The sequence below is a fragment of the Silurus aristotelis genome (assembly GCF_946808225.1).
Source record: "Silurus aristotelis genome assembly, chromosome: 21".
Classification (NCBI taxonomy): domain Eukaryota; kingdom Metazoa; phylum Chordata; class Actinopteri; order Siluriformes; family Siluridae; genus Silurus; species Silurus aristotelis.
This window is the reverse complement of record NC_139594.1, coordinates 14,791,729-14,863,817: the sequence shown is the minus strand read 5'-3', so window position 1 is coordinate 14,863,817 and position 72,089 is coordinate 14,791,729. Positions and strand designations below refer to the sequence as shown.

Genomic DNA, 72,089 nt, shown 5'->3' with positions numbered 1-72,089 from the left:
GTTTGTTACCGAGTCTCCCACACATCCGATTTAGCTCTCGGATAGATGCTAATTAGCTGATGAGTTCATCAGCACATCATGTGTGTGTTAGAGCAGGGAAAACCACTCCACCACACTGTGGTGTGCGACGTGCACGAATAACAGGAGAGCTGAGAACCATTCCTTTACACCAGCAAATACTTTCCTTGTGACTTCAGTGAAAGATAATGATAACACTAAAAAAGGAATGAGAAGGAGTAAAGGCGAGAAGAAGACAGATTTGGAAAGAAGGAAAGCACCTTCTGTTAAAACCAAAAGTGAGGGTTTTTTTGTTTTTTTGCAAGCAGTTATATTTTAAGCTTATAACAGGTTTTTTTAAAAACATTTTTTAATGCTAGATTTTTCATGAACACCATTGGTGGAATAAGTTATTGCAGAAGTATGTAAGTTTTTTAAAAATACAGATCAGTAGAATTGACACAGAGCTATGCCATATCCTTCATTCTCCAATTACTGATCATGTTAGCACGTACACTAGATGGATGAACGTTTGTAGACACCTGACCTGTATCTGTTTTTTGAACATGTCATACTACATTTAGTTCCTATTTGCTGCTAACCTCCACTTTACTGGAAGGATGTTCCACTAGATTTTTAAGTGTTTTTGTAGAGATTTGTGATCATTCAGCCATAAGGGTGTTAGTAAAGTCAGGTATTTATTTAGATGTGGAGGCCTGGGGTGCAGTCAGCATTCCAATTAATCCCAAAGGTTTTTAATAGGGTTGAGGTCTATATCAGGATCCCATGGGATGGTACTGTAAGATTTACAGATTTGCATCGGTGCGTCAGCATGTGATGCATCGATTTAAAAAAATTGTGCATCGGATACAATAACTTTATATCGCAAAGCATCTTTTTTTTTTTTTTTTTTTTTCACAGATTTGCATCGGTAGAAACCTGATATATTGTTATATAATTATTAGTAGATGTGCTATACTTTTATTATTTAGAAAGTAAGTAAGTATATTTTATATGTGGATTGATTTCTCCTCACTAAACCGTTTCTCGAGCGCGTTCTCTCAGCACCACTGCTGCTACCTGAATATGACGTATCACAACACTACTAAAAGATGTTAGAATACAGATTAACATGGCAGAGGTAGAGCTGCATCTTCCTGGAGACAGAACAGGAAAAACCAAACGCTTGTTTGAGAAAAGGCCATGTGTTATGGATTCAGAAAGCACTTAATTAAATTGATAATTTGCTCTCTTTCTAAACCAAAGAAATAAAAGTAAACTCTCTGTACCATATTGATTTGCATAGCATAAAATTTTTCCATTTCATTGTATTGCATTAAATCGCATTGTGTTGAATCAAAAATGAAGATCGCAATGCATCGTAATTGGGGTGAATCGCATCGGTAGCTGCTTCATAAGAATCTTTATTGTATTGTATGCATCGAGATGCCAGTCACATCAGCCTCAGTTATGGAGATGCATATCCCTAATGTAAAGCATATCTTCATGTGGCTGGCTGTGTGCACAGGAGCATTGTCATACTGGAGCAAGTTTGGATGTTCTAGTTGGTTTGAAGGGAAAATATCCAGAGGCTTTCTATACAATCGTGTGCCTCCAACTTTGTAGCCAGAGTTTGGACAAGAATTGCAAATGGTAGGAAAAATCTGGTGTCACAATACTTTTGTCCATATAATGTAAATATTACTGAAGTAAGCAGCCTGGAAAAAATTATCTGGACAGAACACAAAAAAAAAAAACTAAGAAGGAAAAATCGAATAGTATAGCTGTGGATTGTCCCCAAATGTGATTTGGTTCCTGGTCACATGAATTTACCTGCATGATATGCATCAAGTATTTTTTTCTTCTTTTCTAATTTCTGCTATTAATTCATGGAGAGAGGATATTGTCACCTATTAAGAGAAGTTATTGTCACCTTATTTTTTTGTTGTTTTTGTACTTGCTGTCATTGGCAATTATTTTTGAAGATTTGGAGACGTCTATGATAAGAAATAGTTTGTTTTCACAGCATTATGCTTCCACTCCCTTTGGCAAATTATCTTCACTTCCAGAAAGTTACAAGCATCTCTATGATACACTCACAATTTCCAAATCCTCCCACTGGAATTTAAGTCAGAAGATCTCCAAACAGGAAGAGCTAAATCTTTTTTGTTTCTTTTTACTAGATTATATTTTTCCGAAAGAGTTTGGATTTGTCTTAATGCTTTTAAACAGTGACTCTGTGTTTTTTATTTAGTCAAGGTGTTTTACATGGGGCTTACAAACGGTGATGAACAAGTTGCAGTTTGTTGACCTGCAACTTTTTTCAGTGTAACTGCTATCGTTGTTTTTTATGACTACACAATACAAAGCCATTCCAGGCAATTGTGTGTTTCCACCGTTGTAGCAATGGTTTGGGGAAGATCCTCATATGGGTGTTAATGTCCCAGGGTCTCATTGATGAGTTTTTTTGTATGCAGTGTATACAAAACAATTTTTGTTTTGTTGTTTGCTAATTGTTTTGCAATGACTCCTGTTTTTTTTTTCCCATACTTACAGTATATTGGGTTGATTAGTAGTGGTTCTATAAGACGTATTATTATGGCGTATTTATGACTCATATTATCACACCTATTTGTCTAACAGGTCTTCAACAGGTTCAATTCCTTTGGTATAACTCTGAACTTTTCACAATGATCCCAAAGAATTGAGTACTCCTTAAGTTTCACCATGATTTGGCTTGTGTGAAATCTTCCCCACCAATGGCAATGTTTTTATATCTAGAATTTGTTTTTTGTATAACCCTTGGCATTTCAGTTTATCCCGACTGTGTCCAGCTCGTTTAAGCTAAACACTCTTTTCATGCCACTCAAGTTCTCACACATGTGCCATGGAAAACCATGTCTTAATGAACACCATTCATACGAGTCAAACCAGGACTTTAAATTTTACATCTATAAAAATGGATGCTAGCTTGGCGGAACTACAAGCAGTAGTAAGTATCTAGTGAGTCCTAATCCTGACAGGCGACGCGCATGCATGGAGCGGTTCGGTGCAGGGATGAAGTTTCTTGTGAACGAAGGCATAAAACCCGCATATATAGGGGATGTGACCTCAATAACCCTGCAGTAAGTGGGCTGTGTGCATGTGATTGATGAGGTGCAGGGTAGAAATTCAACAGAAATTGCATAAAATCTGGTTGTTTTAACCAAGATTATTTAGCAAGATTTTTTTTTAACTAAATTTAATCTTCCTGTTATTGGCTAACCTGCAATTTTGTCAATTCACAGTTTATACCCATTAATTTCTTTAGAAAGTGTCCAGTCTTAAATATTCCCGAAATTTTGCAACCCTTATCACTATTAATTATAACTTTTGTAATTAATTATAAATTTTGACACTGACATTTTGAAGCCACTGACAAATTCATGAACACTTTTTAGTGTTACAGTAAACCCTTTGGGGTGCAGAATGCCACAACATCGTTTTCCCAGTTGTTTCTGCTAGAAAAAGGTGCGTATAGGATGGGTCTGAGATTGCTTACATGATATGATGCCTCAGACAGTGTTCACGGTCTTTTGTTGCACTGTGACACGTCTTAAATCATCAACTCCCTATTTGAAATGCAGATCAGCTCTCCAGGCGTTGCTGGACAAAGCGAATAGAGCGGAGTAGGAGCAATCAGTGGAGCACAGGGGAGAATTCTAAACAAGCTGTATGTCTAGAAAAAGATCAAAGGCTCATTATGTCGTTGATCTGCATGTTCTCTAGCTCATTGGATGGGAACAAACACATGCAGGCTGTTCTGCCATCAAATTAGCGACAGCATACGGTGTTCACCTTGTGAAGGTTGTTCCAAATTAGTTTGTTTTTTATTAGCATGTATGAATTATGAATTGGATAGAATTCAGTATTGTATGTTGGTTCTGCATATGTGTATGATGGTGTATGGTTGTTGAGAGATAGACAGAGGGAGGAGGAGGTATGATATTGCCATTTGAGTGCTCCATTTATTCCTGCAGGGGGTGCCCTCTGACATGTAGAGTGTGTGCATATGGTAGAGATATTATTCCCTTTTTTTCCAACTAAATCAAAGCACAATGACTGTTTAAATAAATTGATACACATAAGCCATAAAGTTGTAATTTTCCAGAAAAAAGTTGACATTTACATTGATGGCATTTAGCAATTATGGAGACCCCATTAAGTTCCCATGAGTACCTAAAGTGTAAATGTATATCTTTTCTTGTGTTTCAGGTTTCTGCTGCAGTCTGGAGGCTTGCTGTCAGAGAGAAATGATTCCGCATGAATCGTCGCAAGCGCTCTCTCTCAGCAGGCATGTGTTCTGTTGCTTTCGATTGAGATCAGTGTCCATCCAGCCTTAAGCACAGGAAAAAAGCTCCCATCACCTCAGTCTTCTCTCTACACCATAACACCAGCCTTTCAGCAGGTGGCATAAGCAGAATATAAGAGAGAAGTGCAGAGGAAAAGAGTGTTAAAGACAGATAAAGCAAAAAGAAACCAACTTGAAGAGATACAGCAGGATACATTCATCATGAAGTCGAACCATGAACGAAGCAATGAGTGTTTGCCCCCAAAGAAACGGGAAATTCCAGCATGTACCCTTCCCTCTGAGGATAGGCCTATGGTAATGGCGCCTGCCAGCGAGAGCCAGCGAGGAGGGAACCTTGCTTGGCTTGCCAGCATGGCCAGCAGCCATGAGAGCAACAAGCAGCGCACCAGCAGCTCAGCCGAAGCCGGCGGTCCTCAATCTAAACCAACAGTGTCCACTGTCGAGTCCACTCGTGCACTACTAACTGCAGCATCTACAATACCCACGGTGTGTACTTCACCACTTTCTCAACAGGCGGGCACCATCCAGTACTCTCCCATGCCACCCAACTTGCACTTTATCAGCCCCCCATATGCATCTCCCTATGCTAGCTATATTTCTCCCCTTGTGCCCCCTGCAGCCACCACCACCACGTCCTCCCATCGACACACTGAAGCCTACTCTGGCACTATAAATTCTCTAGCATCCAAACCAGATCCAGTCATTTCCACTTCAGACTGCATACCTCAACCCCATTCCACCCAATTTGTTCAAATTTCCAGTTCCCAACTCAGTGTAGTGCCTTGTACTGCATCCTCACCCCAAAGCCATCTTCCTCTTCACCTACAACAGTCACTAGCTCTAAGTGGGTCCTCTCAGCTCCTACTTCACTACTCCGAAACACCCATGCTTAAAAAGGAAGATGGCAGACCTAGGGAGATGCTAAACGGTGAGCAGGAAAGGGGCCGTCGCTTTACCCAGCCTTCAGAATCCAAGGTCAGCAGCTTAGCAAAAGGGTCTTTATCCACCCAGCACCACCACATCCACCAGCGAGACCACTATGACACCCGGCACATGACGTTTCCACCAGAGTATGCACAGGAAAACACCAATTTGAGGAACTCTTTAGTTTTAGTTCCCAACAGTCACAACCACAGCAGTGCTGATCCAGGGGGAAATCTAGACAAACTGCCTCCCCCTCTGGCCCCAGTTGAAAAAGGAGGTATCTGCGCAGGCAAACCAGTTTCCCGCACTCCTTCCAGTACGTCACTTCCATTTCCACCTCCCTCTTTACCTGTGGATGGTCTAAAGGCAGCAGTTACTACACTATCACCCCATGCAGTTATCCACACCACACATAGTGCAACTGAGCCACTGTCCCTTGGCCTCACGTCCACCAACTTCTACCATGCCCATCAGCCAATTATTGGGTACATTGCAGGTGCAGGGCAGCCACAGTCTTTCAGTTACCACACCAGCCTGCCTCCACACTTGCTTATCCCAGGAACCCAGCCTGTTATTATCCCGGTAAGTGGAGCAGAAGCTCCCGCCACGTCTACAGCACCAATTTTCGCTGCAGCACTGCCCCATTCATTTGTGACCTCAGCAGCACCCAAAGGCGAGTCCTTTGAGACACCAGCCTCCTACCCCCACCAGACAGGTGCTGTGGTTCAGGCCCAACTGCACTTGCCTATCCTGCCAACTTGTGCTAGCCTGCCAGCTACTCCGCCTATTCCTTCCACTCCTTCTCTACCACCCTATTTTACCAAGGGTTCCATCATTCAACTAGCTGATGGGGAGCTGAAACGCGTAGAGGACCTAAAAACAGAGGACTTCCTTCAGAGTGCAGAAATCAGCAGTGAATTGAAGATTGACTCTAGTACTGTGGAGCGCATCGACAGCAGCCATACACCTAACTCTGCTATTATCCAATTTGCAGTGGGAGAGCATCGTTCACAGGTGGGTTTGCTCTTTGTTTAAACCTGGTAGACTGTTGTATCTTGCATTATAGACAGCTTGCATAGATGGCTCTAATGGCTTCAGTCTAATCTTTTACAAAATGTGCTTGTTAACATCTTTTGCAATAATTTCGAGGGGTGACCTCGAATCGATGCTTCGATAGGAGGAGTCTGATTCGACTTCCAATCTCACATTCAAATTTTCCCAAAAGTGTAATGAAATGAGGATCAGGCTATTTTGCTTATATAAAGGAGTGCTCAATGTCTGATTTTACATAGAACCACTGGTTTTCTCCCAATAAGTTAATATACAGCGTATTATGATAATGCTTTAAATAAAAATGTGAAAACTAAGCTTTTGACAAATATTTTACATGTGCAAAAAAATCCAATGTTTTTTTAGTTTTATAGATCCAATATGTTTTTATACACTTTTCTCGATATCTTTAAATGATGTTCTGTAAATTATGGCTTCGAAATGTTACAAGGAAGACTATCAGTCGACTATTGCCAAGACAAGGCCATTCTGATTGGACTTTGTAAATTGTTATTTGCGGACACCCCCTAATTTCTATAATGACCAAAATTTTTTTAGTCAACCCGATTCTAAATTATAAATTTCATGCACTGAATAGTTGAGTATTTTCCACTATTAATTTTTGTATTGTCAGGGATGAATTGTTCAACATGTTTGCTACGTTCGTAATTTTGCCAGTTTCCGTGCAGTCTCTTGTTTTGTACTATTTGTGTGGGATCCTAAGGCAGAATTGAGTCATCCCTCAGTTCATCTCCCTTCTGTTCTGCAGTGAGGGGGCTGTGAGAAAAATCTGTTTCATTTGTCTGTGAATTATGATTCTGGTCTCCCACTCAAACAGAAAGTCTGCCAACTCAACAATGAGGCTGAATACAATACACCAAATCAATTAATTCATGACATCTTGCACTGTGTAAACGACATCTGTCATTATTGACTTCTGTTTCCTTCCTCTCAGGTGAACGTAGAGGTGCTGGTGGAGTACCCATTCTTTGTGTTCGGTCAGGGCTGGTCATCTTGCTGTCCGGACCGGACCACTCAGCTGTTGGAACTGCCTTGCGCTCGGCTAGCGGTGGGCGATGTTTGCATTTCCCTCACTCTCAAGAACTTGAAAAATGGCTCTTTAAAAAAGAACCAGGGGCAGATTTCAGATGCTACCAGTCTCGGGCCACCTCTTAAACCACCTTTTAAAGCACCCTCAGGAGTGACACGCAGGGCAGCACGGCACACAGAGCAGGAGAATGGACTGGCCCAGTGTGGCAGACAGGGAGGTGTGAGCTCCCAGACAAGCAAAGAAAATGGAGAACTAGGTGTCTGTGAGAAAGGAGCCTGGAAAATCCCACTATCCTCAGAATCTATCAGTAAACCTGCAGGCCGAAAGCGGAGATGGTCAGCCCCAGAAGGTCGTAAAGTCGAGAAGCCTGAAGAGGAACCACCCTCAACTCTTCCCAGGTCTTCATTTATCTCTCAGGAGGTCAAAATCAGCATTGAAGGCAGATCGAATATTGGCAAATGAAAGCCGATTTGGACTCGTTTGTTGTTTTATTTGAATTGAATGAAAAAATAACCCTCAATGTTCTTTCTTTCTTTTTTTTTTCAGAATATTGCTTTTTTTATAATTTCAAAATTGAATTCTCTAAATGTTTTTATCCAGATTATTGTACTGTAGGCTAAATCAATTCAGCGTATACGCATCAGCGTATGAGTAGTGATATAACTGAATAGGTGCATTGAATATATACAACCAATTAGCGCAAAGGATTTTTGTTCGGGACGACAAAGTTGTTCATGTGGGATTTCTGAGACCTCTGGGTTACAAAATGTGTGATCTCAGCTTTAGCTCCTTACATCCTATTATGACATATAAGAGGATTTCACGTCACCCTAAACTTAACAAAAATATATTTTAAATTAATGAATAGTGGTTTTGTTGGCTTTAAAATAAAAAAGGGGGTAAATCTGAGATGACAGGCTTTGATTGAAACATGAAATATAATAGCTAATATAAGTTCATATGCAAATGAAGCCCATGAAGCACTTGTTTAACAGGGGAAGTGAATGGGTCTGGGTATGCTTGCAGTGTCTCAAATTTGGATATTCACAAATCTGAATATTTTGATATTTAAAAAAGATTGGAGGGGGGGGGGATTAAATGACACCTGCTAAAGCAGCAATTGATGCTTATGGTGAAGTAGTCCCAGTCCCAGCTCCATGCATGTGTGAGCTTAAAAAAGAAGGTTCAGCATGGGGTGACATTGCTCAGGGAGGCAGGACGGAAACCGCTCCTCCACTGGCTGCAAGAGTTTACATAATGTCATCCATCCTGCTCAAGCAGTGTTATCTGACATTTAGACATAGACAACAGACAATCTGAAGTCCATCACAAATAAAATGGATGGTTTAGGTTCTTGGTGGTTTTATCACCTTTTGTATTCTACTTTTAGCAGAAAGATCAACCAAATGCTAAACTATATAAGATGAATGAGAGAGATCAAGCAATGTCATAAAGTGGTGCCAGTTGTTGCTCTTTAGTAAAGAAACTAAAATAATTGAAATGGATAGCGGAGTTTGCTTTTATATTTTCACCTTCGAAACTTTTTTTTTTGCTTTTATTTCCTTTTTTTTTTCGATGAATGAATTGCAATCAGAGGTCACGTTCAGTCATGTAGGATGGATTTTTGTCTATGTATACATTTGGATCGTTGAAATATTTTTAGCATAAACAGAGACATTTGCTTTCTATTTTTTAGTTAAGAGTTTAGGATTGAAGAGGAAGACATGAAAAGTGAAAGAAAGTCACCTGAGGAAGAAGAGATGGAGGGACAGGTTATCAAAGCATTTAACACACCTGTCACACTCACCAGCTGATAGATAGTCTAATCAATTTATTTAGTGTATTATTATTATTATTATTATTATTATTATTATTATAATACGTCTTGAAATGAACACAGTACTGTACAGCATGTTGTATGTGAGTGATGGTGGAATGTAGAATGTAGCGTTCGGTGGAAGAGTCAGTTCACCCTAATCCGGGGGGGGGGGGTCTTGATCTGTGAAAGAATGAATGTAAAAGGATAACGTGAGGTGGAACAGTAAGCAGAGAATACAGGAGAATAGCATTTGTTCCGAGGAAGCACTTTGTTTTTTGTTTTTTTTTCGCTCAGAGCTCAGCCTCCTCAGTAAAGGCCTAGACAGCAACAGCAGCTTTTTTAATTGTAGCGTAGGCAGTGCTGTTGAAACAACTGCCATTTTCCTGAATAAAGAGAAGTGGGGCTCGATGCGAAAGGTCATGAGACTGTCCGAGTGAATGGCGTGTGAAGCTTGAAAAAAGCACGTGAGTGACTCTGGATGCAGAAATCTTCGTCGGGGTGGGGGGGGGGTTGTCAGTTAAGGGGTTTCAAGGATGTCTTATACATATGTTTGTGGAGCGTGCATGCATGTATGTATTTGGTATGCACAAGTGTGCACACAAACACACATCCACTTTTCACTTATATTAATGTGTTATATGTATTTTCTTGTACATGCACATGTATAGAAATGCATAGTCTGTATCTTGCCTCAGTGCAAGCAGATAGGGTGTGTGGGAATGTGTGCATACTGAGTATGTGTGTGCGTGTCTGTCAGATATTTGTATGAATGTATAATGTGTGTGTGTGTGTTAAATATCACATATATTATATATTTAGGTATTCATCCAGTGTTTTCTGTTTAAAGTTCAACTTAAAGAGAATCTTGCAGTTTGCACATCTGGAGAGGTAGTAACACGACCTTTACGATTTAGCTTTCGGCCAGTGCTCACCTGGCGCAGGCCGGAAGCTCGATTTTACTGAAATGTAGCAGTTACTCGACAAGTTTGTTCGGCTTACTGACCAGCTGTGGCTTCCCCTTCTTTCGTTCACTTCTTCAGACCCTTAACCAATGGTTGCACATACATGCACATACACCACTCTGTAACATTGCATAAAGCAAAGGAAGGACAAAGCCACAGCCTGGAGCCTGCACACTTGTTAAACTCTGATTGTTGGCTTTGTTCAGGTGTATTTGAGTGTGATTGATGGATGGATGGAGGATGGATGGATGGATGACAGAAAGAAAGGTGACGGGATGGATGTATAATCAGATGGCCTGTTGGATGGTGGTGGGTGGGTGAACACACCCTATATTGAAAAAAATGCTTTATTTTTTTATAATAAAACAGGGTTTTCTCAGATCAATATCACAACCGTGCATTTTTTTTTCCTTTTTTCTTTGTACATTTGAACACCCCCTTTTTAAAGAGTGCGTACGTGTGACAACTGTCTGTCCACGCTAGGGATTTTTTTGTTGTGTTTTTTGACGTTATGTTTGGGCCAAAATGCAGAGCTGCTTTTTTTTTTGTATGTATGTTTGTTTTCGTTTCCTTTCGGTGTGTATTGGCATTGCCTGCGTCTAACCTCGAATCTTTCTGCACTTTTTCTTCTTTATTTACTGCTCCATTTGACATCACCTCTATTTCTGGTTGCGTAGTTTTGCCACAGGTATACGTCAGAAGCATTCCAAATAACGACATATAGCAATAATGTGAGTCTGCAGTATTCAAAACCAAATAGAAAACAAACATTTACCACAGGAACTCAAGTCGTCAGTCAGGTCTTTAGCCTGCTAGTTCGGCTTTGAGTTGTCATAAATTGCACAGCCTGCCCGCAGTATCTTCTTCAGGGAGAAATGGAAACATATATGCAGTGATCTATCTGTCTGTCAAACCCAACTCAAGCATTTTTGTGCTAGTGACCTCTAGAGCGTGTTTTCAGGTACCCATGCAAAGCCAGTACACTTTCCTCGCACCGTTTTACCGCCAGCTACCTTCTTACATCTTGGCCTTTATGTGAAACTGCCTGATCTCACTCTCTCTTTCTCTCTTTCTCTCACATTCTTTCAGAGCCATAGAACCCCATCAGTATTTGTTTCTCTTTTCTTTTAAGTGCATGCAATAACGAAATCCATCTGTGCTTTTAAGAGCGAATTCAGGAAACATATTTGGTTCAAAAGAAGTTAGAATTTTTTATTTTTAATGCTCTTTAAATGATCCATCTTGTCAATCACTACTTTTCTATTGCCTAAGAAAGTTGCTGAAACCAGTAGAGCAGAAACGATCTCAGCAAAATGTATGCACCTGTACTCCGTGTGAGGGCTGCATTTTGGCGTTATACATGCCTCACAAAACCACGGGCCACATTTATTGTATTCTTATAGGACAGCTGGAGTAATGCGTAAATAAGGCACACAAATAATAATAAAAAAAAAAACAGATCTGGGAGGCAGATAATGTGTGTGTGTGAAGTTTGGTTCTAAATGCAATTCATCTGGTCGTGTTGGAGGATGTTTGAGATTGAGATTTGTGGTTAAAGAATACCTATTCGATTTCATGTCCAGACTGCTTGTTTGTGATTGGACGAGTCTCCTATTAGTGATATGAACAGCTTCCCATCTTATATAAACACTCTTCATGAAGCGTGGTGAATGCTAACAGGAATAGGGTGGGATTGGGGGGTTTCATGTACTTTAAAAAAAGTCATATAAATGTCTAAATCCACCTATTTATCTATTATAGAAAAAGAAATCATACCTAACACACCTTTAAGCTTTATCACATGAATAACACGAATCCCACAGGGCTCCCATATATGCCAAATAATGGCATTGAAGACAGACATACGCAAATATATTAAACAGCACAGCTCGATACCTCCCCATTTTACAGACACAAAGCATCTTTTGTGACACCATTATTTTTCCACCATCACTTCTGTCCTTTTGTTCAGATTTCCTGTGATGTGATTCTTAAATACCATATATAGTGTCTGAATGACAGTAGCATACAGTCTTCTATTTTAAGCTTCATTTCTTGTAGCTATGACATATATAATGGACATATTAAATGAATCCCAATTCTAGTGTGTGAACAAGACCTAGAATTAATGTATTTAAAAAGAGAGTTGATACATGTTTCCCTAGGAATGTACTTTTTCTAGCTAAAATGCCAGAAAAATCCATCTGCTCTCATTTTTAAAACTTTTCTATTTTTATTTTATTTGTATTTTTTTTGGATAAATGTGCAATATGTAGCATTTTTTTCTGCAATCTCATCTCTTTTTATGTTAAAGTTACCTTGTACTGCCTGATAAGCACTCTGATCCCTGATTATCATGACACAATTTCCTGATAAAAGGAGCTTTTGGTAGTCGCCTTGGCAGTGACAGATCGCTGCGAGATCGTGATGCACGAGCTGCGAAAAGCGTTCTGTAAATTGACACTGTGGCTCATATCCAATACGTACAAAGAACTCCTTTCAGAATAGTGCAAAATCCAATGTGAACGTTTTCCGAGTACAGCATTCGCCTTCCGGGCAGATGAATTGGGTGCATGTCATTGTCTTTTAACATCGTGCAGTGAAACGTGAACGCAGAGTAGATGTAGCATTCTCATTATAATCGTTACCGTGTGTACTGTCGCAAATAGTTTACACGTTAGCATCAGTCATTATCCCGTCGCTTTGCGAATGACAGTTACAGTGCAAATCCTTTTACTTATTTCTCAGTCTGTCTTCTATGGCCTAGGAGTGGCTTTGCAGTTTGGCTTGATTTGTGCAACGTGTGTTTGTTTGACATCACAAAGTTTTCCTCAGGCTTACTCAGGGATGAGAAGTGTGTCTGAATGAGCGTGCATCCAAGCAGACCTACGTAATGTGTAGGTGAAAACGTGTGTACTGGGTATAGCGTACTTTGTGCGTTTGTGCGCATATATGTGTGTGTGTATGTTGCTGAAACTGCTGAAATAACAGAAGCAGTCGTTTTGTTGGCTTTTCAAAAAAGGGTTTCTCTCACGTCTATGGGTGTGTGAGGACTTTGCTGTCTGTGTATCTGCCTTAGCTGTGTGTTTCAAAGTCTATACATACATATATATATATATATATATATATATATATATATATATATATATATATATATATATATATATACACAAACACACACTCACTCATTCTCTTGCGCTCTCGCTAGATAGATAGATGGATGGACGGACGGACGGACGGACGGACGGACGGACGGACGGACGGACGGACGGACGGACGGACGGACGGACGGACGGACGGACGGACGGACGGACGGACGGACGGACGGACGGACGGACGGACGGACGGACGGACGGACGGACGGACGGACGGACGGACGGACGGACGGACGGACGGACGGACGGACGGACGGACGGACGGACGGACGGACGGACGGACGGACGGACGGACGGACGGACGGACGGACGGACGGACGGACGGACGGACGGACGGACAGTGTGTGTGTGTGTGTGTGTGTGTGTGTGTGTGTGTGTTTCGAAGTGTTGCTTATTACTGTCTGTTGCATCACAAACCCCAATCCTCACCTCTTTCGAGTGATCCAGACTGAGAAATGCATCCAAAACCTCGTTAAACATAGGGACCACTTTTGTAAAAAAAAAAAAAAATGTAAGTAAAAAATGCAAATAAAAAGAAACAAATATATAATAAATAAAATACCTACAAAATAATTAGGGGAAAATATAAAAAAAAAAATTCTTTTGTAGAATAGATTTTATAATACTGTTTCAGCACTTTGTGGCCTGAGAAAGGCTTGGTGCCATCCCAGTGCCAAGTTTTTTCAATGGTGTAACATTCGTTCAACAGAGAAAGTCAGTGAAGAGAAGCAGAGTACAAGAGTAAAGAAATCCTACCTGCTGTGTTGGGTGCGTGCGTTTGTCTTGGTGTGAGGCCGTCCTGCACTCCGCTCGTTTCTGGGTCCAACGAGTCGAGATGTTGAGGCCGGAGAGTGTGTTGTCAAGTCGTGTGGTCTTCTAGCAAACCTAAAAAATGCTTACTTATGTAATACACGCAGGATTTATTTAGCTTTCTTGACTGTGTTTGTCGAGCGCGTGTATTAGGGGGCTGAAATTCTGCTTGGGTCTTCTGTTTAGCACTCTGATCTTGTGGTTGAGGATGGTGCGATGTGTGTGTATAATGAAACGTTTTATTTGAAAAGTTTTATTCGGAGTGTGACTGTCAGCTTGCTCGAGAAGCACCACTCTGTCCTTGTTTTACTTGTTTTACTGGCACAAATGACAAGAAAACAATACTGGTGCAAATCTTAGCATTAGAAATTTTCTTTCTTTTTTTTTTTAAAGGGTGAATTTTTTTTATTTTTTTTATTTTTTTTTATTTATTTTTTTGGGATTAGTTGCATTAATTGCAATGTTTGAACTGAATCAAAAACAACCAGGAGTCCTCTGTTCAACCTGACTGTTGTTTGACGTCATGTAGATGTCCAAAACCTCTGGATTAATAATCTCAGGCTGAGATATCACCTTAATCTCATCCTGTACAATGTGTATGTGTGTGTGTGTGTGTGAGTGTGTGTGTGTGTGTGTGTGTGTGTGTGTGTTTCGTAATATGGGTAGATTGTTTATTATCACTTGTTTTTTCTCTGTGATTCAGCCGTGTGAATGCTGGATAGTAAACGCTGTGCACTGTGTGGACGGAGAGACACACACGTGGTGTTGCAGTGTAATGCCCAGTCTTTGTTACACTTTCAATCACGCCGATCTGGTAAAACTGACGAACGCAATCAGAGAGAGGGGCCGCTCTGTTCTGTCTTTTTTTTTCACAGCTGTCTCATGTCTGACCAGAGCATTGAGGAACACCAGAAACACATCGCAGACTTCTGAAACACTTTCTTTTTTTTCTTTTTTTTTTTTATTCCGTTTGGAACACTAAAATTGACTCCGTGTCAATTTCAGGTCCATCACAGCCTCTGGTTCCTACTAAACGAGAACTTAATCAAGGACTCAGGCGATCGCAGCCTCTGCAACAACAATCGACTTGTGTATAAAAGCTGTTCTCAGACGCACGCCCGATGTCAGCGCCGTGTATCCTCTCAGCCGCCGCATGTGTCTCTGCTTCACTTGTTTGTTTTTAACTCCAGTTTTCAAAAATGAGAATTGAACCACTGAATACATCAGGAACAATTGTTCAACCCGACATTGATGTAAATCTGGATTTGACACAAAACAGTCAGAATATTATGTATAATGAAAGAAAATTGATGGCGGTGGAGAATGTACAGATGATTAATCCAGATTAAACACCTTGGGAAAAATATTCACATGCGCACAGAACCAGTTTGCTCGTCATTGAGCGATTCGCTGAATATTTCTCGACTTGTGCTCACATGGTATCCCCATTTTGTGCTCGATTTCATTACTCTGATTTTGCATTAGAGAAAGAGCCTAGTGGGACGCAGGAAGTGACCATAGGAAGTGATCTCTATAACAGAAAGCAGTGTAACTACAGGCTGTTTGGTGTTATTTAATACGGAGATTTTATCGTCTTCCACTGGAAGTGAAATAAAGACTGGTAACTTTTTTTTGTTTTTGTTTTGTTGTTGTTGTAATATCAGTTTGATGGAAAGGAACATGATGGCAGAACCACTCAAAAGGAACCCCCCCCTTTTTAGGGTTATAGGTGGACAAACATATACAAGATGATATGGTTTCAGAGCTTTGGAGTTACTGGTCTAATTGTATATAGGACTGTTAAATTAAATCCTTTGAATGTTACATCCACAATCCCAAGACTCAGAGGCACAGAGAGAAGTCGGGCCAGTAGCAAGAAGCAGTCCTGGGAGACGGATATGTGTTGCACCTTACTTACAAGAAGAAATCTTTATATATATATTATATATATATATATATATATATATATATATATATATATATATATATATATATATATATATATATATATATATATATATATATATAGCTTAAAGGCCTGAGTTGAAACTTATTTTGTGAAAGGATATTATTTTTCTTTCTTTTTTTTTTTCTTTCTTTGTTTCCATATGTGTGCATACTCTGTACATTGTGTAAAATATTGTACTTGCACTAGCTTTTTTTTTTTTTTTAATGTAAACTAATATAAAACAAATCAAGAATTATAATTCTATTTTCTAAGTGTAGTGTGTCTATTTGTAGGATACACTCATCCGTTTTTTTTTTTTTTTTTTTCCCTTGGATTTTATGGTCCCTTTCTTTGATGGTGCTTGCCAGTTTTCTAGTTAGAATTTCATTATTCAGAATAACAAAACAATATTTGATTCAGGTTGTGAACAAATTTGTTAAGAAAAAAAAAGACCTAACAAAAAGGAAAAAAAAAAAAAACACAACAAAATCGTCTGTATACCAGTACAAGTTTATTGTTTCAGTATACACGTACTAATAAAATTACAGTGCCAATAGAAAATTGTGGACTTTTTTGTTGTGTTCATTGGTTCTATTACTTACGGTAGTTTTGCATGTAACATGAGCAATGTGGACAAACGTTTGTGAACACTTGTCCATAAGATTCACATTCCCCTTTTTTAGCATCCCATTGCACATTTCGTCTCCATTTTGCTGTTATAATAAGCTCACCTCTGGACAGATTTTTGGAATGTGTTTGTGGAGATTTGTGCTCATTCAGCCACAAGGGTGTTAATAAAGTCAGGTACTGCTGTAGGTGAGGTGTGAAGGCCTGGAGTGCAGTCAGTGTTCACATTCATCCCAAAGGTGTTCAATAGGTTTAAGGTCAAAGCTGTATAGCAGGAGATATTATACTCCAACCATATAAACCATTAGCTGGCTTTGTGCACAGTGGCATCACATGCTGGAACAGGTTTGATTCTTCTAGTTAAAGTGAAGGGGAAAAGTAAAAGCCGTGACCTACAGTATGAATTCGTGGGAATAATGGATGCAGTTCAGAGTTCCATTCTCCTGCACATCAGACCTTTATAAGAAGAGAACTTTGTAGTTACAGACACTCTATGAGAGAACCCTTACCACACACACACATACACACACACACCCCAGAACCATCGGCTTACGCTTGTGCTCTCGCCACAGCTTCTCATTTAACGCAATTTTTCACTTGAAAGTGGCAAGGAACGGCATGTTTTTCGGACACGCAGTGAAGTAAAAAGTTGTACAAAATGAAATACTTTATGAAAAACAACACTTGGCCACTGACCACTGATATTTTTTCCTTGACTGATTTTATTTCAATACTGAATAAGGGGAAAGGAAGCGCATGGGACAGTGCTCAGTACTCGCAGAACTGAAGTGCTCACATACATTTTGATTGCTCTGCTTGCTCACCTCATGCTTTAATTGCAAATAATTGCTTTACAAGGAAAAAGATCAGGAACACTGGCAGTATTCATTAATTTTTTTTTTGCTCTTATAGTGTAGCAGTCGCTTGACATGTTCACATAGCACAGTTGAGTCTATTATACTTTGATTTCATTATTATAAATGATGAAATAAGTCATGACCGCTGAATGTTCATTAGTGAGACCAAGAACACTGGGTTTACACCACAGGGTATCATGTTGTATAGAATGTTGGAATAGGGGCATTTTTTTTCCTTCCAAGTAAAATTACAAGTAAATGAACACGGTATCAGACTGATACTGGATACCAGTACTGGATACCAGTATCACTATCGATGCATCCCTGATTTAAACAGCTCAGGCGCACACCCACACACACGTACAATATATTGCCAAATGTTTGCAGACACCTGTAAACACATTTAGTCCCGATTTGGGTGTTAGTAAAGTCAGGTACTGATGTAGGTGAGGTGAGAAGCATGAATTTTGTTCATATTGTGTACATACCTCCGCTTCCTGTGTTCATGGCACTTGATCAAAAATAATTGCTGCCACTGATTTCTTGGTTCTTCAAGATCAGGCACCTGTTGCTAGGCAATCACAGCAAGCAAATTGTGGGAATAAGTGATTATTTTTTTTTTGTCATGCCCTTTATTGGAGAAAAAAAGCACAGCATGGATGCATAGGAAGCCAATGGCACTGTTTTGGCAGTTCCTGGCGGAGGCGGTAATGGAGTGTGGGCGTGAGATGAGGTGGCTGTCTTGAGTATCAGTTTGCATTAGTAGCTGGCTCATTCATTTAAATAAGTGTCAGCGGAAGATATAATCTGATCAGACACTGAAACCCACACCGCTGCATGCAGAGTGGGTCTAACACAATTAGCACAGACTTGTTCAGCAGCTGCTTACTTCATCACATCGCTGAACACTAACCAGTGAAACTCAAACCGTTTAGGAGGGAAATCGATGGCAGAAGTTCATCTGGATTGTGTAATTATTGGAGCGTAATAAAATTTTTTTTCTTTTTGTAGCATAACATAATATGATATGTCTGAAACTACAGCATGTAGTCAATAAATATTCACACAGAATTCATGGTGTCTCCCAAACCACATCATGTGCACTAAGAGCCATGAAGAGTACAGACTATAGTGGGGTTAAGATATCACACTTTTGAGTAGAAGGTCATAAATTTTAGTCACAGCACCACAAAGCTGCCACTACCGGGTCTGCCCTTGAACTGTTTAGTGTAAATGAGATAACTGTAAGTTGCTCTGGATAAGGGTGTCAATGTAGTTGCAAACTGTTCGCTCCAGCAGTATGCAGTGTCTGGAGTATGACTTGTGACTTGTGTGTCCTGAGACTAAAATAGCAATTCATGTGACTCACATTTACTGAGTACCAGGTGAAAGAGCAAAAATACAACTAATAGAAAATATATATATAATTTCAACAGTAGTCCCTTGTTTTTTTTTCCCCTTTTATATTGTAGTACAATACTCTTTCAATGTCTCGTAATGTATGTGCCGCCTGTCTGTCACCAAGTAATCTGACTTCTTCCATGCCCAAATTTCAGCCTTCAAAAGATCCTAAAGTTTGATTGTTGTGAGTTAATGTGCCACATTTGAGAACAAATCTATAGATCTTTGTATCTAGTTATGATAGTATATCCTGAAACTGGAACTAGAAATTTCTGTTGCTTTAAAATTGTTGGGTGTTGTGACGACCGTGAGAGTTCAAATTGGATGAATTAATATTAGAATTACAAACAACCAGAATGTATTATAAAGCGTATTACCTTCTTATTGAATTAATAATCGTTTTATTTAATTTTTATTAATAATAATATTTAATTAATATTTCTCTAGCAATAGTTCCTTTTATTAGATCTTATTCTTTTGATATAATACAGAAATATTTTGGGTTAAATGTCTGTGTGCATAATTTATATAATAGCATACTCTCTTCTGGGTTTTTGGGATTTGGATTTCCTAGATTTTGGAGTGTGCTTGTGGAGATTTGTTCTCATTCAACCACAAAGGTATTAGTAATGCCAGGTACCATATACAAAGACATCCTATACAGTTGATCACCTTTAAATGTGTGGTAAGAGTTTGGGGAAGAACTGCATATGGCTGGAAATGTTGTGTCCATATAGTGTATCTTTATAAGCTAATATTCATTAATATCAGGTTAAAACATTTTTAATTTTTCATGTGTTTACTCAAGTAAAATTTCCAGAACTGCAGGCTAACTATAGACAATTAGCTAAAATGTGTGTGTTTTCTATAACTCTCCCTCTCCCCGACCTCCCTAACTTTAGCAACAACAATGTTCCTCCTCTTTACCACATTTATTTAATCTTTCAGCTATAAATACTCCTGCTCCAAACACTCCTTATTCCCAGTCATAATTTCATTCGTGAATTGAGCTCATCTGTGAAATGGTGGTCAGAGAGATTATAGATACAATTTGGGTTCTAAGAGTTAAGACATTCTTGAAGAGTTCATTCAGATCCCTTTATTTCTCCATAAGTTACAGTGTGACACTAGCAGGACATTAGGTACTGTAGCCGTTCACATTCCTCCGGTCTGCAGCTACATCCTGTCAAAAAAACAGTGTACATCCAAGAAGCAGGCTGAGAAAAATGGTACAGTATGCTATGCACCAGTCTCTGTTCCAATCAAGTTACACCATACACCAATATTAGCATTAAAAAACGGTTTTGCACAGGCAACATAGTATTCTTACTGTATGAGGAGAACTGGCTGTCCTCTTATTTATTGTGCCTCATGTTGGCTCATATCCTTTCAGTGGTAACAGTTGCATAGTTTGAATAAATACATTCACAAATTCAATTTTTTTCCCCCCAAAGGCTCATTTTGTTGATGCTCTATTTCAACCTTCATATTTGGAACTCATAACTGCACCCCTCTATATATAGAGAGCTTAAAGGTTTATATTAACAATGGGCTGACTCATTCTCCTGCTGTCACATGAGCTGTTTTTCTCAAGCACTAGAGCATGGCTCCTAAACAAAATAAAAATGATCTCCCTGTATGAATAAACACGTATAAAGTCAGCAACCATGTGTACCCAGGGTACATGCATGAATCTGACCCAATGAGGTACTGTTGCATGTAGAAATATGTCACCAAATGCGTTTACCCTACTGCTCTGAGCGCTACGTTCGTTTTGTTTGGATGATTAAATTTAATGGCTTTAGGTGAACATTTGACTCGATTGCTGTGTAACTCTGATGAACGTGGTCCTGCGGCTGAGCTCTTTGAGTTTGGCGGCTCCTACATATGTGCAAGTGGAGCGCAGGCCGCCCAGGATGTCTCTGATGGTGTCCTCTACGTCGCCTTTATATGCCACCTGCACAGTCCGGCCCTCAGAGGCCCTACAGAGACACAAATCAGCATCAGGGCTTTAATATAGTCAATGGAAAGTAAGAAAAATTATATTTAGATGAGTGTTCAAGGGATGGGGATGGAATATTAAGAGATCAAATCCAATTATTTTGACCCTCGATTACACAAATGTAAATGAATAACTGCAAATAAAATAGTTCACTGTACACTTTTCTGGCCACAAGCTTCAGAATCACTTAAACTGCAATCTAATTGGTTTAACAAACTTAAAAACGACTATTAAACTCTGTGAGCACATTGAGCAATATTTTTCAAGTGAAGACTTGTGGTGGCGTGGTACTTGGTTGCGAGTGATTCGACCTGACTCCTCTATATCAACAGCCGATGCCCTATTTTAGGCTGGATTCCACCATTTGGAAACCACTCGCTACTGAGGATGGCTTTTCATGGACAAGCTGAAGATACATGAGATTAATATAGATGGTACCAGGAACATAGAGAGAGAATTGGAGTACAATGAATATGAACAGTACTGCACTCAAGTCTCTATCAGTGAAAAAAATAGACTTCATGGTCAAACTATAATGAATGGATCTTCAATGGCACCCAGATGAGGATGGGTTCCTTTTTAATTCAGGTGCCTCTTAAGGTTTCTTCTGCCTATAATCTCAGAGAGTTTCCCTTCATTCTATTGCTGGCTGGATCATTAGGGGGAAACTTATAGGAACAAATTTATGAATTGAAATCATATTCTCAATCTGTTTATTACTTTAAAGTTGTCAACAGGTTAGAGAGAAAAGTTTTTACCTCATGTTTATTGAGGTAATTTTCTAGCCTATACTTGATCCTTTTTACTGTCTCATACAAGCTTCCAAGATTCAAAATTATGAATGCATTCTGGATATTCTTTACTTTATACTTTATCCTATGACAGTACATGGTGGGATTTTATAAATGCACTGGACATCACATGCTTACAAAGTGGTACATTTCTCAAATTAGTGCACCATGTAGTTAGAATGTTTCAGACATGCACTTTGACACCAGTTATAGTTCACCCAGTCTCGTGAGCCAAACGTCTGACTGTGGTTAGAGAACCTGGTATTTCATCATTAAACAACAGCAAGAAGCACCAACTTACACAGTAAAGGGCATCTTTGATTGGTTCAACTACGTTTACACACTTTTTACAAGGCAAGAACTCTAAGAATTTATTGCTGTGACCTTTTTCCGATCTACTATTGCTTCAAAAATACATTGTGTCATTGTTTGTTTTCTCATAAAAGAGACAGCAAAAATGTGTGTAGCCAATTCTATTGCGATTACTAAAATCACACTGGATCTGGTGGCCAGAAAAGTAAAAAATCAGTTCAATAATACAAAGTTTTTTTTCACCTGTATTCTGCCACACCACCAACATGTTTCTTCATGGCTGTGTCGGAGCTCATGCCATAGAACAGCTTAAACTTCTTTCCATCCTTTTCAATGACTTCACCGGCACACTGATCGTGGCCCGCTAACATTCCTCCTAGCATGACGAAATCTGCCCCTGCGCCTGCAAGATCACCAAGGAGACAGGAAATCAGAGCAAACTCACATATGATCATTTGTTTTATTATGAAAATTACCTGAGAGCAAAACTTACCAAAAGCCTTGGCAACATCCCCTGGGCAACTGCAGCCTCCATCCTGGAAAGGGAAGTACAACTTGATATACTAATTGCAGATAATAGAAATGAGGTTTATTGAATTTTAAATGGAAAGATCTTTCCAAAAACAAAAACAAGCAAACAAATATATCACCTTTGAGAAAAAATTTCACCTTGTAACACCTTTAATATTCGTATAATATAATATTTATGCTCTATGATTCTGGTGCTAATTTCCTGGTTGCTGCTGCATTTGAGTTTTCCCTACACAAGCTATGTACTCATGACATCCTATGACCTACTGATTATCTCTTCATAATAGCACTTATTAGTTTGTGGGATGTATTAGGCAGCAAGTGAACATTCTGTCCTGAAAGTTGATGTGTTAGAAGCAGGAAAAATGGGCAAGTGTAAGGAGTGAGTTTGACAAGGGCCAAATTGTGACGTCTAGAAAACTGGGACAGAGCATCCCCAAAATTGCAGCTCTTGTGGGATGTTCCTGGGCTGCAGTGGTCAGTGTCTATCAAAAGTGCTCCAAGGAGGGAACAGTGGTGAATCGGCGACAGAGTCAGGGGCGGCCGAGGCTCGTTGATACATGTGGAAAGTAAAGGCTGGTCCGTGTGGTCCGATCCAACAGACGAGCTCATGTAACTCAAATTGCTGAAGAAGTTAATGTTGTTAATGCTTGGTGAGTCAATACTGTATTTGGCATATGGTCATATGGTTATAATGTTATGTCTGATCGGTGCATACCGAGTTACTGCATCAGTTTTTTTTAGGTAGACATGAAACAAGCGCTAAATCCCCCATCTGTTTTCTGAACTTCTTTTATCCATCCTGATGCCCTACTTCTGTATGAAGTTCTCATCACATGTAACCATAAGGCTGAATTATATATTAAAAATCTACGTTTTTAATTAATCTATTTTCTGTAAAACTACTTTGTGACAAAGTTCTATTGTTAAAAGCGATATACAAATAAAACTGAACTCAATTATTATCACTATCATTGCAGGTAGTCAAAGGGCATTGTGGGTAGGAAACAGTGTGAAAATATATAAAAGAGTTGATGAAAAAGTTGATAAATCAACCCATATTTCTCTTTATAAAAAAAAAAATAAATAAAAAATAAAAAATAATAATTTTTCGTCAACGTATTGCTCAGGGTGGATTTTATTTCTTGGACTTTATGATATGGTGTAGTTCTCTGAATAAAGAAAATAAAGCTAGATGCTGCCCTCTTATGGTCAAATGAAGTATTTGCGACTTTGAAACCCAGCTATGGTCAAGCTAGTGATGGGTCGTACAGGAACGAGACATTTTTTTCTCCTGGACGCACATGAGCAAAGCATCGCAAAAACTCAGTAGGTTATGTACAGAAAACAAAATTGAGTAGTTCCTCTCTCGACTCTTGGATTTTGTTACTCACGTGACTCCTATATACACTATGCAGTGCATTACACAAGAAACAGAATTGAGTTCATCTGGTCCGTCGTTCTTATCATCATTTGTCCTTAGTTGCATTGTGATTTCTTTCATTGCTGGAACTATAGTTAAAGTTCATGTATGTAGACGTGTTGGGGATCTGCTTATTGAAAATGTAATGTAATGAATTTGCTATTATTTTTCATCAAATGAACTAAATGATTGAATTTTGAGGAAGGAGATTCAAAGAACCAAGTCACTAAAATGATCTGATCTTTCCATCACTACAAGTCACATGAAAGGTGTAATCATGCTCACAGAAATGATGTGTCCTTTGAGCCCGTGAGCAGAGTCCGCACACTCAATAACAGCGCTCAGCTGAGGGTAGCCCACTCCGGTCTTGATGCGGGTGGTGCACACAGAACCTGGGTACAAAGGGTTTTTTTTATAATTCATGTCTGCATTCATGATGATCTTGTGAGCTATTTATAGATTACATTGATGACATGTTGCTGAACAGATTTATAAGTTTGTTGTCTTTAGGTTATCAATTGCGGAAAAGAAAAGAAGACATGGCACACACCTGGTCCGATGCCCACTTTGATGATGTCAGCTCCAGACAGAATGAGCTCCTCTACCATCTCTCCTGTCACCACATTACCAGCCTGTTGGGTCCAGAAAGCCATGAATCATTCGATTTGAAAACAGAGCAACAGGTGATTGCTGTGTTTTATGCTCAGAAAAGTATTGACTTGGCTTTTTTACCATAATGGTGTGGTTAGGGAACTTTCCCCGGACTGTTTTGACGAATTCCACGAAGTGCTCGGAATATCCATTGGCCACATCCAGGCAGATGTATTTAATGAGTGGAATGGCTTCCAGGATGCTGCACAGTTTCTCCAGATCTGCCTGCCCACTGCCTGAACTTGCAGCGACATGCTGTAAGAAAATACATGACACATTCGATCGTCATTAGGCGATCCAGTAAACAGAACTTCTCCTACCATGCCTGAATCAATTAATTGCATTGCTTGGCTTATGACTAAAGATCTCAAAAGCTCAATCACGCTGTCATTGGCACATGCTAGATTTCGCTACGTTACCTCTAGGCACTCTGGATGATTGGATGCAAACGTCTTCCAGTCCTCCAGTGTGTAATGCTTGTGGATGGTAGTAAAAAGAGTATGCTGGGGGGAAAAAAATTAAGAAAGCAGAAAAGTTCAGAAACAAACACAGGTACACACAATGGATCCACAATTCTCATTATAGATATATACACACTATGTCGAGAAAAGGTTTGTGGCTTTTTAAACATCTGAATCCATATGTACAGTGAGGAAATTGTCATCGTAGGTGCATGTCCACTGTGAGAGACATAATCTAAAAAAAAAAAATCCAGAAATCACAATGTATGATTTTTTAACTATTTATTTGTATGATACAGCTGCAAATAAGTATTTGAACACCTGAGAAAGTCAATGTTAATATTTGGTACAGTAGCCTTTGTCTAGACTAACAGGTCTTTGAGGGTTAGAATTCAGGCTGATAGACAGGTGTTCAAATACTTATTTGCAGCTGTATCATACAAATAAATAGTTTAAAAATCATATATTGTAATTTATGGATTTTTTTTTTTTTAGATTATGTCTCTCACAGTTGACATGCACCTACGATGACAATTTCAGACCCCTCCATGATTTCTAAGTGGGAGAACTTGCAAAATAGCAGAGTGTTTAAATACTTATTTTCCTCACTGTAGTTCCCAGTTTCTTGTTATAATAACCCATACACCTCTATAAAAAAGATTTGATTTTGGAGTGTACTTGTTGAGATTTGTTTTTCATTCAGACACAAAGGTGTTAGTAAAGTCAGGTATTAATGTTGTTTGAGGAGGCTTCAACCTTCAACCTTCTTCCACTTCAACCTATGTAAAGCATATCTTCATGGGGCTGGATTTGTGCATAGAGGCATTTTCATGCTGGAACAGGTTTGGGTTCCCTCGTTCAAGTGAAGGAAAAATGTAATCCTACTACATCCAAAGGCATCCTATACAATTGTCTGCCTTCAACTTTGTGGCAACATTTTGGGGAAATTCCACATTTGGCCAGAAAAGTCAGGTGTCCCAATACTTTTGTCCATATGGTGTATATCTGTCTACAGAGCTGATCTAGAGGCTGTGTGTGACAACTGACAGAATTCTAACAAACACTATGTTAAGAAGGATTAGCAAAAAACACTGCCATATCAGAAAGAATGTGTTACAAAGGTGTGTTAGAGAAAGTATATTATATGCAAGATATTTCGAAAAGTTTTCATCATCACATTCAGAATGATTTTTTTCACAATTTTAATTTTATTTCGTTTGGTCCTACAAAGTACTCAACTGTAACAAGTGCTAAAATAGACAGAAAGCATGTTTCATTACTTACAGTACTGTCTGTGACACAGAGGATGCTCACCTTGCTCATTACCTGGGCCATTTCAAAAGTACCTGTGGTGTCCATGTTAGCAACGATGATCGGGATGCCATTGTACGTCTGCTTTGAGTTGCGGAATGTGAAAGTCCTCTGCAGGTCCACCTACACAGAAGCAAAACAAGGGCAACTGCATTAATACAAGGACACATGCCCGTAGACCAGAGGTGGCAAAAGTACACACATCCTTTACTTAAGTAGAAGTACAGATACTCATGTTTTAAAATACTTTTAAGTACTGATTAACTTTTTTACTTAAGTGAAAGTAAAGAAGTTTTGGCTCTGACATGTACTTAAGTAAAAAGTAGTTATTACTTCTACCTGTTTTAGCTGTTAACTGGACCTCACATCATAGATAGATAGATAGATAGATAGATAGATAGATAGATAGATAGATAGATAGATAGATAGATAGATAGATAGATAGATAGATAGATAGATAGATAGATAGATAGATAGATAGATGGATAGATGGATAGATGGATGGATGGATGGATGTCATAGCCTAGTGGGTTAACGTCAGGGTCCCCATGAGGATGAGTTTGAGAGTTTGATTCCTGGTCGAGCTGGTGGTTGCTGTGTTGGTAAATAAAACTTCTGGACCTTGTCCACTCTGAAAACATTTCAATTCTGTCCTTTCTGTGTTGGATTAATTTATTGATTTCCTGGTCTTTAATGAAAGATAACTCCACCAAAAAAAAAAAAGGCACTTCAGTGGTAGCTCAGTGGGTTAAGGCTTGTGCCTGAACATGGTCCTTAATATAGTCCACGCTGGTGATACGTTTTCAAAGCCAGTCCTACATGCTTTCTTTCTTACTGTGCTGGCATAAAACAAAGTATGAACCCTTCAAAAAGCACACATGCTTTTCAGCAGTGGTCGCTCAGTGGTTTAAGGCTTGTACCTCATCTAAACATGCTTCCCAGTCTGATCTCTTTCATGGTTAAGTGGGTTAAGGCTGGTGCCTCGCTGATAGTGAGGATCAGGGTTTGAATCCTGCTTTCTGCCCGCTAGTTGCGATGTAGGTTATGTTCCTGAATCTTTCTTTAGCTTTATATTCTTGTGTTGACGGTTTAAAGGTAGATAGACCTGCTCTAAACAACCTTCCTGGCCTGTCTTCCCTGATGGTTCAGTGGGTTAAATCAGGTTTCTTGCTTTTGGTTGGGTTCAGGGTTCGAATCCTGTTTCTGTCTGCCAGTCACGATCAGGATTCACTTCCTACATCTTTCTTTAGCGATATATTTTTTTTTAATGGGTTGAAAAGAAAAATAGACCTTCTCTAAATAAGCTTTCTAGCCTGTCCTCACCAATGGTTCAATAGTTTAAGGTTGGTATCTCGCTGGTGGTGGGGATCATGGTTCGAATCCTGCTTTCTTTCCGTTATTTACAATGTGGGTTCATCTTGTGCTACTTACATCTGTATTCGCTTCCTACATCTTTCTTTAGCGTTAAATTCTTGTGTTGATGGTTTGAAAAGAATGATAGCCCTGCTCTAATCAAGCTTCCCATCCTGTTTTATTCTGATGGCTTAGTGGGTTAAGGCTGGTACTTTGCTAATGTTGGTGGTAAGGGTTCAAAAACTTGGCTTTCTGTCTGCTAGTCATGAGGTAGGTTAAATTCCTGATTCCTACATCTTCATATTCTTGTTTTGATGGGTTAAAAAGAAAGATAGACCTGCTCTAAACAAGCTTCCCAACTTGTCCTTCCTGATAGTTCAGTGGGTTAATGCTGGTGCCTTGCTAATGGTGTGAATCAGGGTTCGATTCCTGCTAGTCACGTCATGGTTTTGCTTCCTATGTCTCTCTTTAGCATTATATTCTTGTGTTGATGGTTTGAAAGAAAAGATAGACCTGCTCTAAACAATCGTCGTAGCCGGTCCTTCCCGATGGTTCAGTGGGTTAAGACTGGTATTTCGCTGTTGGTGGGGTTCAGGGTTTGAATCCTGCTTTCTGTGTTTCTGTCTGGTCTAAATTTCTTGCTTTGAATCATGAAACGAAGGATAAACCCCCAAAAAAAAGAAGGTGTGTTGTGGGACTTGATGGCTTTGTGATAAAAGCCTTACCGCTGAGCTCAGAGGTTGCTGGTTCGAATCTGGCTTGTCCCCACACTGGGTAAGTAGTGTCTGGTGAGCAATGAGGTAGTTGACCCTAAACAAAGGCTGTGAAGACCTGCTGCTTCACAGCCTCAGAAAAAGTTAGGGTGATAGGTTTTTGGCAGAACTTTTCCCTATATGCAAAACTAAGTTGATACTTTTTTTAACGTTTTTGCTTCATAACCCCCTGTTTTCAGCTACTCAGACACCGGGGGGGGCAGATGCCCGGATATTGCCCCCCTGCTTCAGGATACGCCCTCCGAAACCACAGCCAACCTTCCTTGTGCCATTCCTGACACTTTCCTTACTATGGCCACCGGAACCTTCCACACTCTTAACTTGGAGCCCGGGCCAGGGTTTGAACCAGCAACCTCTCAACCCAGAGGTAAAGCTCTTCCAATTGAGCCACAGGATCTCCTGCAAGAACCTGATTTTTAGGACCTTTTTTGGTTCTTTTTAAAAACTTTTTAAACAATTTAAAGGAAAGCTAAGGGGTAGGAATCGAACCGGGTGAGTCAGATAGCAGCGACCACTTCACTGACCATTACACCAACACAGGAGAGGCAAACAAGCCTTTGCTTATTGGACTCTTGGCTTTTCTATAGTTAGGAGACCAGTGTTTTCTCTTAGATCATGATGGTAGCGGGTCAAAACTTCCCCTTCCTGTACATTCTCTCAGTAAGTCTATGAGAAGTGACTCAGGTACAAGAACCACATCTCCAACACCTGCACCACTGATATACCATGATTTGCCAGCAACCAATTTTAATGATCTTTGATTGTTCTGTTTTTAAAAACTTCTTATAATGTTCAATATAAAACTAGAGGTAAGAATCGAACCAGGAAAGTCTTTCATCATAGATCACTAATGACATTACTTCAAAACTCAAAACTTTGTTAGACATGTAAATAAGCAGGAAAGACAGAGACAAAGACAAAGAGACACATAGACACAGCTTTAGAAAGAGTAAGAAACAAATAGAGAGACAGCAAGAGAGAGACATATACAGTGACAGAGACAATTAGATAGAGAAAATAGAGAGACAAAGATAGCGAGATATAGCCACTTCCTGTTGGGAAGTGTTTATCCCAAGCGACTCTTAATGATCTCATTTACTAAATGAGCAGTAGTGAGTTAAGGGCTTGCTCAGGTGCCCAAAACTGGCAGCTTGGAGGTGTTAAACATGTATCATATGTACAGCATGTGATTAAATATAAAGGCTATATCAGTGCAGAGACGTGTGGACATCATTTAGAGCCTTTGCTATGTTTCCACACGGACAGTTAATGAGGTGATACCGGAGAAAATGCACCTCTTCAAGTCAAGTCAGGAAGCTTTTATATATATATATATATATATATATATATATATATATATATATATATATATATATATATATATATATATATATATATATATATATATATAGACATTTTACAGATTTAAATGATGTATTGTTTTTATCTGTACGATCAATAAAGACAGTAATTTAAGTTTGTGTCGCCATTATGAGGGAAAAACCCACAAAACGCCACCCAGAGGGTAAATTGTGAGAATCATGGCGGATTTGGGTGTTTGATTTGAGACTCAGAAATAAAAGAAAAAAGTTTACTGATTAAAAATATTTTTATCTGAAGTTAATATATTTATTTTATATCTAAGTAAAGAAAGGAAAAATTTGTGCCGTTTAAAATAATTTTAATTTTGACAGCCAAATAAATAAATATATATATATATATATATATATATATATATATATATATATATATATATATATATATATATATATATATATATACAAAACTAATTAAAAATGTTGTTACCTAATGAATTTATCCAGGCTGAAGATCCACATATAGAACACAAGCAGAGAAAAGATGATGATGACCAGGACTGTGTCTGTTCTCAGTCATGTTTACATCACTGACTCCCTCTGTCTCCTCCACATTAACCCTAAACTTCTTACTGATTTCTGTGGTGAGTGAGAGTCAGGACTTTATACACCTTCTTCTTCTTCTTCTTTCGGCTGCTCCCATTAGGGGTCGCCACAGCGGATCATCCGTCTCCATACCACCCTGTCCTCTATATCTGCCTCTTTTACACCAACTACCTGCATGTCTTCCCTCACCACATCCATGAACCTCCTCCTTGGCCTTCCTCTTTTCCTCCTACCTGGTGGCTCCATCTTCAGCATTTTTCTACCAATATAATTCATGTCCCTTCTCTGCACATGTCCAAACCATCTCAATCTCGCCTCCCTCACCTTGTCACCAAAACATCCTACATGTGCTGTCCCTCTAATAAACTCATTTCTAATCTTGTCCATCCTCGTCACTCCCAACGAAAACCTCAACATCTTCAGCTCTGCTACCTCCAGCTCCACCTCCTGTTTTTTACTCAATGCCACTGTCTCTAATCCATACAACATCGCAGGTCTCACCACAGTCCTATAAACTTTCCCTTTCATTCTTGCAGATACTCTTCTATCACAAATCACTCCTGTCACTCTTCTCCACCCACTCCACCCTGCCTGCACTCTTTTCTTTACTTCTCTAACACACTCTCCATTACTTTGCACTGTTGACCCCAGGAACCTGAACTCCTCCACCTTCTCCACCTCTTCTCCCTGCAACCGCATCACTCCACTGCCCTCCCTCTCATTCACACACATGTACTCTGTCTTACTCCTACTGACTTTCATTCCCCTTCTCTCAAGCGCATATCTCCACCTCTCCAGGCTCTTCTCAACCTGCTCTCTACTTTCACCACAAATCACAATATCATCTGCAAACATCATAGTCCAGGGAGACTCCTGTCTGACCTCGTCCGTCAACCTGTCCATCACCACTGCAAACAGGAAAGGGCTCAGGGCCGATCCTTGATGCAGTCCAACCTTCACCCTGAACCAGTCTGTCGTACCTACTGCACACTTTACTGCCGTCACACTGTCCTCATACATGTCCTGCACCACCCTCACATACTTCTCTGACACACCTGACTTCCTCATACAATACCACAACTCCTCTCTCGGCACCCTGTTGTACGCTTTCTCTAAATCCACAAATACACAATGCAGCTCCTTCTGTCCTTCTCTATACTTCTCCATCAACATCCTCAAAGCAAATAAGGCATCTGTGGTGCTCTTCCTCGGTATGAAACCATACTGTTGCTCACAGATGGTCACCTCTTCTCTCAGCCTGGCTTCCACTACTCTTTCCCATAACTTCATGGTGTGACTGATCAACTTAATTCCCCTGTAGTTACTGCAGGTCTGCACATCTCCCTTATGCTTAAAGATCGGTACCAGCACACTCCTTCTCCATTCCGCAGGCATCCTCTCCCCTTCCAGAATCCTGTTAAACAATCTGGTTAAAAACTCCACTGCCATCTCTCCTAAACATCTCCACGCTTCTACCGGTATGTCATCTGGTCCAACCGACTTTCCATTCTTCATCCTCTTAATCGCTGCTCTCACTTCCTCCTTACTAATCCTATCTACATCCTGCTTCACCAACTCCACATCCTCCAACCTTCTCTCTCTCTGATTTTCCTCATTCATCAGCTGCTCAAAATACTCCCTCCATCTTCTCAACACACTCTCCTCACTAGTCAACACATTTCCCTCTCCATCCTTTGTTGCTCTAACTTGCAGTACATCCTTCCCAGCTCGGTCCCTCTGCTTGGCCAATCGGTATAAATTATTTTCTCCTTCCTTAGTGTCCAACCTCTTATACAGTTCCTCATATGCCTTTTCCTTGGCTTTCGCCACATCCCTTTTAACCTGCTGCCGCATCTCCTTGTACTCCTGCCTTCTCTTCTCATCACTCTGTCGATCCCACTTCTGTTATGGCCAATCTCTTTCCCCTAATGCTCTCCTGCACTTCCTCATTCCACCACCACGTCTCCTTGTCTTGCTTTCTATTTCCAGATGTCACACCAAGTACTTTTCTAGCTGCCTCCCTCATCACTCCTGCAGTAGTTGCCCAATCATCCGGCACCTCTTCACCACCACCAAGCCCCTGTCTGACCTCTTCCCTGAACCTCACACTACACTCTTCCTCCTTCAGTTTCCACCATCTTATTCTTCTTTCAATCCTTACTTTCCTCCTCTTCTTCTTCGCCTCCAAAACCATCCTACAGACCACCATCCGATGCTGTCTAGCTACACTGTCCCCCGCCAACACCTTACAGTCTCCAATCTCCTTTAGGTTGCATCTCCTACACAGAAGATAATCCACCTGTGTGCACCTTCCTCCACTCTTATACGTCACCCTATGATCCTCCTTCTTCTTAAAATACGTGTTCACCACTGCCATTTCCATCCTTTTAGCAAAATCTACCACCATCTGCCCTTCCACATTCCTCTCCTTAAAACCATACCTACCCATCACCTCCTCATCACCTCTGTTTCCTTCACCTACATGCCCATTAAAGTCTGCCCCAATCACCAATCGTTCTTTCCTAGGTACACCATCTACCACTTCATCTAATTCACTCCAGAATCTTTTTTTCTCCTCCATCTCACAGCCAACTTGTGGAGCATAGGCACTGATGACATTTATCATCATCCCTTCAACTTCCACCTTCACGATCATCACCCTATCAGAAACTCTCTTCACCTCCACTACACTCTTACTGTACTCTTCCTTCAGAATCACCCCTACACCATTTCTCTTCCCATCCACACCATGATAAAACAGTTTAAACCCACCTCCAATGTTCCTGGCCTTTCTCCCTTTCCACTTGGTCTCCTGAACACACAACACATCTACCTTTCTCCTCTCCATCATATCAGCTATCTCTCTCCCTTTACCCGTCATAAGTGCTTGGGACCGGCACTAAGAGTACACTGGCTTGTCCCCCCCTAATGGCTGGGTTCAGGACTTTATACACCAGCGGAGTGAAAAAGACGCACAGTAACAGGAAATCGGTTGTTCGGCTGAAATCGACGCGCAGTGAAAATAAAAAATGTATATTTCACCAAATCAGTGGATTAAAACTAAAGTAACGAGTCTGTTTTGAAAATGTAAGAAGTAAAAAGTACAGATATTTGTGTAAAAATGTAATGAGTAAAAGTAAAAAGTTGTCTGAAAAATAAATAGTGGAGTAAAATACTGATACCAGAAAAATCTACTTAAGTACAGTAATGAAGTATTTGTACTCCGTTACTTCCCACCTCTAGACACACACACACACACACACACACACACACACACACACACACACACAAATAACATATTAACCAACTTAAGTCTGATCAGGTTTACCAAACATCCTATAAGTAAGTAAGTAATAAAGAATTAAAGGTCTATTAGGGAGGTAACTATTGAGGAGGTTTTTCCAAAGTTAACAAAACTATACATTACATCAACAAAAGTATTGGGACACCTGACTTTTCCAGTCATATGTAGTTCTTTCCCAAACTGCTACCACACAATTGTACAGAATGTCTTTTGATGTAGAAGCATTACTATTTCCCTTCAATTAAAGTCAGAAACTCAAACCTGTCACAGCTTGACATTGCCCCTGTGCACAAAGCCATCTCCATGAAGATATGCTTTACATGGTTTACAATGAAAGATCTTCAGTGGCCATGGTTGAATGAGTCTGAAGAAGCACACTCCAAAATCTAGTGGAACATCTGTGGACTCAATGTAGGTGTCCACAAACTTTTCCATGTACAGTGGAACCCGGTTATGTCGATGTCCTAGGGGGTCTCCAAAAAGCATCGAGGTAACCGATGATCGAGATAAACGAAATTCAATATGGCGGCAGTATATTAACGTGCTTGAAATTTCTTTATGTACATGATGTGCGTTAATAAATGAGAATGTGCATTCACGTGTTTTTAAAGGGGTTTTTACACAACAGCGTTGCCGCGATTTGTTTGATGAAGGCATGTTATAAAAATATATACAGTACATGTTTATCTGTCAGGAATCCACCTGCCACGCCCCCTTCGGCCCCCTTCAGCGTGACAGGTGCTTTCTCGGCCGTTTTCTCTGAAGCTCCCGGCTTCAATCGCGCACATATGGTGCTCGTTTATCATCATCACCAGCTCCTATTTAAACTTCCACACTCTCACTGTCCGTTATTGTTGGTATATGTTGGTTCACGGCGGTCGTTGTTATCGCGCATGCGTATCCCGGTACGAGTCTTCCCACCGGCACTCTCTCAACGGCTGCTCTTTTCTTCCCAAAGCCGCGTCGCGCTCCTACTAACACTACGAACACTACTAACACTACGAACACTAGCACTAACTAACAGCAGAGATTCACCAGTATACAATACAACACCTGTAGCAGCTGTAAGACTTGATTTTTCCGCCACTTCCGCGAGTTCTTCTGCGGCTGCACCGAGATAACCGACGTTAAATGGGACATTTCCCCCCCCCTTGTGCTCGAGATATCAGGGTTCGGCGACATAAAAAAAGTCGACATAACCGATAAAAAATGCTTAGAAAAAGCGAGAATTTGGCGGTTCCACTTCAAAAACGTCGACTTAATAGGGTTGTCGAGGTAACCGAGGACGAGATAACCGGGTTCCACTGTGTGTGTGTGTGTGTGTGTGTGTGTGTGTGTGTGTATATATATATATATAGAGAGAGAGAGAGAGAGAGAGAGAGAGAGATAATTTTTCCAGTTAATGCCATAAATTAATTTGCATATTTCCTGAATGGACAGGATTATTTGCATACAAAATGGTTTTACATAAATGAGTTAAAAAAAAAAGAAAAGAAAGGAAGACGATAGCTCAGTGGTTAAGGTGCTGAGTTACCGCTCAGAAGGTCGGGGGTCCAAGCCCCTGTATCGCCAGGCTGCCACTCTTAGGCCGAAAGCTAAGCCCTTAACCCTCTGTGCACCCTGCGCACTGACCCCACTTTCTGAACAAGCCGGGATATGTAAAGAAAGGAATTTTACTGTGCTTTACTGTATATGTGACAAATAAAGGTTATTCTACTCCATTATAAATGCCACTATCTGAGGACTCCAGGTCCAAACATGTACTGGCTGCTCTACTTACTTACTTTACTTAAATTCAGAAAATAGAAACAAAATAATCTACACGTTAATGATTACAAACTACTGTCTATTAACAACAGTATGATTCCATAAATAAAATATAAATAAATAAAGCAACTTTGAGCTCAGCTTCTTATTCCTTTTGAAATTTTTTATTTTATTTTAGGAATATTTTTATGATGTTAAAACAGTAAAACACTGAATAATACATGTATAAAAAGAGGGTGTTATGTCTTCCTTTTGTAGGAGAAACACATTAGATGTAATTAACATCTAGTGTAGTGTAATAAACATATTTATTTCATTAACCACAAGAATCATCTCAGTGACTTCATCACAAAGTGTATATGTTATTATTATTATTATTATTATTATTATTATTATAATTATTACATGGTGGTCACTGAGCTCTTTGTATTTCAGTTAGTGTATCTAAAGGTGCTTGTAAAAGCACAAACGTAGTATGCACATTTAATGTAAAACATGCTGTTTTTAAGGAAAATGTCCTGAATTGTCAATGATTTGTAGTGAAAACACTTTACTCATTATTTTATCATTTAAATGCACTTTGTGCTGAATCATTTACAGTAGCAACTGGAGTACTGAACTAGTCCCTGCTTGTAACTTGATGCCTCCTGCTTTCTCTCTTTAAATTGTACATGTATACACACACACACACACACACACACACACACACAAGTTCTTTTTTTTTACTACAATGCAGTACTAACAATGTAATCTATATGTATGTGGATTATTTTACATGAAACCATGCTGTCAATACAAGAGCTAATAATGAACTTTGTGTGTGTTACTTTAAAAGGGAAAAAATTAACACAAAAATCTTTGAACTAATCTTTACCCCTCATTTCATTCAGCCAAAAGAGTGTTAGTAAACTCAGGTACTCATGTAGGTGAGGTGAGGAGGTCTGGGGGTGCAGTCAGTGTTCATATTCATTTCAATGGTGTTCAGTAGGGATGAGGTCCGAGCTCTATAGCAGGAGATTTTTCCACTTTAACCCATGTTAAGCATATCTTTATTGAGCTGGCTTTAACTGTGAATTAACTGTGGTTCTGGCATGGTTCAAAGCCTTAACTGCAGCTCCCTTTTATAAATATAGCCTTATAAATGATCCATGTCTCGGATTGTCTGCCATTAGACAATCAAATCTGCCAGAACGTGATCTGCCGACCTTTGACGTCATCCTGCAGGGAATGCAAAGCTCTCTCATGCACGAGATCAATAGCTGGGTTGGACCCATAGATAATGTGGCACAATCAATGTTGCAGCATTGCCTCTTTTCCGTTATTAAACATTATTAAAAGAATCCAAATGGGGCCTAAAATTGAGAAATTGGAGTTTTTCGAGACTTAGACTGTAAATCGGATGTGACTGTTTCATTTGATTTCAAATAATTATTGAGTGGAAAGATATATTTAGAAATTGTCATGTAAGACTAGCTCAGCTCAGTTGCCTGGCGTGTAGACATCAAGGAAAGCACCGAGATCTGAACTTTTATAGTGCTTCATGGCCCACTGGATTGTGGGTGTATCTCAGACATCCGCTTAAAGCAGACAGCATTAAAGAGCAACCGGACCACAGTGGAATCTATTTCCAGAGGCATTAAGAACACAGGCCTATTTTTAAACATTTTCAGCACGTAGCTCAGCTCCTGTTGCGCTACCTTAGTGTGAGCAGTTGTCACCATAAGTCACCTCTCCCTTTGGGGTTATTATCTGGGCCGGATTCAGGTTGCATCAACAAGACATACTGAAGGAAATGAAAAGTCAATACACACACGTCATATCGAGATCAAACACCCTGATTGAAAGCAGCCTCTTACAGAACACTAAATATGGGCCTAAATAAAGGCATTTGACCTCAGCAAGGTCAGCACTACTATACTCCCAAGACAGAAATTTCACTTTCACACATTTACCTCACACACACACACACACACACACTACTGATCTTACCTCAGACCTGCTCTTTAGGCTGCTCCTCTTTGGTCTTAACAGGACGTCTTTAAAGTCCAGTTTGAGGTCGGAGTCCACTCGGGGCATGGCTGAAGGCCTGAGTGTGGATGAGATTCTCCTGAGCTGGGCCGGTGCTCTTGCTGCTACACAGCTCCAGGCACCAAACCCGAATCGGCAGAAGCCCAGCGTATTTATAGCGTAATAAGAGCCATCCCACCCCAGGCCCCAATTGCTTTATTTGGCAAAGGCCATTCTCTACCACTAGTTTCCTCACTCCCTGCTTCGTCCCTGCTCTCTCTTTCTCTCTCTTCTCTGCTCTCCTCTTACAGTGTGCAGTAGCAGCAGCCGAGGCAGGCGCATTTCCCGTCTGGCCAGCTGACACACATAAACACAAATTCGTGTATACACACACACACACTGCGGCTCAGCACTGCAGTATGCGCAAAAGCACACAGGCAGAACTCCTGCTAGCCTTTCAGACCGCCCCCTGGGGAATCTGGGGGATGGGGAAAAGAGGGAAATGAAACAGAAGAGGATGAACAAAGATGATGGGGATTGATTTCGTCCAATCTTCATGCTTATCTTTTTTTTTTTTTTTTTTAAAGCTTGAAAAGGATTTGATGTTATGTAAATGTTCATTTATAGTCACAATTTAATGTGACAGGTGAGTTAATATAATGGGGGGGGGGTGTCTGGGTAATAATAATAAAAATAATATTTACAGTCAGTTTTACAAATGAACAGAATGAATTTATTCGCCACAGATTCATTAATTTAGTGATTTGTATACAGTGCATATATAAAATCAAATAAAAAACGAAAAAAATGTAATGAATTTGTGAAAAATTTTGAAGGCAAAACATTAAGGCACGATCGACAGTGTGAAGAAAATCACCTAAAAACCCCTCCCTCCTATGCGCCACATTACACAGTACATTAAGCCACTCCGTCCAGTTTGATGGCCCACGCCCCCGCAGCATTGCACGGCAGCTCGGGCAGCAGCATGATGAGTCCGGATAAATGCAGAGGAGCCCATTTTAATGGCTCAGAGGTTCCCAACAGTGTCACCTAAACAAATAAAGAACTGTTAGACTAATCCCAATGTGACCAGAATGTACTTTTTGTGACAGATTAGAACTGCAGAGTTAACAGTGGTTTCCTTCTGATTTCCAGCTTCCCTATTGAATAAATTCCTCACAATTCTGAGGAGCATGCCTGAATCAGAATATAGAATAATTGAGCTGATTTTGATGCTGATTTTCCTCGTCAGCATCAAAAAACATGGCCTCATTTTAGGCTCAAATAATCATTCGGATTTTTGTCGTTTCGTCATTTTTCACCCTTAAATCTTAATAATGTGCCTGTTTGATGACAAACCCGTTAAATCTAAGTTCCAGTTATTATTATTATGATAAATATCTTTCCTCTGACAGCGTTCCCAAACAAAACAAAGATCTTCATTATAAATTACTTATAAATTACTAAGGTGTCAACAAATTACACCAAACCCCCCCCCCCCCCCCCCCCCCCACACACACACACACACACACACACACTATATGGTCTAAAATTTGTATACACTGGAGCATAAGATTGGTATGTGTTTTCTGAACATCACCCCTTTTGGGTGTTCTGTAGGGTTAGAGCTCAGAGGTCAGAGCTCCATAGCATCTTCATGGAGCTGGCTTTGTGCGCAGGAACTGGTTTGAGTCTTCTATTAAAGTGAAGGGAAAACGGAATGCTAAGTGCATCCAAAGACACACTATACAATTGTGTGCCTCCAACTTTGTGGTAACTAGTTTGGGGAAGAACCACATACAGCTGGAAAGGTCAGGTGTCCTAATACTTTTGTTCATAGTGTGTATACCGTATACATTGGACTTATATATATATATATATGACTTTTTTTCTAATCTCATATAGGCTTTAAGATAAAAAAGGCAAAGGATTCAGTAATACTTACCACAGTTGAGTCTGTGGTTACAGGAGAGCCGAGCTGAAATGAGTACTGGTGCGGTTGTGTGTGAAAGATAGCATACACAGTTTTGCCTTTGGAAGTGTACCTGTGGAAAACAGACAGAAAGCCTCATTTAATCCTAAAGCATGTCTTCCTATCCTGGGAGATACACAAAGCACACTGTATTTAACGGTTTTCGTACAGCCTCGTAGCCTGATGTCTGAAGTTAAATTACTGCAACCCAAAAAAAAATAAACAAAACAAAAAAAAAACAGGCAACAAGGACAAGTGGACAACGATTACATCAGTTTATTTGTGTGCATTACATTACATTAAATACCATGCTACTATTCGCTTGAACTGTATGTAACGTTAAGGAACGTAAGAGATGATACACTCTTATCGTTACACTCAAACAGCTATAGACAGTTGTTCCACAGCCTGTGTTCTCTTTAGAAGCTAATAATAATAAAAAACAGAAAGCCCTCTGAGAACTTCGCCATATAAGTGACTTTTTTTTCCCATTAACCATGGATTTGGACTATCTGCTATACAAGTCTGTGTGCAGGTTGTTCTATAGAAATACTAACGTATTGCATCATATGCACTAATATAGACCTGTAATTTCTGCTAAAGCTGGAAATACGGCTGTTACTGAAAATTTATCAACAGCTTTCAACCAGTCAGCAAATTTAATAATAAAAAATAATAATGCAAGTTTTTTTTTTTTTTTTGTAATTCTCTCCATTTTAGTCTAGTTTAATAAGGTCCCACCAGCGTACTGAAAACCCTGACCACAATGTTAGAGCAGGTACGAACGAAATGCAAAACTTGGAGTAAGGAATTAAAAATAACAAAAATGCTGAAGAATGTTTCGTTTTTTTTTCCACTGGAAGTATAACCAGTTAAAGTACTGGAAATCTTGTAAAGCAGGGTGAATTTAAATGGTGTAACACACCCCCGGCTGACAAGCACTGACATGTTGAAACAGTCACTGATGATTGCTGTGCCCTTATCCAGAGCAACTGACAATTATAGGTCGAATGGTTCGGGGTTTTTTTTGGGCCGATGCCAATATTTAAAAATTAGGGCAACTGATGGCCGATATATGACTCCAATTTCCACCTGCTTAAACTAAACCATTTATAGAACAACACAAGCCTCTATAATCAGTGCACTTATTAGCAGGTTTTGGTCTCTGTGTCTACCTGTAGGCTGAAGTACATCTAGTTGAAGCCTCACTAACAAATCAGCTGAGCTCATTAGTGAGAAAGATAATCCGATTGGCTAATTAGCTTAGCAAATAGGGAAGGAAAAAAAAAAAAGGAACACACTTTTTGTCAATCTTGCTCTTGTCTTTGCTCCTTAGCAGACACGATTTATTTTATTTTATTTTTTACAGTTGTAGCTTTTCTGGTTTCCGTTAGTATGCAAATACAGACTACTGCCACCTGCTGGTATGAGACAGTTTGTTAACTTTACGCAAGCGCAGAACGCGTACACGTCTGCCTAATTATCGGGCGAATTTGCACAGTCGACCGATGTAGATTAATAGTTATTTAAAAAACAAATTGCAAAAACATTTACTGTTACCTACAATTATATCATTTATACATCTAAGCAGTTAAGGGCTCAAGGGCCTTGCTCAGGGGCCCAGCAGTGGCAACTCCGTAGAGCTAGAATTTGATTAAGACATTCAGATCCAACATCCTATGTTGTATAAAGAGAGGTTTGTTCATAATTGTTAATTATGTTAATAATTAACAATTATGTTAATAATTAGCTGAACCTGTTGCAAGTTTTTTGAAACCGCAGTGTATGTAAATTTAGACAGCAGCTCTTTAACTGCAAAACACACAATATATAGAGAGTCGTAAAATCAAATGCTATTGTTACCCATTCAGTCAGTTATGCACTGCAAACACCAATGCTGTCAAATGACAAATAACTGACTTAAGCAAAATAATACACAACTGTTCTACTCCAGAAGGGTGGCTTGTCTTCACGATCATGTCAAATGCTTATTCCCCTTCTGCGTCCTGCATAAAAATTGTGTTACAGCAACCTGCTGCAGCTGTTGATTATTCCTTACATATACACACACATGCCAGTGCAACCCTGGAGTATAAACCCCTCAGGGAAGATAAATGGTTGGTGTAATGAATGATGCAAAAGGTGTAAAACAGCAGGTATGGTACAACCGTTGTGCTGCAAACCAACAGAGTGACTACAGTCGTTTAGCTGTACAAGGGCAATAATATGACGAGTAGAATCGGTGCAGTAAAACAGAATGCAACTCTGTGCAAAAAAAACAACAAATTTTATATACGACAACAACTAATATTGTCAAATGAGATCATTCTAGACACAGATTATGTCTTTCTGTCCCTGCACACTGATGAATAATAATGCATAATATTAATAAGAATGACCTCCTGCAACGTCTCCTTGAAACAGCGAAAGCTGAATGAGTCTTATACTGAAGGCAGCGTTTCTGCAGGTTTCACCAAGTCAAATTTAAGACTTTTAAAGACCTTTTTAAGATCATTAAGAAGAATATTTAAGACCTATATCACAAAATCACACACACACACACACACACACACACACACACACACACACACACACACACACACACACACACACACACACACACACACACACACACACACACACACACACACACACACACACACGTTGTCATTTGTAGTCGTAATACAGAGAATTATGTTTGGATTAGCGAAAGAAAAGGAACTTAAAAAATCAAATAAAAACATTCTAAAGTGCTGCATGAACATTTCAATGAGCATCAGAGGCAGCAGCACATGGACATTGGAAAATTAAGACCTGTTTAAAATGATTTAACACGTAGAACAGCGATTTGACGAATAGGGTCAAATAAAACAAAATAATAAATGAATGGAAAAAGGAAGAAGGAAAAAAGAAAACTCACCAGACTGGCACAGTGGCATTCTCAGTCTGGATTCTCCAAGGCGTCGTGGCGTAGATTGCCTCACCGTTAACCTTCAACCAGGCGCCAACACCACGAAGGCGCTCCTCGAACATGGTCGGGATGATGCCATCAGACGTAGGGCCGATATTCAGCAGGTAGTTCCCTCCATAGGCTACAGTGAAGACAAGATCCTGTAGTGGAGAGAAGTGCGATAAGGAAATGCGCTCCTACACAGCCTCTGATAAGGAATAAAACACGGCAAGACGTGACCCTGAAGTTGATCATTAACAGTGTGTCATGAAGTGTTTTATTCTTTTTATACTTCGGCAGCTTGGTAAGGAGTACAATTTTTTATAAATGATCACGGAATGACAACGTCTTTTTTTGTAATTAGCATATAGATACATGGAACGTTGTGGAATGTGCAGAATACAAGATGGTTCCTGTTATCGGTTTCGTTGCTATAAACAGATGTTCCCACACCAGTTTCTCTTGGAGGCCAATTATTACAGCAGAAAAAAAAAAAAAAAAACACAGCACGCCATGTTAATGTGAAAATAGAACTCTCCAACTACAAGGTTTCCCTCCATAAATGTACATTTGCAGAATTTGCAGACGCTCGTATACAGAGCGACTTAGTTGCTCAGGTGTATGAAAGAGATAATTCTGAGGAATAAGGGTCTTGCTGAAGGGCCCAACAGTGGCAGCACAGCTGGGATTTAAACCCAGGACCTCCCATTTACAAGTCAGGGGCTTCAACCAACTAAGTCAGTTAGAAGATACCACCAACAATACCAGCAGTATTCGAGTCACAGCATTTTAGCCTCGTTGAGCTCCGTAACTGACCACGTAACCACCAGGCTACGGGGCAGGCCATAAAAAAATACGTCTCAATTTTATAGATTATGTTTTGGTTTTCCTTAAATAATTATATGATTTGATTAATTTGTTGTTCACCGGCAAGACAGTTCACCTTTATAATGGTAGGCAGATCCATCAAATCATGGAGCTTCATGTTCCTACGATAACCCCAGGACACCGTGTCTATCGAATTACATTTCTCCCATTTGTGCTTGGGCATTGTGGATGGAGTGAATTTATCGGCGCAGTTGTAGTAGCCGCCATGCTTACAGTACGTCCCGTTCCCCCATCGGTCATTCACCACAATGACATCCTGCAGAGACAGCATAAAAAAAGGTCCATAAGAACATGGAAGATCATTTTTACAGATCATCTACAAATGACTATTTCCTAAACAGGATACACCCAAAATGATCACACCTTGACTGGACTGTCATTGTAAAGCCAAGATAAGAATTCAGTGGAGTTCCAGTAAGTGTCGGGCGCTTCCCAATCCCCGTCTGACCAGATCAGCTCTGGCTTGTACCTGGAAAGAAAGGCAGAGTCATCAGCAATGACATGACAAAAAAAGTGAAAAAAAATTCAGCACAGGCATGCGGAAATGCCTCTTATTTGTTCGGCTTCTGGTGAAGGTTTGATTTAGTGTTTTACAACCATTATAAAAACTTCATGTGATGAACGTGTGTGACTGATCCAGCTTACCTCATGACAAGGTCGACGAGCTCGGGTAAGGTTTTGCTAAAAACAAATTCCTGGGTCTTAAAGCCGGACTGCTTATCTTTTAGATACAGGGGATTGAACCATTCATACAAGGAGTGGTAGATTCCATAATGCAGAGACCTACAAGGATTCAGACAACATGCAAATATATGAGTAGACCTACTTTGCATGAAATTTCCCTTTACTTGAACTAGGAGACCCTGTTCTATCATGACAATGCCCCTGTGTGCAAACCGAACTTCATGAAGATATGCTTTGCAAGGGTTGGCGTGAAAGATCTCCTGCTAGAGACTTCTGACCTCAACCCTATTTAACACCTTTGAGATTTAACACCAGGCCCCCTCACCTACACCAGTACCCGACTTTGCTGACACCCTTGTGGCTGAAAGAGCACAAATCTCCACAAGTGGAACATCTTTCCAGAAGAACGGAGGTTATTTTAAGAGCAAATAAGACTAAATTTGAAATGCGATGCTCAAAAAGCACATTTCAAACTAACGACCGAATGTCCGCAAACTTTTCGCAACATAGTGTAAATAGAATGCTTATATAAATTTAAGCATTATAAATTAGTCCCTATACATTTATCCCTAATGAGTGAACCAGGAAAAACTGCATGAGATGTTATGAGGAAGAAACCTTAAGAGGAAACAGATTTAACAGGAAAACCTCGTCCTCATTTGGGTAACTCCGAATTAAACATGCATTGATTAAATCTGCACTCGAGTAATGCGCCCTAGCATAGATTATATTAATTATCAGTGATTATCTGTATTATTTATTAAAGACAATCCTGTCTCAATTTCTCTCTCTTGTTAAAAAGGGGACACACCTTTATAACAAATAGAATTTCTGTTTGTACTGTTGCGCCTATAAACAATTCCTCACCGCCTCTCATTTTAGCAAGACAAAAAAATGCTGATGTTCCTGTTCCAAAAAAAACCCACCAACTGCAAAGCCTTTTTGTCCTAAAGAATTTTGAGATGCTTTCTCAACACCTGCACACACTGTTTATGTGGAGTCCCCAGAAGTCCTGTGAATGAGTTGTTACTAATAGAAATAATAAAACAAAAGAAAAAAAAAAACCACACACACATTTAAAAAATTTTGTTGCAACTGATGAACTGGTCAATCAGAATTGAGCGTTTAACACCATAGTGGTATACATTTTGTATAAACATCAAAGAAAGCAAAAGAATTTTGAGACACACCTTTTCCGTATTGCAGTCTCCAGCTCGCCGACCAGGTCCCTGTGTGGCCCGTTATCAACCGAGTTCCAGTTCCATGACGTCGACGATCCCCAGTTAGTGAAACCTTCATGGTGTTTTGTAGTGAAAACAACGTATCTGTGCGGCATAACACAAGCTCAGAAACAATACAGCGAGGACAAGGCTATATTACTGAAAACAAACTATTTTCCAGTCATGTTACTGATCAGTGCTTTGTGATCCTGGTTCAGAACAAACCTTGATTGCATATTTACCTGATAACACACCTGAACCAACACACCAGGTGTTCCCACAAGGTGTGTTAGGCCCAGAATTTTACTTTTACTATATATATATATATATATATATATATATATATATATATATATATATATATATATATATATAAAAAATCGCTTTGACTAGCTTTTTAGCACTTTATGATATCCTCTGAAGGATTTGTGTAATTTCTTCATAAGCACACGCATCGCTGTCTGGCTCCAGGTTCCAAAGTCTATCGCAACCTTAAACCCAGGTTTTTAAAAAAAAAAAGGCTTTTAATGCATTTTTCTGTAATCAAAAGGCGTTATTTTTTATATAATAAACAAATGTAGGATAGAAACCAAGTATGAAGATTTTTTTGCTTAACAAAAGCGTTAATTTTTCCCCTCACGCACAGTGGCATTTGTTCAACTCTTGTGTAACATGGCCAAGACATTCTCAACACACTCTCATACCTTCTCAAGACACCAAGTTCACAGGTCTATACGGAAGTCTCAAGAGGCCATGCATTATAATATTTTTTTGTTTCTTGTTTTCCCATTATCACAACTTGATTTTCTCGTGACATAACAAACCTTGTTTCCTTGTGATCGGTATTTAATTGTTTTGGTGTAATGAGGAATAAGAGCATGTATTATCATGGATAATAACAGAAACCATTGTGGGACGCCATGATAACGAGAAAACTTTTATTACATTAAGATCACGAGAAAACCAAAACAATATATTATAATGCATGGAAATTTTGAACTTCAGGTCCAGTGTTAATGGGTTCAACATTTTTAATTGTGTTGCTTCATGGAACATTGGATTTGGCCACGCCCCTCGCCTGAAATTGGCAGGTGCAAAACAATCGATTATAAGCGGATATGACGTATGCAAACTGATGCATGCTTAATTGAACGAAGTTTTATTTGGATTTAAAAAAAAAAAAAGCCAGAATAATGAGAAAATTTTAAAAAATATTATATCACAAAAACCACTGATCAGTGGTTAAATATGGGAAGTTAAAACATTGAATTACGGCGAGTGGTTCAGTTTTTCAGATGATTTATAAACTCATGGATCACTCACTTGGCCCCAGAAGCCTCGAACACTTCCGCCCAGTCGTCCGGCTGGAAGAACTGCGCGTTGAACTGCGGCGCGAACTCGGCGTAGGAGAATCCCGGAGGATAATTCTTCAACATAAAGGCAATGTACTCAGGACTCAGTGAACCCTGCCAGTACCACCAGAACCACTCGCTGCCGAACGCCGGCACTGAAAACACACCCCAGTGAACGAAGAGCCCGAACTTCGCCTGGTCGTACCATTCAGGCAGAGGTCTTGCGTCCAGACTCTTCCAGTCCGGAGTGTATCGGGCTCCGCTCACAAAAGCGACGCATACGGCGCACAATAACAGCACCGCCGAGTGCATCGTTCAGCGCGGTGACGTGTGCGAATGAGTGCAGACTATACTGCGTCCTGTAAACGCTCGATGCAAGTAAACTTCCGCCTTAAAACCAGCTAAGATAATCACACATCCTTCTTTACAGGATTATGGCAGGTTTCATTGTCCTTTACCGCGTGCCGGTCATATGATTGTTTTTTTTTTTTTCGGTTTGGTCACCTGATCGCCTGGGCGCTTTTTGCGCATCATTACTGCGCCGCTTTTACACATTCAGCAATTCAGCAGCGTTATTCAGCAATAATTATACACATTCTAGTGAACATGAAGGATGCAGAACCCTTTATTATTTTTGCCTGTAACTCTAATTTTTGTATTTCTTCAATAATTGTGATGTATTACTTATATTTAGTAAAGACATCAGGTTTACACTATGCACTCACCCATTTGACAACACAACTAAAATCAGTCGAGTGCCTGTATAATATATTAAAAATATACATAATAAAAAGTTATTTTAAAGAAATATTCAAATATCAATAACACCTTTAGGTGTGTACAATAATGTCCCGGATGTTGTGTGACCTCAACTATACTTTAGAATTAATTGAAAAATTGTACTTATGGAAAGTAGGTATTTGTCCTGAACTGTACAGTGTCTCACATATGTACACAGCTTGTAGCTACACTATATAAACAAAAGTAGAGGGACATCTGATATTTCTAGCATAAGTGGTTCTAAGTTGGAGGCACACAATTGTTTGGATTGGGAGACCCAAACCAGTTCCAGGAGTGGCCTGCTATAGAAGACTAACTGCACCCCAGGCCTCCTCACCTCACCTACATCAGTACCTGATTTTATTGACACCCTCATGGCTGAATGAACACAAATCTCCACAAACACACTCCAAAATCTAGTACATCTTCCCAGGAGAGAGGAGATTATAACATGGGGACTAAATGTGGAATGTGATTTTCAATAAGCACATATGAATCTTATGCTTGGGTGTCCACAAACTTCTGTCCATATTGTGTATATAATGGATTTGTGTCTATAAAGTTTGTCCATTAGTATAACTTTCACTTGTCACTCAAATGAGGATGGTTCCCCTTTTGAGTCTGGTTCCTCTCAAGGTTTCTTCCTCATGACATCTGAGGGAGTTTTTCCTTGCCACAGTCACCATGGCTGCTCATCAGGGATAAACACACATCGTTCACCTTAACTGTTAAATTCTGTAAAGCTGCTTTGAGACAATGTCCGTTGTGAAAATCGCTATACAAATAAACTTGACTTGACTAATCATATAATATTGAAAATCTAAAGCAATTGACCTGTGTGCTTTTCTGCCTGATTTAAGGATTGCAGGAACACAAGGAAATGTCCCCAGTGCTAGTATTACTTGAAGAAAAAAAAAAAAAAAAAATCCAAGTAATGACAGTAGACAGGATTAAAGGTCAGCATTTATTATGTTAATTTTATAGAAATGTTCAACCTTTCAACATTCACAAGTGAGAATACAGTAAATGTTATATATAAACAAATTAAAATGAAAGCTGTATAAAAAAAAAAAAAAAAACGAACTTTGGTCATACTTCTCATTCCTGCTTCAACAGTTCTCGTTAGTTTGATGATTGTTACAGTTCAGGTCCCAAATTGACAGAAACTTGTCAATAAATGTCATTAAAGGCTTATTAAACATTAAAACACTCATAAAAACATCCCAATTTACATTGTAGAAACGTTCAGAAACACGGGGCTGCGTTATTGATGATACTGTATTTATGTAAGACCGAGTGAGGTGTGTGTGTGTGTGTGCTGTGCACTGTCAGGTGATCACCCCACTCTCTAACACACTGATTTCATTCAGCTACACACACAAAACTACATGTCACAAAATAAGGCAGCTAGCAAGAGTAAATCCATACTGGGGCAACTTGTTCAAGCGATGTGTTTTATTTGTATTTAAATAAAAAAAAAATATTGATATGACTTTGAATGAATGTGTTAACAAAAATGAAATCACCTTGATGGCTGATTTCTTCTCATTTAACATGATAAAGTGCAAAATTTGTATTCAATTGAGAAAAATGATTCAGGATGATTTCAGCCCCAGAACTGTGACAAACAATTCTAATTTTGAACATCGCAAAAAAAAAAAAAAAATACAAAAAATAATCACAATTCTGCTTCTTTTGATTTTTTACAAATTTATACACTATATTGCCAAAGGTTTGCAGACACCTTGTCATAAATGTGGCATGTGCTTTTTGAGCATCGCGTTCCGCATTTAGTCCCAAATCGGCTCTTATAATTCCTCCTCTTTTCAGGGAAAATATCCACTAGATTTTGGAGTGTGTTTGTGGAGATTTGTGCTCATTCAGACACAAGGGTGTTAGTAAACCCGGGTATTGATGTATTTGAGATAAACGTTCACATTCATTCCAGGGGCTTTGCCATGCTGGAACAGGTTTGGGTCTCCTAGTTCAAGTGGGGAGAAAATTTCCTACTTCCTATTGCGTCTTAGACCCTCTATTCAATTGTGTCTTCAGTTTGGAAAAGAACCAAATATGTCTGGGAAAAGTCAGGTGTCCCAATACTTTTGTCTACATAGTGTATAGACAATTTATGATTATATGGACAGTTTATTTGTAGTCTCCCACATTTAGCCCTGGTTTCAGTGTTCTTGTGTTGTGTGCACACATGCACTTCATGTAAGATCCTGTGTATTGGTCCGTTTGTTCAAGTTACTTGTGTGCTATTTTGTTTTAACAAACAATTTTTGTAGCACCTCGGTCCTGGAAGAAGGCTATTTCCTTTCACCGTGTACTGTACTGTATGTTACTACAATGTCAATAAAAGCCACTTGACATGATATGATTAGTTCTCCACACATTTTGCAGCCAGGAATCTCTTTAAAAATATAAACAAAATAAACAAAAAAATAAATTGTCGTATAAACAAACTATGTAAACCTTTCACGTTGTTTTAATGTGTACAGTAATGCTCCGTTCAATATTATTAATAGGCAAAACAACTTTGATCATAGTACACATCTGTAACAAAATGAAAACAAAATGGACCCAAAGCTATGCTTTAGGAACCCCTGCAGGCCTCAGGATCCAACTATGAGAAACACAAATCTATATGATGCGGAAAATCTCCAGACAGATCGTTTTATTCTAAAGAATAACAAACATGGACTATATGGATCAATACATGTAGCGCTTTAAAAACCTGTCTAGTGTTATGGTCATTATCTTTAGATTTTGATGAATCGCACTTTCCCACTCAATATATGCAGATGACCTGTTATTGTCTCTTAGCAAAATCTATATACTGATTGCTGTACCTTTAAAGCGAAGTTTGAAGCAGAATTAATAAACGATATTAACCAGTTTCAAACTAAATTCAGACAATCGATTCCACTGGAGCTGTGGACGTTTGGTTCTTCACATACCCGTAAACATGATCACAGTTCAGTACTTACATTAAGTACTCTTACTAACTGGCATCAGGCCAGATCTTTTGTTTTCTCACAGAACAATAAAGACCAGGATCTATCCATAGGTTTACTCTCATTCGTGCTGTAGTGTTTCTCGAAGCCTACAGGAGACTCCCCCCCTCTGAAAGCTGCCTCTGGAGGTCCTTCTTATCGTCCACTTCCCCGGCACCAGCACTGGGTTCCTCGTCTCCGTCCACCATGAAGATGGGCCAATCCGAGTCCGCCGTGGCCTGTTCCACGCTCACGGACTGGTCGCTCATGTTCATGGAAGGAGACTCCACGTTGGTCGTAGTGACGCAAGTACAATTATCGCAAAGCCCAAATCGCTTCAGACCCTGAGACACGGCTCCGGAGAAGACGCGCCTGCAGCCCTTGCACACGATGGGCCAGGTCGCTCGATGGACCTGTAACAACGAAAGCAGATATACACAAGGTTAGTAGTTGTTCTTTTATTCTTTCTTTCTATAAGTGAGTGAGGGAGTAAGAAAGAAAGGTGTTTTAGAAGCTGGGGTCAACCATGATACAGCACCCCTGGAGCACAGAGGGTTATGGGCCTTGCTTGAGGGCCCAAGGTGGTAGCTTGGAAATACTGATCTTGAACCCCTGATTAGTAACCCATTGGTTAAGCTTAACCAGTGCCCAAAAACTGCTATGTTTTAAGTCAACCGGGCGGGGCATTGGGTAAAATTTTCAACTAACAATGATCATACCTCGGGTCAACCTCATAAACCCTCTGTGCAAGGGTTTATATCATATTGCCCTTAGTTCTATTTATTGGTCCTTTTGGGACCAATAAATCTCTAGTGGCAAAATTCTGTGGTTCAACAACTAGATCACTATCCTAAAACAAGCTGTGGAAAAGGCCAGGTCCTGAAACTGTGTGACTGAAAATGTTTTCAGACAGTTGTGGAAAATAACAAGCTCACAACGAATGTAGCGCAAAAAAACAAACAAAAAAAACCCAACTAAACTACCGATCTGACTGGGGGTCAATCTGCATCTGCCGACTGTGCTGTAAATTAGGTTGATTATTTAAGTATTTGGCATCCAAACAAGGAAACCATAAGAGCAAGAACTGTAAATATATAAAGAGAGCAGCGTTTACACTTTCCGCGATCATTACTAACGGATGTGTGTAGCTTTTTTCTATCATGTCTGCAAAGTTGAAAAGACAAGCGCAAGAATAAGAAGTCTCTGAGCGTTCGTCTCTACTCGGTCATTGTTTGCTTTCGTCAGTCCTGTTTATTTTTCCTTGTGTGCTCATTAGCTACGCAGAATAGCAAAACGTAGAAGTTTTTTTCCCCTCACTGACGAGCTCTGCTGCTGATTTGACACGCAGAATCTGCATAAAAACTGTCCAACTAGAGCCAATGGTGCAAAAGACACCGGAAAAGCCAACGGACACAAAAACTACCCAACATTGCCCGATGGCCTACCGTCATCTTGGTGTGTCCCCATGTACATAAATACACATGTACCTTAACTCTTAAATTCTGTAAAGCTGCTTTGAGACAATTTCCATTGTGAAAACGCTATAGAAATAAACTTGTCTATTAATAGTGAGCCTTCAACCCGCTGTTGTTTAAGCTACAGGTAGACACGGAGACCAAAACCTGCTAACAAGTGCACTGATTGGAGAGGCTTGTGTTGTTTAATACATTTTTTCATTTAAGCAGTTTTCTGTATTACTTCTTATTAATTAACTGTAAGATTTTGAGAGATTATGGGGCAGAAAAAAAAATTAATAAATAATTAAAATCGGCCAAACATATAGGCATCATATATCAGCCATTGGCTGCCCTGATCTCTAAATATCTGCATCGACAAGAGGAAAACCCATATTGGTCTCTAATCTAAACACAGTTTTTGGAAAAAGATCATGGACTTACGGTGACGGCGTGTGTGCGTAGATGCTCCTGTCGAGTGAAACGCTTTCCGCAGATCTCACACGGATATGGCCTCTCCCCCGTGTGACAACGGATGTGCCTTTTCAGAATGCCCTTCTGCTTGGTGGTGTAGGGGCAGAACGGACACTTATGCAGCCTCCCTGAGTAGCAAACTGTCGTTTTTACAAATTAAGACTTTTTTTTTTTTGTGAACAACCACTAACGAAAGAAACAAGAAATCGTTTCTCACCTGTATCCTCCACGTACCAGTCGCTTTGGATCTCCATACTGCAGGAGCCTCCATGAACGAGTCCTTCATCTACTCGACCCATCATATTACTGCTTCCCAAACTGTGGCCAAAATGAGGCACGAGCTCCTCGCGGTGAGAACCGGCTCCTCCGCGTAGCAGGACGTCCATGTACTGCTTCATTTGATAGTTGGAGTACGGAGGAAGGGATGTCGGCTCACTGCTTGGAGCGGGACTTGAGCTGAGAGTTCGTTCTTCACCATTGCTTGGGTTTTCGTACAGGTCCATGTCTTTGGCTTCAAGTGAACACTCGCCTTCCTCATCGGGGTCAAATTTGATCTTGGGGTGCCCCGGTACGACGACCATCCCTGAAGATGATGGGTTGATTACGTCTTGTGCTGGGTTGTTCTTAACAGCGGCACTGGCGGGAGGCTGCCTGGGAAACCCTCCCTGCGAGTTCTCACTCTCACTCTGCGAGTCTTTGCTACTGGTAGCAGCTGGTGTGGAAGGAATATCGGAGGACGCCTCGACAGAATTGGGCGTCTCCATACTCTGTGGTGTTCCCCTGTCCGTTTGGGAAGTGGACGCTGCAGGAACGCTGGAGACCAGTGCGGGCGTACCACTGTCAGCCGGGCCTTCTCGCTCCCTCCCAGTCTCTTTCTGCCCCTCCTTCTCCCGGTTACAGATTTCCAACGATGACTTGATGTAGCCTTTGCAAAAGTTTACTACGTCAGTCATTTGCAAATAGCTGGCAGCTGACATGATCTCAATCACGTTATCGGTGCGGAGGTTGAGGCGACCGGAGTACAAAAAGTCCAGGATGAGTGAAAAGGCATCTGCCGTGACGATGTCCAGAGAGGCTGTGCTATGCCTGTGGCCGCTGTCTTGCAAGTAGTGCACCAGCAGAGCCCGGAAATATCCGCTTGTCGCGAAGAGGATGTTTCTGTGCGCCTTGAAGACGCGGCCCTCTACGATGACACTGCAGTCGCAGAAGAAGTCCCTTTTACGCTGTTCGTTTAGCTCACATAATAGCTTGGAGTGATAAGAAGGAACCTCCATCTCGTCCCTGTTCGTACGGGCCGGAGCCGTGTTTCTGTACCGAGCAAGGCGGAAACAAACAATTAAAAGAATGCATGAAAACTCATGCATGAGTGCGTTTAAAGGGGAAACTAGAATTGAGAAGACTAGGAAAAAAGGAAGATGAACAACAAAAGCAAGTGCAATAATGTAAAGGTAGTTTGATTCACCATTCTATCAGGTACACCTACCTACATTTGTACATTCATCACTACACAACACAAGAGAGGGGAACAGTTTTTCAGTGAAAGTTTCATACCTGTAAATCACCCGTTTGCACAAGCATGAGAATTTTTTTTATTTTTAAACTACAAATCACATTGTAGTCAAATGCTGTAACTAGAAAAGGTGACACTCTGACATCAGTGCAGCTTAGAGAATGGTCCAACATACACACAGGAACAATTTCAGTTGATAGTTTACAACTTAGAAGACTAATGATTAGGGATGGTAAGATTCAGCGATTCGCAGCGGTGCATCGGCACAAAAGTTAATGATCTGATACATCGATTTCAGAAAGTGTGCATTGTATACAAGTTGGCATTTGTATCCTGATGCACCATTTTTTTTACATATTTGCATCTGTGAATAATTATTTATGAAGAAATCTGTAGATGCCCTATACTTTATTCTATAGAAAGTGACTTATAATTTGGGACCAATATTTCATATGTAGAATGTAGGGGTGTAATGACACATGTATTTGTGTACTCTGACAACGGATACACTCAGTCACAGGTGCCCAGAAGGGGGCGCGTGAAGTACGGTGGTAAAGGAGAGCGAGTTATACATAAGACTATAACGGTGTGTCGGCGTTGTAAGGCAGCTGTATGTGGAAATATGACCAATATGCTGACACAGATCAGACATCATCATCCAGATGTGTCAGTCACCAGAGTTAGGCAGACAAACACTACAGTAGTACAACTAATCCCTTCTAAGCAGTCTTTAGATATGACAGCAGACAGGATCAAAGCCATTACGGAGGCAATTGGCATATACATTTCATCTGCAATGCGCCCATATACAGTAGTAGTGGATCCCGGCTTCAAGGATTTATTAAATGTGCTTGAGCCATGTTACACTGTCACATCTCGTGCGCACATAAGCCAGTCTGTGGTCACTTCTCTATACACTCGCACGAGAGCGCAAAGCAGAAGATGCTTAATTTGCCAATGCATTATTTAATACATGACGTGCCCACACGCTGGAACTCCAGCTATGAGAGGGTGGAGTGGTGTCTTGAACAAAAATCTGCTGTTTACTCACTCAGCTCTAACAGAAAGAGCCTATAAAAATAAGGAAATTGCCAATCTGACTGACCTTGAGCTGAACATCGCAGAGAGTGTGATCGAGATTATGAGAGCACTGAAACAACACCTTCGGTTTCCACGATCTTACAATCTAAAAAAATTATCTAAGAATCCATGATACGAAATGATGATGATGATGATACTCCCAGGGACCAGAGACTACAGAGCCCAGTCCATCAACTCCATCAGAGCCCAGTCCATCAACTCCATCAGAGCCCAGTCCATCAACTCCATCAGAGCCCAGTCCATCAACTCCATCAGAGCCCAGTCCAGTCCATCAACTCCAGAGCCCAGTCCAGTCCATCAACTTCATCACAGCCCAGTCCATCAACTTCATCACAGCCCAGTCCATCAACTTCATCACAGCCCAGTCCATCAACTTCATCACAGTCCATCAACTTCGTCACAGTCCATCAACTTCGTCACAGTCCAGTCCATCAACTTCATCACAGCCCAGTCCAGTCCATCAACTTTATCACAGTCCATCAACTTCATCAGAGCCCAGTCCATCAACTTCATCACAGCCCAGTCCATCAACTTCATCACAGCCCAGTCCAGTCCATCAACTTCATCACAGCCCAGTCCAGTCCATCAACTTCATCACAGCCCAGTCCAGTCCATCAACTTCATCACAGCCCAGTCCAGTCCATCAACTTCATCACAGCCCAGTCCAGTCCATCAACTTCATCACAGCCCAGTCCAGTCCATCAACTTCATCACAGCCCAGTCCAGTCCATCAACTTCATCACAGCCCAGTCCATCAACTTCATCACAGCCCAGTCCATCAACTTCATCACAGTCCAGTCCATCAACTTCATCACAGCCCAGTCCATCAACTTCATCACAGCCCAGTCCATCAACTTCATCACAGCCCAGTCCAGTCCATCAACTTCATCACAGCCCAGTCCAGTCCATCAACTTCATCACAGTCCAGTCCATCAACTTCATCACAGTCCAGTCCATCAACTTCATCACAGCCCAGTCCAGTCCATCAACTCCAGAGCCCAGTCTATCAACTCCATCACAGCCCAGTCCATCAACTCCATCACAGCCCAGTCCATCAACTCCATCACAGCCCAGTCCATCAACTCCATCACAGCCCAGTCCATCAACTCCATCACAGCCCAGTCCATCAACTCCATCACAGCCCAGTCCATCAACTCCATCACAGCCCAGTCCATCAACTCCAACAGTCCATCAACTTCAACAGAGCCCCGGTGGCAAACTGGCAAAGCGTTACCTGGCAATACCTGCAACCTCCATCTTAAGTGAGAGGGTTTTCTCAACACCTGTAGCTGATTGTGACCAAACACTACTGCCTGTTCAAAATAAACAGGAAAAAAAAGCAAGCACTGGGGATTTGTTGCTTTTTCCTGTTGTACCGAACCCGTATCGAACCGTGACTTCTGTGTACCGTTATGCCCCTAGTAGACTGGTTTCTCCTCGATTCTCAAGCAAGTTCTCTCAGCACCACTGCTGCTACATGAATATGACAGATCAACACTATGGAGACTGAGGCGTGTCCTGGAACTCACATAGAATACAGATTAACATGGCAGAGGTAGAGCTGCGTCTTCCTGGAGACAGAACAGGAAAATAAGGTTTTATTTATTCTTTTTTTTTTTGCATTATAAAAGGTCTGTTTGTGAAAAGGGCCATGCGTTAGAAGTCGAAAAGCACAAGTAATTTTATTTGCTGTCTGTCTGAGGCAAAGAAATGAAAGCGAACTATCTGTACCATATTGAATCGCATCATATTTTTTTCCATTGCACCGTATTGCATTAAATCACATTGTGTTAAATGAAATCTAAATCTAATCCCACTGCATCATTATGGGGTGAATCGGATCACACCGCGTCGTAATAGGGGTGAATCGGTTCACACTGCATCGTGATACGGGTGAATCAGATCGCATATCATCAGAAGCTGCTTCACGTGTATCTTTAATGTATCGTATTGTTGTCAATGCATCTAGATGCAAATTGCCTCAGCGTCAGTAATGAAGATGCACATTTTTTACTAATGATTTATAATACCACTATTGGGTGGCAGATTTCTTAAGCCTCCCCTACGGAGCTCTTCCTTGCATTGCCTTAGAACTTTGCCGCTGGTTTCTAAACCTATTGTTATGTCTGGATCATTTGGCGATCATGCCAGTTGTAGTCATGCGGTATTCTCTTTCCATTCAGATAGAGAAGTGACAAATTTGTGACAAACCAAAAAATGTGTGTGCTCACAAAATTTCGAGACTAATGCTAATCTGACCACGAGCGTGACCACGCCTGCAACTTTATCACGGAGAGAAAGTCAGAACAAAGAGCAAGCGTTAAATTCTGCATGAAACATTTCACATGACATAACGATGCTGCAACCGAGGTGTTTTTGGTGGCATGCATGCTTTAAGAGCAGAACATAATTTGGAAAACAACTAGAGACCAGCAAGACCTTCAATTGAGCTCAGCCCCTAAACATGTTAAAACCATTCAGCAACTTGTGCATGATGATCGTCGGAAAACAAGCGACATGATCTCACTTCTGCACCGATCCTACTCGCTGGATTTCGGCTTCTGCAGACTTCACCCCCTCTTCCTGAAGATGAAGATCTATAAGGTCTAATATAATGCTTTGAAAAGAAGACTCCCAGGACGTATTTCAGAAGTGGCAGGAATGCTGGAAGTGCTGTATTGCTGTGCAAAGTGATTATTTTGTCTCGAAACTTTTTGATACCATCAGGTGATACAGCTCCAGGATTCCCAGTGTACATTTCAGCTGGTTTCTCCACACCTCTGAGGACATGTTAGTAAACTAACTGTTTGTGTTTGTTTATGTGTTTTTTGTGTGTCTGTTCTGGCATTAGCCCAGGGTATATTCCCACCTCACATCCAGTGTTCCTCAGACAGGCTCTGGATTTCCCAAGACTAGAAAAAAAGCAGTTACTGAACATTAAATATATGATAATGTTTGGTGATAACTTGAAAATGGGTGCATATTGATGTAACACGTGTAAATAAGTTGTTTTGCATTTTCCTTTCTCTTCTTAAGAGCATTGTTTAATGTTTTTGATTGTTTTAACGACTCCGGACGGGTTTTTTTTCTTCTCCCCCAGATTCACTCCTGCCGTATAAAGAACACCTTCATATCTCTAGTATATAATACTTCGTTACACCCCATGCAGTCGCGTGTAAGACCATATTCAACACAATCCCATTAGGATATCTCCATTAGCCTGGAAGCTACTTCTACGCTGTGTATGCTAGCACGCTAGCACGCTAGCTAGCACATTGTTTAATCTCTCGTTTCTACTCAAAGAAATAAATGCAATCTTTTTTGACTTGGACACAAATCTTGTGAACGCCTTACCTCCGCAAACCAAAGTCCACACAATTCCTCTGCTTTAGCTATTTATTCCCCCAAAAAGTCCCGATGTTGTTTTCATTGCTAAGATCTGACCACTTCCGTTATCTTAGTCTTCCTAACGGGAAAAATGACGACGCATTCGTGAGCCAATAAAAAGGCGAAATGTTTTTTGTGGGCGGAGTCAGATATTGTACAGACTTCTCAAAACTCACATAGACAAAAGTATCAGGACACCCGACTTTCTCTGTCATATCTCGTTCTTCTTTTGTTACCACGAAGATAAAGGCATATCAGTATATAGGATGTATTTGCTGTAGAATGACATTTTCCATTCACTTGAACTAGAGGTTTGAGACCCAAACCTTTTCCAGCATGGCAATGCCCCTGTACACAAAGCAGATCTTGAGTGGCCTGCTAAAGAGCTTTGACCTCAACCCAACTGAACACCTTTGAGATGAGTTGAATGCTGACAGCACTCCAGTACCTGACTTTAATAACATCCTTATGGCTGAATAAGCACAAACCTCCACAAGCACATTCCAAAATCTAGTGGAACATCTGTCCAGAAGAGTGGAGGTTATAATAACTGCAAATGGAGACTATTGTGTGGAACGGGATGTTCAAAAAGCAAATAGGAATTTTATTGTTAGGTTTCAACAACTATACTGTATAATGTCCATGTACTGTATTTGATTGATACGTTGTCCATTTACATGCCCATTACTGTAACTTTCACTAAACACATACATAACATGGAATGGTCAAAAATGCACATAGGAATCTTATGGTACAGTCTTTTGCTGTAGTGTGTTTATGATTACGTAAAATATTACATGTCAGAATTATTTTTCAAATGGTGTGTATATATACAGAGATAGATAGATAGATAGATAGATAGATAGATAGATAGATAGATAGATAGATAGATAGATAGATAGATAGACTGTATGTATGCATGCATATACTGTAGGTTGAAAATGGTCATGTCTCGTTATTTTCACAGTGATTACAAAAAAAAGTTGTTTTACAATGATTATCGTCTTTAAAATATCTTGTAATATTAGAGAATATTTTCAGTGTGTTTTCAGTGTGAACCGTCTCTTCAATCTTTTTTATCCTTTGTTAACACTTTTTTTTTACAATTTAACATTAAATCATCAGTCTCTGTATTTTTGTGTTATTATTATTATTATTATTATTATTATTATTATTATTATTATTATTATTATTATTATTATTATCTTTCACCACCAGAAGGGGGAGCAAAAATCCCTGAAGTATCTCGACAAAAGTCCTGTATCCAAACCTACAGAGATGCAAATGTTAAAGCATGAATTGTGTTCCAGCAAAAGTCAAATGTTTGTTTTTTTATGTGAAAACACAAATGGATCTATTCTTTTCTTCCACACACTGCGGTCCAGCCTGAGTGTCGATCCATTCACACACTCAGTCACTCCGCTCTGACACGATGGTTTTTATGTAATAAGTGTTTGTTTGCTCCCTTTCAAGCTGAAAATAGCTTTTTTTAACATGCGGAATGAGATAAAGAAAACACGACGTTCCTCTGGACCACAGCATGCCCGTGCAGCACAACCCAGAACTCTCAGAAGTGTTTTTACATGCAGGGGTCGCATTGTGACATTTGTTTAAAGTATTTTCCCATGGTGAAGACACGGCACACAAAAGGCTTCATGGTGGCCTTTCAAACCCACAGAGCAGGCCGGCGGACCGAGGCTGCCCTACAACCTCTTTTGAAAATGTAATTTATGACACCTCATAAAGCTTATTCATGCTCATGATCTCTGTATGTAAACCAGAATAAGACGGAGCGGTGTCCCCTAATCTGTAAAGTCAGGCCTGCACATGTCAAAACCCGACTCTGATGTGGTCACACAATAACGCAGTGGGAGTAAAAGACAGCTTTGACACATCAATTTCTGTCAAGGTATTGCCGATTCTTACACAACCGCTCCTCTGCATTCCCGTGGGAGGATCGAGAAAGAGCTGCAGCCATTCATACCACTTGAATAAGTTCTTTTAGTCAGGATCTAGAATGTGTCCCAAATCTTCGGCTCAGAATAGTTCATTTACTTTCAAAAGATTTCACAATTACATTTGCATATAAAGGTGTTTAACATGAAGAAAGACACCCAGATTATAATATTATAATATAATAATAATATACTGTAATATAATATAAACATTTTTTAGAATACACTATATTTCTGTTTTTACAAATAACTATTATGTAATACTTTTTATATTGTGTGCTATGTCTATATATCTACACTATACAGCCAAAAATATAGGGAGACCCGACATTTCAAGTCATATGCGGTTCTTCACCAAACTGTTACTACAAAGTTAGAGGCACAGAATTGTATAGGACATCGCTGGATGCAGCAGCAGTACATTTTCCCTTCACTTCAACTTAAAGACCCAAACCTGTTTCAACATAACAGTGCCCCTGTTCACAAATCCAGCTCCATTAGGATATGCTTTACATGGTTTGAAGTGGAAGATCTCCTGCTATAGAGCTCTGACCTCAACCCTACTAAACACCTTTGCGATTAATGTGAACACTGACTGCGCCCCAGGCCTCCTCACCTCACCTACATCACTACCGGAGTTTACTAACACCCTTGTGGCTGAATGAGCACAAATCTCAGAAAGCACAATATCTAGTGGAACATCTTCCCAGAAAAGTTCAGATTATAATAACTATATGTGGGATGATATATTCAGAAAACACATACCATTCTCATGGTCAGGTGCCCGCAAACATTTTGTCCATATAATGTATCTGTCTGACTGCTTGTCTGATCTGAGGATAATTGAACATCTATGGAAGGAGTCTAAAGAAGTCTATGGGAAAGTCTACATTAAGTGATAACAGGAAGTAACTTGTCTTGTTCAATAATATTACATGTAACAAACTTTTAAAAAGCATGATATGTTGTTCATTAAAATTTTTACATCTGTAATTTTTGGCGAATTTCTGCGAACTTTGTGGTCATAAATGTAATTTATGTCAAGACACATCACACTGACCTGCTATTAATTTATTTTCTGTAGCATAGGCTCTATTTCAAATGATCAGCTGCTGTTTTCTATGATAGCAGCTCTCCTGAGAACAGACAAACAGCCTGTGTGGTGTCCTGATGTGATTTGGGCCAGTGCATAAAGAAAGAGCTGTGTTTTCCCGGATGCACACGCACACCACAGGCATATTTAAAGCCACCGAGAAACACTGATTAAAGAGGAAGACAATGGGAAGCGATTGCTACAGACTGGTGGCCTCGATTTCCAGCACCCTGCTCCTTATGGGTTTAAGAATGTGCCGTGAAAACTTTTCGAATTAGTCCAGAATCTCTGGAATTTGTTTTGTGGCACCGGCGCAAAACCGGCTCTCATTGATCAGAAGATTGGAGAGGCTCAGAGGCTCACTCAGCCCTCTTTGTTGTGTGCATCTGTGTATGCGTGAGTGCATGTGTGCGTGCATGCGTGCATCTACAAAATCCACAGCAAAGTCTTTCGAACATTGAACAATGATTACTGGGGAAGGGTTCGATGATATGATCCCATCTTTTTGAGTTTAATAGGGCAGACGCCCCCTCTTTGGCCCGAAGACGCCGCTCCTCTCTGTGGTCGTGAGCATGAAGGGGAAATCTCTCGCTGTAATTACCACTTAATGCAATTGTGCCTTTTGGAGAATCTTTTTTTCCCCCACCGGGTCTTTTTTTTTTTTTTTTTACAGTTCATGCCTTCCTGTGGAAAATAAGAAGGCTCACATATATTTAGTAAATAAAAGGAATGACGGTCGCACAAATCTGGATGCTTTGCTGTGTAGAATTGAAAAAGCACAAAAGTCTGATGAATTTCATGAGTGAATAATCAAATGATTCACGCATGAAATGCGCACATGTGCTTGACATGGCCATGTTCACTTTTGTGGATTGATTTCACATGATTAAGTTACTTTTACCTTTCACATACGATCACACACTGCATGCACATGCTACCATTTCAGGGCATAACACGGATTATAGGCACAGATCTTTTCACAAGTGATCCCATATCACTCACGTAATTGCAAACATACGATCACATAAAACGTACATGCTTTTTCTGTAAAAGTAGTCTCAGTTTGTCAGATCTCACTGTCACTAACAGTTATATGAGATTGTGTCCAGCATCCTGCAGAGACAATAAATAGTCCGTGTAAGTCCTCTGATGTATACAAGACGTGCTTCAGTGCTAAAGATGGGTTTGTGTTTAGGACTGTGTGTGTGTGCATGCGTGCGTGCGTTGTGTTTTTGTGTACGCGGTTTGGAAAGGGTTTCATCCTTGCCAAAGATTGTGAGCTTTTAGTGGCCGAGTGAGTAAGCGTGTGACTGTGGTGCACTGTTGTTTGGCTTTCTGCTGCTACCTACGCTCTGGCCGCCGGTGCTCTATGCTTGGCTGTAATGACAGGGCTGGCTGGATGTAATTAAGTTCAAACTTAGCACCATGGCAGATGGAGCTGGAGGCCTGCAACCCTCACTATAATACAGTCTGACCACAGAGTGACAGGTCTGAAAGACTCGCCAAAACAGTGAAAATAAAAACGAGAATGTTTCTCACCTCTCTGTCTGAGTTTACAACACTCACCAATCCACAGTATCCACCTCCATAAGCTTTAGCTTAGCCCTATCTCTTGTTCTTTTCTAATGCAATCACAATCACATACCAAGATGACAACAGATTTTGCCTTGTATCAAAGAACTGATCAAGCAGCAGAACCTTCCGTCATCAGATCCTCAGCTCGTCACTTAAACTCCTCCTGCACACCCCGCGTAATCCTGTTCTGGGAGCTTGGAGATTAACCTCTCTTTAAAATGCCCTGACACATTTTTTTCCCATACAGCTTTGAAGCTTATTTCTCTTTCTGGAGGAAGTGTTAGAACAATCTGTCTTTGGTCACTGATTTGTTTTGAATATAAAAGAGCTCACAGAGTTCAAGAATCACATTATGACAATCTTAAATGTAGACTCCTGGGCATTTGATCATCATGAGTTTGCATTTTCTTTACATACAAGCAGAATTAGAACAAGTAAATCTCAGTTTTTTATTTTTAGCTTCCCCCCCAAACAGCTGGCAAAAGGTGATGGCAGATGTAAATGCAGAAATTATTTTTATTCACAGTGTGAACATACAAAAATATTAAAACGAAATGGCACAATTGTGATATATATCTTTGAGTAAGGAGACAATGTGATGTCATGGTGAGGCTGAGATCAGTACTGGCAACCTCTGCTTTGCAGGAAAGCATCACAACACCCTTTGCTGGGCAGGGCGGTGGAGTGATGTCCTCAGCAGAGCAAGAAGGCAGTGAAACATCCTCTGTCAACAGGAAGGAGGCACAAGATCTAAAATAGTGCTTGGAGGCATAGTGACATCTGTGGCAGAGCAAGTGATGCCCATGGCAAAGCCAGGGTCAGTCTAGTGCCCCACGGTGAAAACCATGGCGGAGAAAAGCAACAGGGCGATGTTCATGGTGAGGCCAGTACCAGCACTGGTGCTTTCTGCATTAAAAGCAGAAAAGGGAAGCAGAGCAACATCCTCCACAGGACATGGAGCTGGAGCAGCATTATCAGAAGGGCAGGGAGGTGTAATGCAATCCATGACAGAGCAAGGTGTCAGAATGACATCCATGGTAGATCAAGGCGACAGATTAATGCCCAATGATGGTGATGTCGGAATGGGTACTGATGCTCAGGACAGGAAGGCAGAGCGTCATCCTCAGCAGAGCAGGTAGTCATAGTGATGTGCTCACCGGGACAGCGAGTCAGTGCAACTTCCAAAGTAGGAAAAAGTGGGTGGCATATACTGTAACTCTAGCCAGAATGGGACCCTTTTACACAAACACTCTATGCAGCATTTGACATTGTGCCTTGCCAAGATTTAGTCAAGAATAAAGGACTCCAAGAGTAAAACAAGTCTATTTAACTGCCTCTAGCTCTTAAAAATGGACGTGCAGTGCCTGCTGGGAAACAGTCCATACTTTTCAGACCAATAATTTGTTGTTAAGACTATTAAAATCTTTGTATATTGCCAATACATTGCCATGTTGGGCGTGACTCATTTTTGACCAAAGGTGTACTGTGTGCTATATGTATGGCCAAGGTCAATATCCACCACCTGTCTGACCAGGTTAAAGTGGTTGATTGACATTATTGCTAGCTATAATTCTAATTTACAGTATTTGACAGATTCCCTTATCCAGACAGATTGAAATATATTTTATTCATACAACTGAGCAGGTATGGGGTAAGGGCCTTGCTCAGGGGCCCAGGAGCGGTAGCTTGGTGCAGCAGGGATTGGAACTTTCTACCTTTGGATCTAAAGGCCAATGTTTTAACCATTAAGTCTTAGCATATCACAGGTTAATATTAATGCTTTACTGATAAATTATTAATGTTTTCAAACAAAGAAAAATAAATTAATTGTTATGATAAAGCAGTAAGGAGTCTCCATTAGGATTTTCAACACAGAAAAGTCTTCTCTAACATAGGACAAAAATGGGGTTAGTTGGGAAATAATTGTTTATACAGTAGTTGCTATAATGTAAGTGATAACTGAATATGATGAAAAAAAAACTAAATTAAGCTGCGGTATAATTGAAGTTAAACATTTTTAAACGTGGTAATAAGAAAATGAAAGAATACTGTCCATGTGGCCTTGTCACAGATTATTCCTCACTTTGTACTATACAAACATTGCACATACATTTTTTTTTTTTTAAAACAGAACCTGAGTAATACGCCTGCAGTTGAATCAGAAATGTAGCATGTTAATGTGTGGATTTTCTTTTTCCCGTCTCATGTATCAAGTTGCTGAGATAGCAAGAAATCAAGATATACGTGTAAACACTTGGAACTTCAATAACCCTCACAGTATATAACCCAAACAGATATCCCAGGTAAAATCTCTTGCAAACAAATATATCCCAGCACTTGTAAATATTGTGAGACTATTCGAGTCGTCCTGCCCAAAGTGTGCCGTTACACTGGCCTGAAGGGCAAAATGAGACAAAAATGCGTTCTTTATTCCTACGCTTGATTTTATGCTCTCTCCTCTTCTCCAAATCCCAAAAGATGAAGTTGTGTGTGATGTGGTCAGGGACTTCAGTCAGAATTAACTGATTACCGTAGAACTGCCAACCCGTGAGTCATAGCACAGACATTCCTCTGGCTTTTAAAAATAGAAACCCCGGTTCTCTCTTCTTTGGATTTGTTTTTCCCATTGGATGTCTGTGGGGCATCCTCTCTTGGTTTATGAGACTCGAATCATAACCAGATCCTATTTTCCCCACTTTCTCCCTTTTCTTCCCTCCGTTGTTGGAGCTTGTTTAATCTTGGGATGAATATTGGCTTAGTGTGGGAACGACACAAGTTTTTGGGGAAGGGTTTGTTGTTTTAGTTTGCATGCTTCTTTTTTTGTTTTTTTCAAAGCCATGCGAAAAGCACTATCTTTGCCAAAACCTCATAAACTGAGATACAAAAAAAAAAAAAGAGGGAGAGAGAGAGGGAGAGGGAGGGAGACCACATCACTGTGACAAAGATAGGGCCTGTCTGCTACGAAAGAGCTTTACAAATGACAATCTTTTTGAGAGAGAGGACGACAGCATTTTTTTTTTTTTTTGGGGGGGGGGTATAAAAAAGGGAAAGAAATGTGCATGGAATTGGGGGACAAAGGGGAGGAAACATTCCCCTGACCACATTAAAGACATAAAAAAGAAAACAAACAGAAAACATGTCTGACATGAAGACACTGGTTTCTGTGGTGACAGACAATGAGTGCTTGTGGCTTGCTGAGGCCTGAGTAGCCTGTCTGTGTCGCGGCACCAGCGAGAGTTACCGCGGTCAGACCTTCGATCAGGGCTCTGTACTGTGGGAACGGCGCTTGAAAGAGACCTTGTCGGGGGCCACAAAAGGGCCTTTCTGCTTCTTCTCATTGACTTTTCCCTCCTTATTTATCTTTCGGCAGTCTGGATGCAGCAAGCATTTCTCGTTGGGTAAACAGCACAGCTGACTTTCTTTCATTCTTTCATTCTTTCTTTCATTCTCTTTCTCTCACACTCTCACACGCTGCGAGCGCCGGCCTCCACCGCTCACTCCCCGTCTTTCTCTCTGATCGATAATGCCAAACATTTAATGTCTTGAAAGGAAATCTTTTGATACATAACAGATACCAGTGTCACTCATAATATGAGGAACATGTGATGAAAAGGAAAATAAACAGGACACACACACACATCATGCACACTGGGAAGGTTTGCTCATAAATAAACACACGCACAAGCACAGCACACACGCACAAGCTCAAATCCTGAAGAGTGGCAAGATGTGACAGAGGAGCACTTCAGAGGACTAACACTAACAGCGATAAGACTCTGTGGAATTCCAGCCAAGTCTCTCTTCATCATGCACTCACACGTTTGGTGTCAAATGAAATGCAGACTTGTATAAAGATGCATTGTTTGTGTCTTTTATAAATAATATACAAAACTATAATTCAATTAAATTCGGATTTATTTGTGTAGCACTATTAACAATGGACATTGTCCCAAAGCAGCTTTACAGAGATAAATAGGTTATAAAATATGAATTTATATGCTAGTGACTGTTAGATAACAGGAGGGAGAAACCTACAGAGGAACCAGACTCAAACTCATCCTCATCTGGTTGCCATTGAATGTCCATTTATTCATTGATGAGGTGTACTGTTCAGTGATAGGTCCTTAACTATTCATGCAAATTGCAGTCCTGAACCATTGTAATAAACTGTTTATATTAATTACAGTCCTAATATATTATCTTAGTTGTTCATAGTTCCTGAGTTGTTCTTTGGAACCTTATGGAATCTTTGGGCTGTTCATGTGGTACCCAGCCCAGCCACACCTAGTGGTCTCCAGTTGAAGAGAACTCCATCCAGAGGTATGGCATTGAGGTGAATCAGGCAGATAAAAAAAGGAATGGGACAGGAGCACTCGTCACTATTATAGTATCAACTATTATTCACAAAAATACTAGACAGCAATTAACACCCCCCCCCTTTTTTTTTACAATGAAAATAAAAGAAATCTGATGAATGTGTTAAACTTAATGTGTAATTTGATGTAATAGCTTAAGCTATAAATGGTTTTAAATAGGTTCAAAAATTTCAGTTAAATACAGTTCAGTTTAGTCATTTACTTTTTTAATATTTTTTTATTTATTAAGAATTAATTATAAGAATTTTAACAGTAGACACTACAAAGTGAATCATATGAGAATTTTAGAATGATGGAATTCCAAAAATGTGCCATAATTGACAGAAAACTGGAATGCTGGTAAAAAAAAAAGTCAAAACCAATTTGCTTAAACAAATTGTAAGAATTTTATGATGTACAGAACAAGTTTATACGTATATATAATTATACGTATATATTTTTTTTAATACCAGAGCACTGCTGAATGCTCCGATTCCCAGTTTTGTTGAAAACATGATTCAGTGTCAGTAACAGAGGCTCTCAGGCGAAGTTCTTTTGGTAAGGAAAAAAGGGTATGTAGGATTTATGGAAGGAGACTTTAGTGTGGGTACTTTGTGACAGTCAAATGTAAAGCTGTAACTTTCCAGTATGGGATTGTGTTCAAGAAGGACGGTTTCATGCTCTGTGGGTTCTATGTAACATGACAGGCTTGTGTTATTGTGTTATTTACACACAACACACACACACACACACACACACACACACACACACACACACACACACACACACACACACACACACACAGAGAGAGAGAGAGAGAGAGAGAGAGAGAGAGAGAGAGAGAGAGAGAGAGAGCGAGAGAGCGAGAGAGCGAGAGAGCGAGAGAGAGAGAATAAAAGTAGTATATAGATTGTATATTTATATATAACATAAGTGATAACATGAATTCATTTCCTTTTTCCATGCCATATCATACCACCCCTATATAATTAAAAAAATATATATAACAGAATGCCCTGCTATTTTATATCCATTACACAACTAGCTCTATACTTACATTTTGTATCTTTGACTAATGGGATATCCTATTGATGCTGTTTTTGGGATTTCATAGGCAGGTAAGATGGTGATGGGATGGTTACATGCAGTAAAAGGAGGGTATTTCAATATAAACAGATGTAAGCGCTTTGGTTATTGTGGTAGGTGTTTGAGTAAAAAATGTAATTTAACTGAATGACTTGTCAGGGTATTATTCAATCTTAGAGAGGGATAGAAATGTATCAGATGTTTGTGGGATTATGCTAAAAAAAAAAGTGCTTGAGGACATAATGTGATTTGGTTTTGTATGCATGTGTGTAGGCTTTATTTTGTGTGAGAAAGTCATGAAAAATATGAGCTTGTTAATGCCAATAGCAGAAGTGGCCTTGTTGTGGTTTAACAACAAGGGCACACCGAAAGCACTGAAGTGGCCAAGCACCCCCACCCCCCCACCCCCTTTAGTGCCAACATTCTGTTTGTTCTCTTGTCCTTTATTTTCCTCTGTCAAACTGCTGACTTATTGGCTTAAATCTGGTCTTTAGCCGTTCCCAGGCTTTTTCCTCTCCATCATCAGATCATTAGAGGAGGAAGTGTTCCACAGCACACCTCAAAAAGCTGAAGGTCAGAAGGGAGCGCGGAGAAATGAAAGTCGAAAGCGAATAAGGTCAAATATTGCGAAGGAAAAATACTCAGAACAAAAGGAAGAAAAATCATCCGTTTGAAGTGGAGCAGCGATAAAAATAACAGTGAAGACATTGTAAAGGCCTGACTTCATAGATCTCTGCTGCTTTCTTCTTCTTTTCAGACAAAGAACTAGAAATAAGATCCAGACTCGAGCAAGTAAGGATTGGTAATGAGAGAAGATGGAGTTAAGGGGGGATGAAGGGAAAAGGGGGATCTCTTTACATTCATCTTAACTCACACACACCACACCATAAGCTTCTGGCGACAGTCAAACTCCATGTTTGGGCTTTATTCCTAATGACATCCACCATCTCATTCTGACAGCACTAAAGAGGCTGAATGAGCCTCAGAGAGCATCAGCTTTTACACAGCTGAGGACAGAAGAGTCCTCACACACACTCCTAATGGCTCACATATGCAAGGACCCTGATACAAAGATGACTCTACAGATGCAAGAGAGTTTTAAATGTACACAAACAGAATAACACTGCTGTCTTTACTATGTCGTTTATGCATTTATCTTTATCCTGGTTAAGGTGAATCAGGGGCTAGAAACACTTTCTAGGAGGAAACTCATATGGACATGGAATGAAATTTTATACAGACAGCAATTTAAGATCCAATCAATGACCTCTGTAATCTCTGATTTAAAGTATATAAAAAAAAAAAAATTCAACATTACAGTTCCTATCATAAATTACAAAATGAACATTTGAAAAAGTCAAAAAATGCCTTTATTTAACTTCTTAATAAAAAAAAAGTTTTTTTATTTAACTTCTTAATTGTTTTGACGTCTAAAACATGTCATGTGAAATTTGCCATGCTGTCTCATGGTTCAGGAGTTACACTCTTAGTTCTGATTAAAGGCTTCAGTGGTTCTAATCCCCAATACTGACAAGAGATGAGCAACCAAAGACCCTGTAAGTGTAAGTGTGAATGAAATGTGGTGCAAGGAAAAGAGATGATTGCCTTTATTTACTGCCACTCCAATGGTGTAAGTAAATTAAGTATAATGTTTCAAAATTACATGCCCAGATACCATATGAAGAAACCATTTAGATCGCATATGTGCATCTGCCATGAACTAGAACTTCACACCACCTTTAGACCACTTTTTCATTTAAGTTAACGTAGAGAAGTTTGGGCTCTGACTTGCACTAAAGTAAAAAGTAGACATTACTACTACCTGTTTTTTGTGTCACACTGGTAACTGGACCGCACATCATATTAATATATTGATTCAAATGAATTTTTAATTTTGTTACCTAATGAATGTATCCAGGCTGAACAACCACCATATAGAACACAAGCAGAGAAAAGATGATGATGATCATGTGATCAGGAACGTCTCTGTTCTCAGTCATGTTTATATCACTGACTCCCTCTGTCTCATCCATGTCAAACTTACACTTATTGTTGCCTTCTGCTGCACTTGTTGTTAGCTTCATAGGCTCTCGCCTACGTCTGTGGTGTGTGAGAGACAGGAAATAATACACCAGTGGTAGAGTAAAAAAGCTGCACAATGACAAGAAATAGGTTGATGGGCTGAAAATGAGAAGAAAAAAATATTAACCATGTAACCAAATAGATTAAAACTAAAGTAACGAGCATGTTTTGAAAATGTAAGATGTAGAAAATAAAGGTGTTTGTGTAAAAAACCTAATGAGTAAAGGTAAAAAGTAAAAAATAAATAGTGGAGTAAAGTTCTGAACCAGAAAAATCTACTTAAGTACAGTAACAAAGTGTTCGTACTTCGTTACTTCCCAACCGCTGCTTCAGACACAAATGTAAACGCTTAGATGAAGTACTTTCCTTTTGAGCCACTTCACATTGGACATTTTTTCCATTTCGGGAATCTTCTAACTGCTTTACATCTGACTATTTATAAATCTATTTACACTCTATGGACAAAAGTATGTGGACACATGAGCATAAGGTTTGTATTTGCTTTGTGAACATCACATTCCATGTTTTGTCCCCTTTTTCTCTTTAATAACCTTCACTCTTTTGGGAAGATGTTCCACCAGATTTTGGAGTGTGACTGAGGAGAACTGTTTTATTTAATGGTGTTACTGAAGTCTGGTACTGATGTAGGTGAGGTAAGGAGGCCTGTGGTGCAGTCAGCGTTCCAGTTAATTCAAAAGGTGCAATAGGTCAGAGCTAAAGAGCAGGCTCAGAGCAGGCTACTCAAAATCTTCCCCTCCAATCCATTTAAAGCATATCTTTATAGAACTGGCTTTGTGCATGGGGGCATTGTCATGCTGGGAAAGGTTTGGGTCTCCTAGTTCAAGTGATCAGAAAATGTATGGTCCAGAGATATCTTATATAATTGTAGACCTTCAACTTAGTGGTAACAGCTTGATAAATAACAAAATATGGCTGATATTGGAGCATCTGCAAGACTGTTTTATTATAGAAACAATAACATATTAGAACGAGGGTACTGTATGAATATAGTCATGTGGTTTGAATTACAGCTGGTACAATGATTAGAGCTGTTCTTAATCATCATTAATCAAAACTAATCAACTACTTCTGTCCTGTTTGTTTCAAGAATTAAACAAGTTGGATTTAAAAAATCAAACTTTAATACTACAATAAGTTGGCCAGTTATTTTTTGCACTCAGATCTCCGGCCAGTGAGCAGAGAGAACGTGTTTTATTATCTATCAAGGAGTTTTACCATGTGATTTGTTTGATTCAGTCAGCAAATACAGTCGGTACTAATGGAACTTCATAGGACGCCGACTGTTAACTGTTGGTAGGGCATGGGAGGACACTGCTGCTCTCTTTTACTCACTCACTCACTCACTCACTCACTCACTCACTCACTCACTCACTCACTCACTCACTCACTCACTCACTCACTCACTCACTCACTCACTCACTCACTCACTCACTCACTCACTCACTCACTCACACACTTACAAATAGATAGAGAGATAGAGAATCCAGTTAGAAGTCACTGTTCCCACAACTGTATTATTATCCCTTGAGAGAGAAGCAGTGCAACTAATTAAAAAGACTCTGTGTGTGTGTGTGTGTGTGTGTGTGTGTGTGTG

General features: G+C 40.0%; 4 protein-coding genes across 8 annotated transcripts in view; 1 reads left to right on the top strand and 3 right to left on the bottom strand.

The window, feature by feature from the left end:
• The window catches only part of atxn1a (ataxin 1a), a 111,969-nt gene extending 101,434 nt beyond the window's left edge, over positions 1-10,535 (top strand). For all 4 annotated transcript variants that reach the window (XM_083523604.1, XM_083523605.1, XM_083523602.1 and 1 more), the window contains 2 exons: positions 4,252-6,286; positions 7,278-10,535. In XM_083523604.1, coding sequence (XP_083379730.1) covers positions 4,550-6,286; positions 7,278-7,835 — 2,295 coding nt within the window. In that variant the 5' untranslated portion in view covers positions 4,252-4,549 and the 3' untranslated portion in view covers positions 7,836-10,535. The remainder of the gene's footprint in view (positions 1-4,251; positions 6,287-7,277) is intronic.
• Positions 10,536-20,036: 9,501 nt separating this feature from the next.
• On the bottom strand, positions 20,037-38,013 carry gmpr (guanosine monophosphate reductase). The gene is made up of 9 exons (XM_083523802.1): positions 37,543-38,013; positions 26,438-26,557; positions 25,082-25,165; positions 24,744-24,917; positions 24,562-24,643; positions 24,297-24,403; positions 22,551-22,593; positions 22,301-22,460; positions 20,037-20,934 (listed from the first exon to the last, which is right to left on the bottom strand). Exons 1-9 carry the CDS (start codon positions 37,627-37,629, stop codon positions 20,754-20,756), a joined length of 1,038 nt encoding a protein of 345 aa, XP_083379928.1. The 5' UTR covers positions 37,630-38,013; the 3' UTR covers positions 20,037-20,753.
• A 257-nt stretch (positions 38,014-38,270) lies between these two features.
• Positions 38,271-48,214, bottom strand: fuca1.2 (alpha-L-fucosidase 1, tandem duplicate 2). The gene is made up of 8 exons (XM_083523743.1): positions 46,598-48,214; positions 45,245-45,379; positions 44,016-44,153; positions 43,734-43,839; positions 43,426-43,626; positions 42,453-42,643; positions 39,506-39,605; positions 38,271-38,610 (listed from the first exon to the last, which is right to left on the bottom strand). The coding sequence occupies exons 1-8, from the start codon at positions 46,936-46,938 to the stop codon at positions 38,479-38,481; spliced, it is 1,344 nt and encodes a 447-aa protein (XP_083379869.1). The 5' UTR covers positions 46,939-48,214; the 3' UTR covers positions 38,271-38,478.
• Positions 48,215-48,356: 142 nt separating this feature from the next.
• On the bottom strand, positions 48,357-58,444 carry zbtb8b (zinc finger and BTB domain containing 8B). 2 transcript variants are annotated; one of them, XM_083523714.1, is made up of 4 exons: positions 58,296-58,444; positions 52,548-53,638; positions 52,301-52,470; positions 48,357-50,815 (listed from the first exon to the last, which is right to left on the bottom strand). In XM_083523714.1, the coding sequence occupies exons 2-4, from the start codon at positions 53,602-53,604 to the stop codon at positions 50,513-50,515; spliced, it is 1,530 nt and encodes a 509-aa protein (XP_083379840.1). In that variant the 5' UTR covers positions 53,605-53,638; positions 58,296-58,444; the 3' UTR covers positions 48,357-50,512. The 2 variants fall into 2 exon arrangements, with proteins under 2 accessions (XP_083379840.1, XP_083379841.1); XM_083523715.1 differs by having other exon boundaries at positions 52,301-52,458.
• Positions 58,445-72,089: the final 13,645 nt, after the last annotated feature.

What these genes read in the sequence shown, in the direction of transcription:
- gmpr (XM_083523802.1), bottom strand. Translation starts at nt 37,629, where the DNA reads ATGCCCCGAGTGGACTCCGACCTCAAACTGGACTTTAAAGACGTCCTG. An exon ending in ATCATCCAGAGTGCCTAGAG is followed by an intron (nt 24,918 to 25,081) that starts GTAACGTAGCGA and finishes ATTTTCTTACAG; the next exon opens with CATGTCGCTGCAAGTTCAGG. An exon ending in GGATGTTGCCAAGGCTTTTG is followed by an intron (nt 22,461 to 22,550) that starts GTAAGTTTTGCT and finishes GTGATCTTGCAG; the next exon opens with GCGCAGGGGCAGATTTCGTC.
- fuca1.2 (XM_083523743.1), bottom strand. Translation starts at nt 46,938, where the DNA reads ATGCACTCGGCGGTGCTGTTATTGTGCGCCGTATGCGTCGCTTTTGTG. An exon ending in TTCGAGGCTTCTGGGGCCAA is followed by an intron (nt 45,380 to 46,597) that starts GTGAGTGATCCA and finishes TATGCCGCACAG; the next exon opens with ATACGTTGTTTTCACTACAA. An exon ending in GAGACTGCAATACGGAAAAG is followed by an intron (nt 44,154 to 45,244) that starts GTGTGTCTCAAA and finishes GAATCCTTGTAG; the next exon opens with GTCTCTGCATTATGGAATCT.
- zbtb8b (XM_083523714.1), bottom strand. Translation starts at nt 53,604, where the DNA reads ATGGAGGTTCCTTCTTATCACTCCAAGCTATTATGTGAGCTAAACGAA. An exon ending in CTGGTACGTGGAGGATACAG is followed by an intron (nt 52,471 to 52,547) that starts GTGAGAAACGAT and finishes TAAAAACGACAG; the next exon opens with TTTGCTACTCAGGGAGGCTG. An exon ending in TACGCACACACGCCGTCACC is followed by an intron (nt 50,816 to 52,300) that starts GTAAGTCCATGA and finishes TCGTTGTTACAG; the next exon opens with GTCCATCGAGCGACCTGGCC.